Source organism: Mirounga angustirostris, unplaced genomic scaffold, assembly GCF_029215605.1.
Source record: "Mirounga angustirostris isolate CCGP_5_RB_7025 unplaced genomic scaffold, mMirAng1.0.hap1 SCAF_1, whole genome shotgun sequence".
NCBI classification, from domain to species: Eukaryota; Metazoa; Chordata; class Mammalia; order Carnivora; family Phocidae; genus Mirounga; species Mirounga angustirostris.
Genome location: NW_026991709.1, coordinates 1,826,331 through 1,897,160, shown reverse-complemented (window position 1 = coordinate 1,897,160; position 70,830 = coordinate 1,826,331). Strand labels below are relative to the sequence as shown.

At 53.3% G+C, this 70,830-nt stretch overlaps 2 protein-coding genes and 1 long non-coding RNA gene across 4 annotated transcripts in view; 1 reads left to right on the top strand and 2 right to left on the bottom strand.

The window, feature by feature from the left end:
• Positions 1-20,354: 20,354 nt before the first annotated feature.
• On the bottom strand, positions 20,355-63,019 carry UBE2G2 (ubiquitin conjugating enzyme E2 G2). Of its 2 annotated transcripts, none has more exons than XM_045902355.3 (6): positions 62,867-63,019; positions 40,345-40,380; positions 40,209-40,254; positions 28,632-28,750; positions 24,597-24,721; positions 20,355-22,074 (listed from the first exon to the last, which is right to left on the bottom strand). In XM_045902355.3, the coding sequence occupies exons 1-6, from the start codon at positions 62,907-62,909 to the stop codon at positions 21,904-21,906; spliced, it is 540 nt and encodes a 179-aa protein (XP_045758311.1). In that variant the 5' UTR covers positions 62,910-63,019; the 3' UTR covers positions 20,355-21,903. The 2 variants fall into 2 exon arrangements, with proteins under 2 accessions (XP_045758311.1, XP_045758313.1); XM_045902357.3 differs by having other exon boundaries at positions 24,581-24,721; positions 62,867-63,017.
• Positions 63,020-65,001: 1,982 nt separating this feature from the next.
• Positions 65,002-67,827, top strand: LOC135362532 (uncharacterized). The gene is made up of 3 exons (XR_010407353.1): positions 65,002-65,517; positions 66,306-66,420; positions 67,692-67,827. It is a non-coding gene; the product is annotated as an uncharacterized LOC135362532 (long non-coding RNA).
• SUMO3 (small ubiquitin like modifier 3) overlaps positions 66,545-70,830 on the bottom strand; it is a 13,596-nt gene continuing 9,310 nt past the window's right edge. Inside the window, exons 3-4 of the mRNA XM_045902360.3 lie at positions 69,660-69,731; positions 66,545-67,794 (exon numbers count right to left, since the gene is read on the bottom strand). Coding sequence (XP_045758316.1) covers positions 67,681-67,794; positions 69,660-69,731 — 186 coding nt within the window. The 3' untranslated portion in view covers positions 66,545-67,680. The remainder of the gene's footprint in view (positions 67,795-69,659; positions 69,732-70,830) is intronic.

Below are 70,830 nucleotides of genomic sequence, written 5' to 3'. Positions count from 1 at the left end.
CAGGCTGTCCATGGCACAAGAGCCCAGACAGGTGATCAAGAGGAACAGGGACCGTGGGCGTCTTGGTCCGCCAGCTGCTGAATGTGCACAAAGCGGGCATCTGGCAGACACACGCGGGAGGAGCTCAGTGTCACTCCATGCAGCTTTAAGCCGTGCACACACATCGCCTACTCAAAACAATCTATTTTAAGCATCAAGGTCCAGCCCGAGCCTGACGGCACCGAGTGAGCAGAGTGGCTGGGCTCAGGCAGAGACTGCTGAGTGTAGCTGCCCAGTCCCCTCCACAAGGGCCGGCCAATGTCATCTTCCCACCCAGCCCACACAAAGTAAGGAAGACCCATCCTGCAGCCAAGCCCTCTCTTGCCCTGGAGCCAGGAGGCTGGACCTGACTCCCCCGATTGGCATGGGTGTCACGGCCAGCACACAGCAGCTAGCAGGGCAAAGATGAGGGGTGCTGGATGGGCTGAGGCCATACACAGTCCTGCAGAGAAGGCAGCAGTGACCTCAGCAAGACAGCAGCAGAGGGAATGGGGACACTCACACCCAGACAAGAGATTCCCAAGTCCCCTGGAGCTTCAGGGACAGACGCATCCCTGGAGCTGTAAGGGGAGGGTGTGCTGTGACAAGGGGCTGCTGGGGCCACAGCGGGAGGCTGTGCAGGCAGCCCATGGGCAGTTCCCACCTTTTCTGCCCCGGCACCTGCCTGAGGATGTACAGCTCCAGGGACAGTCCTGTGTGAGTGTGGACAATGCCAGGAAGAACTCCAAGACGGCCATAGGGGTCTCTCTGTGCCCCGGCCCTTGCCCATCCAGGTATGTCAGCACTAGGAGATTCACGCATCCAAATGGCACTTGGCAGAACACCTCTCGTGTCCTCCCTGCCCCTCATCCCCACACCCACACCGCTCTGCCCCATGTCTCTCCACAGCCTCCTGTCTGCTGCACGTTTGCACAGCTTCCAGGAGGAGGAGGTTGGAGGGCTCACATTGTACTTCTGATGGACCAGTGATGCACAGGACAAGGACACACACCAGAACTCCCTCTCTTCTCCTCTCCCATTTCTCCCTCCCCAGTAAAGCAGCCCAGGCTCTCCTACTGGGTGCACACCCAGCCGACAGCCAGCACTGCGACAGCCAGCCTGCAGGGGGACCTTCGTGACAGACCCTGCAGCCCCGGTCGAGCCTTCAGATGAGGCTGCCCAGCCGACACCTTGACGGCAACCTTGAGACACCCCGAGCCACAACCACCCAGCTGAGCCACCCCAGGGTCCTTGGTCTTCGGGGAGGAGAGGACACACAGTGGCTGTCTTAGACTGCCGAGTTTGGGGTAACACGTTAGAGGGCAGCAGACAACCAGCACGGACGCTGTAACCCACGGCCCCTTCCGACTGCGCATGAGCCCTTCTCCTTGTCAGCTGTCTGCCACCGTGAGCTGCCCGTTCGGTCCTACCAGACACTGACCTGACTCAGATCACGCTAACAGCAGTGCAGTGTCAGTTCTGGTTCAAACGAGGTGCATCACCCGTTGTCACAGTGCTCCCGTGGCCGAGGCCACTATTACCAATGTGACTGTGATATCACCGTCAGTCAAGGACACGCCAACTACAGGAAAATCCAAACCCCTGTCTCAGCAAGAGAGCACTTCTCAGAGAAGAATGCCTACTGTGTCCCAGCACCCGTGGCCCCCTCCCCGTGCAGGTGGTCCTCCCTGGGCCAGAGGCATCAGCTGGGATCTCACTAGCAAGGTAAAGTCTCAGGCTGCACCCCGACTCTGGGAGTTCCTCTGATGCTGGGGAAGGACAGCTGTGGGTTCGGGGAACCTCTCAGCGGTGCTGGGGGCCGGCAAGGGGAGACTGCGGATGAGGAGGGTCTCAGGAGCCAGGGGGACAACTTCAACAGAAAGTCCGAGTCCCCCAGACCCACAGGCACACAGAGCCGTGGACGGGAAAACACCGCGCTCCAGAGAGGTCAGGGAGCTGGACACCACAAAAGAAGGTCAAGAACCGCTTCCCTGAGGCCCAGCCCCTGCCCGGAGGCCACGCTCCACTTGCATTTCCCCCGAGGCAGTTAGTTGTTTGTAAACCGTGCTTGGGGGGAGGAGGACGAGCCTGGAAGCCATGCTGGTGAGAGAGGTCAGACCCCAAGAGCAGAGAGCGTGGGATTTCGTTTCCACGAACCGACCCGAACATGGTGGGAGAGAGCGGATGACTGGGGGCCAGGGGAGAGCACGCGGTGATGGAAATGTTCCGGAACTAACAGACCATGCTGCACAGCAGTGTGAATGTGCTACATGCCACTGAGCTGTTCACGTTACAGTGGTTGGTTTTATACACATTTTATCTCAAAAACAAACTAGCTGGTGCCACAGTGGGTTCCATCCCACCGCCCGCCCACAACCTTGTTAGCGACATCTTGGCGCCCCCCCACCAGTCTGCACAGCCGTTCAAAGGCCACCGACCAGAGAATGGCCATCCGTGGTCAGCACGCCGCCCTTCCTGGGCCTCCCGCTGTGGGGTGCTGGGGCGCCGTGGCCACCGGGTGGGCGCAGGGTGGGGCCTGGCCTGGCTGTGATGCGGGCGCCCCAGCCGCTGAGGTTACTCTGAGGCTGAGGGGGCACGCTTGTGCTCCTGGCTCTGGGCCCAGGAGGATTCTTTCCACAACAGCAGTATCTCAGGGGCCCTCACCCCCTGGGACCCGTCACCCCATGGCTCCATCCCAGAGCCCTGCCTGCGGCCACTGAACAAGGAAGGCCAGGAGCAGGATAGGCAGTGCTCAGGCTCCCACGTCCACAAGGCCAGGGGTCTCCAGACACGGGACACTCACTGCTGACCCAGAGGACCCCAACGCCTCCCAGGCCTGTCCCAGGAACTCCCACCTGGCCAGGACAGCCTACACCACTGCCCCCCAGGTGCCCCCCGGTGAAACATCGCCACCCGATCCGGCCACCTGCCGTGCTGCGGGCTGCACTCTGCAATGTCTGTGTTTCAGCAGCCTTCCCAGCACCTAGAGGCGCCTGACCCTCAAGTAAAACAGTCCTTAGGCCTGGTGGCTGAGGCTCGGGAGCAGGTGTCTAGCAGCAGCACAGGCCACCCCGTCCGAGAGGTCTGAAGCGTTTTGTCAGATCTTTCCAAAATCTCATGCCACGGTCTGACAGCGGGCTCCCCCTGCACCACCGGGCTGAGCAGGACACGTTCGTGTGGAGCACATGCATCATGCATGTCCCTGCCCCACTGACGAGTGGCTGATGCCTGGGCTGGACAGCCCACCTGCTCTGGATCTGGGGCTCCCCCGAAGCTCCCACGCCGTGCCTCCCCCAGGACCCGGACCCCAGTCTGGGGCAGGAGCCCCGGCTCTCACTGGTCCCGAGCACCCGAGGGGCCGGGAGCGAGGCTGCCCGAAGCCTCACCAAGAGCCCGTGTGGCTCTGAGGGGCAAACCACGTGACACAACCGTGGCCCATGGTGTCCCACGGATGTCTCTGCCCGTGAATGCAGCTGTGACCGAGCAGGTTCTCTCCGCGCTCTGCACGGTCTGTCCGAGGGATGTGTGGGCGCCCAGACACCCTGACCATAGGCAACACAGCCCTGCTGGCTTCTCGTCCTGATACCAGAGCGCCTTGTCCCTGAAGGCGTGTGAGCTCCTTACCCCACCGTGGCTGGGAGGAGTCACGTAAGGGAGGCTTAAATACCAGCCAGGCCGCGTTCACAGAGCACGGCTGGGGCATGGGCACCGAGGGTGACGGCCGCGAGGAACAGCGGTGACCCAGCCGCGGCTCCCTGGAGTGCACCTGCCCGTTTTGGTGCCGTGCCAGCCCCGGGGACGGGGACGGACACACGGGGCAGAGAACATCCCCAGGGAAGCAGAGCCCGGCAGGCAGCGTTCCTGTGGAATCCACAGGACATCTCAGGCTGACGACGGTGGGCGCTGAAGGAAGAACGTCCAGTGAAACCCAGGCCCCTCCAGCAGCGACTCGTAACACACTCCAGGCAGTTTTGCTTGACAGGACCTGCGCCTCTTAGCGGCCATCGTCCTTTGAACCCAGGACGCCTGTGCTTCCCAACTCCTGGGGTGAGCGCTGCAGAGGGGTCAGCGGCGGGCTCCCCGCCTGGAAGGGACAAAGCTCGCCGGCCGGGCTGAGGTGGGCGGAAGGCTCCAGGTCACAGAGCTGCCGGGACTCCATCCTGAGAGGGGAATGTGCTCTGGGGCGGTCTATCCCCGGGACCCGGGCTCAGGGCTCGCACACCAGGCGGTACAGCCCTCGTGGACGAGGCGTGGTTACCCGCTCCCATGTCCTGCCCAACCGCACGCAGTGGACACAGGGAGACCGCCAAAGCAGGGGAGGAGGGGCCTGGGGCCCAAGCAGACAGGCCTGTCCTGTGGCACCTCACAGGCCACACTGCCCCCAGCCTGTCCCCATCCCGCTGTCCCCCCGCCTGCCCCGCAGCTCCAGCCAGCAAGCCCGCCCCCTCTCCTCTGTCCTCTGACCCGCTGGCAAATCCTGTTGCTTCTGCCCTGAAGCTCTCTCCGATGCGTCCACCACCGCATCCTCACATCCTCACGGTGCTCCCATAGCCCGGCCACCCCTCGCCCGCAGCTCCCTGCTGGCCCCGGCCTCTGCCTGCTGCCCCACCCGCCCGCCACTGCAAACACGCCGCTCTGGCTCCTTAAATCTCCCGTGGCCCACTGCCTGCAGAGCAGCAGCTCAACATGCTGGCCTGCCCCTGCCCAGCCGCACCTGGGGAAGCCGCAGCTCACAACTGTGTGTGCACGCACGCATGTGCGTACCTGGTGTGCGTGAGTGCGCGCCCGTGTGTGCGTGCGCGTCTACGCATGGGGGCCGTGAGCCCACGCCCATGTGGGACGGGTCTGAGTGTGCGCCCGTGTGCGTGGGTGTGCATGCGTGTGGCATGGGTATGTGTGTGCATGTGTGCACACGTGTGCACTTGGGCGTGTGTGTGTGCGCCCGTGTGTGTGGCCGTCTAGCCCCACTCGACTCTGCGGCTGTGTGAGTCACCCCCGCCCCCCGCCGCAGGCAGAGAAAGCTGGGGGCAGGCCAGTGGCTTCGAGCGGGCAGATAGGATCTCGCCAGACAAGTGAGTGATTGAATCTCCAGGTGGCTGAAGGGGAGGGAGCTGGACACGTTCCGAGTGTGACTCTGGTTTCCAGGGTAAAGCACCGGGAGCGACGTCGCCATGTGCCATCGCTAATGAGGCAGCTCACGACTCGTCCGGACTCGCGTCTCCCCAGCAGGATGAAAGCGGAGCCCTGGGGTCTCACACGTCACCTCAGTGCCGCTCAGAGGCCCGGACCCGTTCCCGCGTCCCCGGCCGGCGGCTGCACCCAGTGCTGGTCATCGGGGTGTGGGGCGGGTGGGTAGCCCTCGGAAGACACCGTAGAAAGCGTCTCCTACTGTCACAGCACCGGGCCCTCGAGGACTCGGGACGGTCCCGCTCTGGGCGCCACGCGGCAGTAATAAGAACGGGTTCTGTTTACCGCACACACACTCTTGCACGGGGCGTCCGGGACCAAACCCGGGTCCGCCTGGCCCCCCAGCCAAATTCCTAAACTGCCCCTCGGCCGCCCTGCGAAGCCCTCAATGGAATGCCGTGGTCCGAGCTCAGAAGGGGGGCGTGGGGTCAGCTTCAGTCAGTGCCCCACTCTGGTCACTCGGCTCCTCCCACAGGCCGCCCACCACCAGTGGGCCGGCTTCTGGGGGCTTCCTCAGGGCAGGAGCCCGGGAGCCCGTGGCCACTGCGGGCATGAACTCTGCACTGGGAGCGCTCACCGCGGACCAGCCGCCTCCCCACGGCAGCCAGGTGGCCTCCTCACATGGAAGACGGCTCAGAACGAGGAAAACCGCGTTTTCTGATGTTTCACTGATGTCACCAAGGAGGTAACAAGCGCAGGGCATTACGGGGCGGAGACCGGGGCCAGCACCGGGAGCTGGTCTGCTCTGGGGGCCGGCTCGGAGGCCCCGGGCTCAGAGCACCGGAGGCAGGCCTGCCCCACACGGGGGCCCCCGGGAGCACCCCTGCAGTCTGCCCTGCACCCCCGGGACTGCGCCTGCAGGTGCCCAGCAGAGCGACTCCCACTACGGTCTGGAAGGCAACGTCGCAGGCCTCAGACTATGTTGCAAACACCCTTTCCAATAAAATGCCCAACACACAACGGCAGCAGACACACAGGGCAGAGCTGCATGAACAAACCCGGCCAAAGCAACAGACGTGGAGACAGACCCTGAGACCCCACGGTGGGAACAGCCAACACGTGGGACAGTCTGGACCAGAAACTAGACACCAGGAAAGTGAAATGTGCGTGTTTGAAACACCCGCGTAGGAACCACACGAGCTGAAATTCAGGGACGCTCTCAGTTCCCTACAGAAGCACTAACGAGCTGCCCCGGGGCTTACCGCTGCGCAGCGCATCCTCTGGGCTCCGCGGGAGACGCCGCGGGGCTCTCACGGGGCCAAAGCCAAGGCCGCTCCGGCGGGGATCGGCTCGCTGCCCGCTCCGGCTCCTGGAGGCGCCGCGTCCCGTGGCTGCAGCCCCACGGCCCATCGTCACGGCTCCTTCTCTGACCCCGTGGTGCCATCAGACCCGCGTGGGTAACCCAGGGTCACCTCCCAGCTCGAGACCCGTACCCGGGTTGCACCTGCCAGTGCCTTCCGTAGACGGCGTGTTCACTGGCGATCGGCTGGGGCTCGCACATCTTCAGGGCCGCTACTCTGCCCCTCAGTTGCTGTTACCGAATCAGGGACCTGACAACTGAAAAGGGAAACAGCAAAGTAGCCAACAGATCAGAACAGAATACAGGTCCCGAAAGACGTGAGGACGGAGACCGGATGGAAGGTGGCGGGCAGAGGGAGACGCAGTGGGCACGGTGGAGAGCCCAGCGCTTTCTGCAGCGTCCAGGAGGAAAGAGGAGAGCGGGAGAAAGCCGCGCCTGGAGACGCGGCCGTGGAGAGCTTCCTGGGACTCGCTGAACGCATCGACCCGCAAGCCCCAGAAATGCACGGCTGGACACGTCAGCGCGGAACTAGGGAAAACCGAGCGTAGGAGAGCTCGTGAGGGCTGTCCAAGAAAGAAGGCAGATTTCCCTCGTGGAGGCCACAGGCAGTAGGCCGGCCCTTCTAGGACCGCGCTCCAGCCCCGCTGCAGGTGCCCTGGACTCGCCTCCCCGCTGGGCAGCAGCAGGGTGGGAGAACGGGGACCCCGGCACGCTGCCCCGAGGCACCACTCGCACCATCAGCACGCGCAGAGCAGTGCACCTGAGCCGGGCACCGGTCTCAAGGCTCGCGTCCCCCAGCTTCACGCGCCGACGCCCTAACCCCAGCACGGTGGTGTTTGGAGGAGAGGAGCTCACGAGGGTGGGCCTGGGGTCCTTCTAGGAGAGGAGGAGGCCCCAGAGCTGGTTCTCTCTCTGCCCCAGGAGGCCGTCTGCACACCAGGGAGAGGCCCCCCCAGAGCCCAGCCGTGCTGCACTGTCTGTGCGTCCTGCACGGCAGCCCCAACTATGACCCAGGTCCTCCATTCGTGCGGTTGAGTCAGACAAGAAACAAGACACACGGGGGGTGGGGGTGCCGGGGACGGTCTGATTTAGAAGCGCCGAGGGCAGGCAGACAGCACCGACACTCGAGGAGAGGCCCCAGGAGGTGAGGGGGCGCGGGGCAGACAGGCTAGCAGGGAAACAGCAAAGGCCCTGGGGTGCACTGGGTCTTGAAGAACAGGCAGGCTCCTGAGGAGGGTAAGGAATGTGGGAGGACATTTTTCAGTATTTTGCAATGAATCAAACATACCATTTTGACCTTCTTTGTCTTTTCCTTGAGATTTCTTTTTTTTTTTTTAAGATTTTATTTATTTATTTGAGAGAGAGAGAATGAGAGCGAGTACATGAGAGGGGGGAGGGTCAGAGGGAGAAGCAGACTCCCTGCCGAGCAGGGAGCCCGATGCGGGACTCGATCCCGGGACTCCAGGATCATGACCTGAGCCGAAGGCAGTCGCCCAACCAACTGAGCCACCCAGGTGCCCCTTTTCCTTGAGATTTCTTAATCAAAATTCAAATTATTTTTTTAAAGATTTGTGTATTAATTTGAGAGAGAGCCAGCACGAGCAGGGGGAGGGTCAGAGGGAGAGAATCTCAGACTCCCCACGGAGCATGGAGCCCAACATGGGGCTCGATCCCACGACCCTGAGATCATGACCTGAGCCGAAACCAAGAGTCAGATGCTCCAGCCACTGAGGCATCCAGGTGCCCCAAAATTCAAATTACTTTTTTAATTTTTAAAATGTACGTTGGACTGAGCAGGACTGGAGTGATGGAGAAGAGGGGTGGGCATTCTTCCTAGAGTTCGGGAACGTAGGAAAGTTCTGGAAGACCAACGGCACACCTGGAGAACCCAAGCACACTGGACAAGCAGGGAGGTCCCGGGTGCCAGGCAAGGCCCACGTACCCCACATGCATCTTTGCACGGCCTCCAGAGCCCACCGCACATTCGGCAGACCAGGACTTCCCACGAGGGTGTGTGGACGTGGCCTGCACAGGGCCTCGGCCTCCCCGCCGCCTCCAGCAGCCACCCACTCGCCACAGGAGTAATCCAGAATGCGTACAAAGCATCGTTCGCCACGGTTTTGTGGGCGCGCAGGCCCCAGTCGGACGCAGAGGGCTGAAGGAGCAGACACTGGTGGCTCCGGGGAGGAGGACACTCCAGGACGCGCACAGCGAGCGCCCCGAGGGCGGGGGGGCCGGTCCAGGCAGCCCCCGCCAGCTGGGGAAAGCCCCCCGCATGCTGCAGACAGGCCCCCCGGGAGGCACGGGGCGCGTGTCTGGACATGAGGTGCGCGCGCAGAGCAGGGTGGACGCGCCAGGAGGGCACATTCCGAGCTGAGCCCGGACAGCGCGTCAACCAGCAAATCCTAGTTGCTAACCTTCCGCTTTCCTTGGTTTTCAAACTGATTTTCCAGAACAATCAGAAAGTGACTTTGCATAAGAATTTTAAAACTCTTCTCACTTTTTTAAATCAGAGGCTGCGGCCATGGTCCAGATGACAGCAGAGTAGGGAGCAGGGGTGGTCGGAGTGCGTGGGGCACTTGGGTGAGGCATGGGGCACGTGGGCGAGGCGGCAGGCTCCAAGGGGCCGCGGGGGGGGGGGGCGGAGCGAGAACCCCAAGGAAGCCCACGCAAGAGGGGCAGCTGGAGGGGCTCCCAGCGGGGGGACAGAGGAGCAGCCCGACACCTGGAAGCAGAGGGGTCCCCGAGGGCGGTGCCACGGGAGCCACGCTGGTGGGGGTTGGGAGAGGCTGACCCAGCCTGATGCCCAGCAGAGCAGTGATGGCCGCAGGACCGGTCACCCTCTGCTCGGCGTCCGGGGCCAGCACCTCTGCGGGGGCCCCAGGGCCAGTGGGGGTCGGGAGCAGGAACCCAGAAGGGAGAAACCCTGCCTGCCCCCGAGGGCCCCCACAATGGCGTCTCCTGGATCCTATGCCCTTGAAGCTGGGGACAAGTCCCCAAAGGGCCACCCTCTCTGGGTGATGCCAGCCCCACCCGCAGGGGAGCCTGGGACTGAGCGGGGCGGCTGAACCCACGCTGTCCAGCCACGTCCTCTGGGTGATTGGAACCAGACCGATCCAAACCCAAACAAGCCACCACGGGCACCGCAGGCTGGCTGAGCAGGAACGAGGTGGCCAGAGCAAAGGCAAACACTCACTGGAGGCCCAACCTGCGCTCACGGGGAGGGATCCCAAACAGAACCAGCAGGGACGACAGGGCAGAGGCCGCGGCGGCCAGCCCAGCCCTCACACAGAACCGTCCCACGTGCCGGAGCCACCAGGCTCGCTGTTTGGAAACAAGTGGGCGATCACTGTGCCTCTCCTGCCGGCCCCCAGCTGCGGCCACGCCCCGCCCACGCCCCGCCCCCACGGAGGGCCCCGGCGATGCAGGGTGCTGGGGTCCCGGCCACCGGGACCCTGCCCTGCACCTCTCAGGACAGCCAGTCTGCCTGACACGCACAGGCGACCTCACGGGCAGAAGGGGACCTGGGGGTGGTCCAAAGAGCCGTATTTGTTACATGCATTTGCAAAATTTGAAAGGAAACTAACAGTTTAAAAAAAAATACAGCTGAGCAGAATCTTGGCTGGTGGATTCGTACCTGGAACACACTCTATTTCCCAGGTGTGCCCACAGCTCTTGAGAAGGGGGAGGTGCCAGGTGAGGGAGGGCTCGGGAGGGAAGCCGTGGTCTAAGACTCCTGTTTGGAGGAGGTGTGGGCACCGCTGTTCCCCAATCCTTTCAGCCCAGAGAGGCCACCTCCCTAGTGCCAGGCCCAGGGCGACTGCTTCTGGCCACAGGCTGTGAGCGAAGGGACCCCCATCCCAGAGGGCAGGCATGAGGTCTCGTGCCCTGGGCCCACATGTCAGACAGCAGGTCACAAACACAAACAACACGCTTACTGGAGAGCAGGGAGCGCATCCATCGCTGGGATCCGTCGCCGGCAGGATCCGTCGCCGGGATCTGCTCCCGCCCGGCGCGGCCCTCCGCGGCCTTCTCCCAACCACCATCCAGGTCCTGGGGCCAGAGGCCCACGTCCGAGCCGCCTGGTGGAGGGACGTGCGCAGGTGATGAGGCAGTGCAGGGCCGCTGAGTTTGGGCTCTGCCCCGCGTTCTAGCTGGTGGTCTCGAGGGTCCTCAGGAGCTGGTGCAGGACCTGCCGTGGACCTCCAGTCGTCCGGGGGGGCATTTCACGCCCTGAAATGCCCTGCGGATGTGGGTCCAGACCGGCTCGCACGGCCGCCGGTGAGAGCCTCACGCAGGACTATTCAGATCGCAAACTCTCTCTTTAGAGCACCCCCAATAAGATTTAACTGCATTTTCAAAAGCTTAATTTTAATAATTTTTATTTACATTTTGGATTCATTATAATTTGTATTTTACAAATTAATTATAATTTGCATTTTTAATGTCAATAAATACATTTAAATACCTTAGCGGAAAATAATTTTTTTTGTAAACACCAAAAAGTACTTTCTAATTTTTACATTTATTTAACTTTAATTTACATATTTTATGGAAATGAGTTCATTTTGTACATTTTGAACATAATTGTAGTTTTTAAAGATATTTTAGACCAACACTGTTAATAGATACTAATTTAATGAAACTCTTGAATAACAGAATTAGGGATTTTGTTGAAATAAGGGTGAGGAATAGAAACTGTATGGGATAAATATGTGACGACGCGTAAACAAGGTCCATCTGTACTTTATTACACATCCAGCATCACCAGCTCTACGCAGAACACCCAGGCCCGCACGGCGAGCGTTAAGAGTCTGGTTGTTGTTCTACGCTGCCGCCAGGCGCGGGAACGCGGAGCCTTACCCATCTCACTCAAGAGGTGGGCGCAAAGTTTCACTAGTTAGCATGGCTTCTGTGGTTTCCGTGTGTGGCCCCGCAGTGGCCTCCCCGGTGTGTGGCCAGCCCACTGCCGTCTCCCGGGAGGGCCACACGGAGGGGAGGGGGCTCCACCAGCGGAGCCCCCAGCACCACCCACACTGGCAGGAAGAGCCCCGAGGTTCAGGGGTGCGTCCGCATGGCACCAGGCCCACCCTGGCTAACCACCAAGTCCCATGTGGTTTGGAGACGTGGACGGCAGCACGCGTGGCTTCCACGGCCAGATCCTGAGAACCCCGGGGTCTTGCCCCAGAGGATGCCCCTCCCCGGAGTGCAGGTGCCCCCGGTCCCCCGCAAGCCCGCTGGGCTCTGCCCCCACCTGCATGTCGGCCCGCCCGGGGACCCCCGGCCGCCTGCGGTTTGACAGGACAGCCGCAGGGTGCAGCTTCCTCCTGACGGAGGCAGGCCCCTCTGCTGGCGGGGGCAGCCGTCTGCCCTGTGGTGGCGCTCGCCTGGAGCTCCAGCATGTGTGGGCTGGCGCACTGCACTGATTCGTGGGGCTTATTTATTAGGACAATCAGGCTAAATTTCGGTTAATGGCTTTTTAATCATTCTCTCGAGGGCACATAAAACACTTGAAGGCGGTCCACAAGCACCAAGCACAGCGTGGTAAGCGGGCCCTATCGGGCGGACTGGACACCAGCCTGGGCACGGGGGGCGGCCGGCCGGCCAGCAGGAGGGAGCCTGGTGCGTCTCTGGTCCGGCGTGCGGAGTGGCGGTCCCCACACGGGGTTTTCAGACACTTAGACATGAATGTGCAACCAGGGCAGCAGGCCGGCCGGTCCAGCCCGTGGCCCTGCTTGGAAAGCCTGGACACGGAGACCTGGGGCAGCCTCTCCTCCCGCGTCAGCAGCCGGCCCCTGGGCACCCTCCCAGCTCCCTCTCCCTGGTCTCCTCCTCCCAGCCACCCTTCCACTCGGCAGCACGACTGAACGTTCCAGATGGTGAATCTGGGCACACGGAGACAGGGCCCACCCACAGGGCACACCAGCAGGGTCTCCCAGCCCCCGCCCCACCCCAGACCCTCACCAGCCCCCTGCACGCAGACTTCGGCCTCCCCCCAGCCCCCACTGGCTCCCTGGCCGAGCACAGAAGTGAGGCCTGCCTCCCCTGCAGAGCAGCTCCGAGGGGCACACACGGCCACGGCTAGGTGCCCGCCATGTGCCAGAAGCCAAGGGTGCCCTGCTGCCCGGGGCTACTCCCATCTCCCCTCACCCTGCTCGCCAGGGGCCGCCCCTGGGCGGGCTTGCCCCAGACAGCGGATGCCCCCCTTGTGCAGAGTCCACTAACCACGGCCCCCCCAGTCCGGCGGGCCAGGCGCACCTGCACAGTGGCCTTGCCCTGTGGTGCGTCTGGTTCTCTGCCTCTTTGAATAGGCCTGACATCAAGGTCTGCGTGAGGCCCCAAAACAGTGTGTGTTCATACAGATGATGGTCTAAAACCAAAAATTAATGTGAAATAACCATCAAAGGTGATCTCTAAAGGGTGAAGACCTGGCATCAAACGGAACCGCATCTATTTCCGTATCCCTCCCCTGGGCCCAAGCCGTCACAGGAGGAAAGGCAGAATACCCCCATTTCCCCCATTCCCTCCCTGCGAGCGCCCGCCAGTGAGCCCGCCCAACAGCCCGAAACATGGTCAGGGAGGCCCCTGAACCGGGGAGGCCACGGCTTCCCCAGAGTTTCAGTCTCTTCACCTTTTATTTGTCGAGTTCCGCCAATAACACGCGTCAGCTGTAGCATTCGATACAAAGCAAGGATGGTGAGAGCGTGGGTCGCACCACGGCTCAGGTGGCAACCAGTCCTGGGCCGGCACGGTGGACAGACAGCAAGCACGTGACTCCGGGCAGGGGGCAAGGGCTGGTGTCAGACCATGAGCCCGAGACGGGAACGTGAGGCCACGGGTGCCACGGATCCCCTCCCAGGATGCTGTCCACAGCAGCACAGAGCTGGCCTCCAGGCAGAGCGTGGCAGGTAGAGGTCAGAGTGGAGTGTGCAGGGAGGGCGCTGCGAGTGAGCGGTGACCCCTGTGGACAGGGTGCGCTCTGGGGCGGCAGAGCTTCGGACGTCCCGGGACACGCCTCAGATGCAACCCTCAAAAGCAACGGCAGGGGAAGAGAAGGCCCCAGGGCCCATACCATCTCAGTGGCAAAGTTCCGTGGACACGTGGCGAGGGAGCGCGCCCCGGGCGCCGCCGAGACTGTGAAGCTGGCGTCCTCCAGAGCCGCAGAGAACGAAAGTAGGAGCATCCACAGGAACATAAGGAATCTCAGCAGCGAGAAACTAGAAAGTCAGATTCTACTTCTCAGGCCTGGAATATCCGAAATGAATAATCACTGGTGGGCCTGACCACCAAAGAGACGAACAGAAACCACCCACTCCGAGGAAGAGACACAGACGGACGGGGAGCACAGAGAATCCTCAGTGCTGCCACCCTCCTGTGGCTAGTGCTTGGAAGGATGCGCGTGGAACAGAGAAATACGGAGATCGTGAACGAGGTTTCCCCAATTTGATGGAGGAGCGGCCCGCACGTTTGAGACCGAAGGCGCCGGGACGGAGGTGGGCGAAGTGGCAGCAGTGGGGCGCACGGAGGACCCCGGGGGGCTCCTAACTTGAGGACGCGTACCGCTGGCCTTGCGGCTACGGCTCGGCTCCGTTGCAGGGAGGACGGGCACTGGAAATGTCCAAGACGGGGCTGCCACGGCCCCACCCCTGATGACAACTCAAACTTGGCACAGAACACACGAGAGTACCTGTGGACGCGGTGGGCAGACCAGGGCAGAGTGCGGCCCATGAAGACCCACTCGGGGGGGGCCGTCTGCCTCCCACTCCGCCTGCACTGCGAGGTGGCTGAGCGGCGGGACTGTGGGCAAGCGTGGGCAGCAAATTCCCCGGGAGAAACCCTGTTTCCAACCAGAGGACCAGGCAAAGGTCGGCTGCGAGCCAAGGAATGCGGGAAACCCTGTCCTTCCTGCTCCGGCCCAGCCCTGCCCCCAGGCCGCCTGTCTCAGGGCTGCCCCTGTGCAGCCAGAGCGGGGCGGGCGCCCAGAACCCGGCAGAGCACCTGCTCCTCTGGCTAACGGAACGGCTGCCCAGGCCCCAGAGAGGGACCTGCTCCCGTCTCTCGTTTCCCTCACCGGGCGGCAGTGAGGGCACGACAGAGGCCACGGTCTGAGAATGCCACATTCTGGCCGGGAGGTGTGGGAGGGCCAGCAGAGTGGGGCGCTGGAGAAGGGGGTCCCCGGGTTCCATGCACCAACACAGCTCCCGGGCCCCCCGACACACACAGAGCGGCACGGGCCCGACAGGCTCAGAAGACTCCAGGGCCTGTGACGCCCAGTCCGACCCTACGTGGCGTCTGCCCCGTCAGAGGCCCTGGACACCTGCCGGCCTCGGAGCCCACGTCCACAGAGGCAGGCCGGGGCTTCCATCCGAGCCGGGAGGGCTGATGTCCCGCTCTGAAGGAGAAAGTCTCCAGGGAGCTTGCGCAGAACCAGTCGGCAAACACGACGTAACCTGACAGCTGCCCCACAGTCCGCGTAAACATCCACACCTGGCCGCCCTCCACAAGGTGAGGGGCCCGCGCCGAGCAGACCGGAAACCCGGAGGTTCTCAGCAGAGAAACAGCATCAAGAAGACCTAACTCGAGAACAAGAGAAAGTACAAAACATGAAGTTAAGATTTTACTCTGAGGGCTCGACGGCTGAATGGAGACAGCACAGAGGGGCGTCCACGCACTGAGGACCGTCAGGACAAAGCGTCCGTCCTGAAGGACAGAAGGACAGCTTCCGGGGGAGAGCGTGCACCGCGAGGCCGGGCGTCCAAGCACGGGGGTCCCAGACGGACAGAAAAGATCTGTGCAGAAAAACACGGTTGAAGAAATAATGGCTGAAAACTCCCCAAACTTGGCGAACACGTAAGTCTACGTCCTGACAAAGCCCGGTGGAACCTCAACAGGATACAGTCAAAGGAAGCCACAAGCAGAAACATCACCATCCACCTCCTGAAAACCAAAGACAAGGACAAGGGCCTGCGAGCGCCAGAGAGCGGGGCGGAGGACAGCAAGGGGGCAGCCCTTTGAATGGCGGGCGCTTCTCGTCCGAAACAGCCAGGCGCAAGCAGCGGGCGGCACCGCCCAAGTCTGCAAGAGGACAGTCCGAATCCAGAAGGAAAATACCTGCGGGGACGAAGACCAAATGAGGACCGGCGCAGATGACAACGGGCTCCGAGGGCGACCCCGCCAAGCCCGCGCAGCAGCGGCCTCCACACGCAGAGGAGACAGAAATCGGGAATATCTCAGCAAGTGTAATACACTCTTTGCTCCCTCAGATTCTTTAACCACTGAAAGCAAAAGCCAGCACAGGTCTGGGGTGGCCCGGCGTGTGCAGACGTACCACGGGGACAGAGCCAAAGGGCGGACCGGGTCCTGCGCGGCTCCAGGGTCTCTAGGTTTTACTTGAAAGGGTAAAACAGTGACTCTAAGCACACTGAAAGGTCAGGGAGGGTTACTGTAATCCCTAAAGCAACCACTGAAAGATGAGTACAACACACAGTAACATACAATTTGTTTACTTCTAATGCAAATCAATCATGTTTAAAAAGCAGATAGGGGCGCCTGGGTGGCTCAGTCGTTAAGCGTCCGCCTTTGGCTCAGGTCATGATCCCAGGGCCCTGGGATCGAGCCCCGCATCGGGCTCCCTGCTCCACAGGAAGCCTGCTTCTCCCTCTCCCACTCCCCCTGCTTGTATCTCCTCTCTCGCTGTGTCTCTCTCTGTCAAATAAATAAATAAAATCTTTAAAAAAATAAAAAGCAGATAAACTAAATGGGATACTAAAAATTATTCCAATAATTCAAAGGAAGGCAGGGAAGCCAGAACATCAAGTCATAAACACCAGAGGGGACAAACAGAAAGCAAAGAATAAAACTGTAGACCGAAATCCAAGCATCTCAGTAATTACATTAAACATAATTACACTTATAATTAAAAGATGGAGATTGTCAGATTGGATAAAAAATAATAAAAACTGGGACACCTGGCTGGCTCATTCGGAAGAGCATGCAACTCTTGATCTTGGGGTCATGAGTCCGAGCCCCACATTGAGCGCAGAGATTACTTAAAAGATAAAAAATTTTTTAAGTAATAATTTTTTTTTTTTTAAAGATTTTATTTGACAGAGAGAGACACAGCGAGAGAGGGAACACAAGCAGAGGGAGTGAGGGAGGGAGAAGCAGGCTTCCCGCTGAGCAGGGAGCCCGATGCGGGGCTCGATCCCAGGACCCTGGGACCATGACCTGAGCCGAAGGCAGGCGCTTAACGACTGAGCCACCCAGGTGCCCCTTTATTATTATTTTTTTAAAGATTTTATTTATTTGAGAGAGAGAGACAGCGAGAGCAGGAACACAAGCAGGGGGAGTGGGGGAGGGAGAAGCGGGCTTCCCGCGGAGCAGGGAGCCCGTTTTAAGTAATAATTAAGGTAAGAGATTTTTAAAAGTCCCAAATACATGCTGTCTATAAGAAACCCACTTTAAATATAAGCCTATAGGTGCTTCAAATGTTAAATTAAAAAGAAGAAGTTTTTCTCCAAAGAGAGCAGCAGGCCTGGGAGGTTCAAACAACCTAGGTCTACAAAACCTTCAAGGAACAGGTTATCCTAGGAGAAAAAAGACTGAAGAATCTCCGCATTCCCTGAGGCACGTAGCTCTGACGTCAGAACCCAAGGCATCAGCAGAAAGCTGACGTCAGGCCCCCACCACCTGCCGGACGAGGCGCCAGCTGATCCAACCGAACGGCTTGCCCCCAGGAGGAACGCACCGCCCCCGAACTGGACTAGCCCCAGAAATACGAGGACGATGTGAATACAGAACCCCCGGTGTGACGCACGCTAACCCAGAAACCACCGGGAGTCAGGGTGGCAGGTGCTTGCCCAGGGAAGACCCTCCGGGCTCAGGCTGGGGGGTGGGTAGGGCAAAGCAGGGAGGCTTGTGCTTCTGTTTCCCGCAGCCCCAATCCTGCTCCGCCATGCGGTCGCCCTGTGCCCTGAGCAGGCTGAGCCGGGAGCGGCGCCCCAGCCTCTGCCCACTGGGGCCGACGGCACACACACCCGCCCCCTCGCGACCATCAGTCAGGTCTGCAGGGCCTGCCCGGGCGCCCGAGCTGAGAGCCCCAGTGACACACACACCCGTGGCTGGACCGGCCACCACACCAAACGGGTGCGGTTTTTGCCAGTGTGTGGCCAGAAGCCTCCCGGAAGGTGAGCTGACTCCAGGGTCTCCGGGACTCCGACCCTGCTCCCAGCGGGCGCCCTGACCGAGCCAGCTCTGGAGGGCGGCCGTGTGCCAAGCCCCCCACCAGAGTGCTGCTGACGCCCGACAGGCACGGAGGGTTCGGATCCACGGCCCGGAAGCACCCCTCAGCCCTGTCCCCACCGCGTAGCCAGGAGCACAGCTGCCCAGGCCCTCGGCGGCCACGGCACCTCCACCGGGCCCTGCAGTCTGCTCCTGAAGGACACGCCAAGGACACTGGTCTCGGGTTGCGTCCCTGCCACCACGGGAGGAGCCACGTGTTCCGACGCAGGCCGCCGGGCTCTGCTGCTCTGGGGTCCCCGCTGAGCGGGCACCGGCTCGGGCTCGGCCCAGGCCCCGTGTCTACCGTCCCTGCAGACACTGCGCTTCCTGCCAAGTGGAGGGGCCGGGGGTCAGGCGCCCACTGCTCAGTCCATCCCCAGAGGAGTGGCACACGCCCACGTGAGTACATATGTACGTGTGTGTTAAGTACGCGGGTCTTAGGACGGGGGACATGCTCGGCAGGGTAGTGCCCTGGGTCTGGCGGGAGGGACGACGCTGCCGCCAAGTGCCCACTTAGCGGCTCCATTGGACAGGCAGCGGTCCAGGTGGGAGAACCCCGTGAGAAGCCCCGAGCCGGCTCTGCCCTGAAGCTGCGACTGTTTTAATGTGGTTCCAGCTCATTTAGCGCATTACCCAGGATTTCAAAGAGCCATTAGCCCAAGACAATCCCTCAGTCTCTTGTTTCCATCTGAACGGGTTCCAACGTCAGGTCCTCTGCCAGAGAGGTGAGCCCACATGCACACGCACGTGCACACACACATGAAAGGAACCTGTCACCACCGCTTCCCTGCAGCAAACAGGAGGCCGGGGACCAAGGCCGGCCCACGAGGTCGCTGCCGTGCACACGCTCACACGCACAGCTCGCCGTGGGGGCCCAAGGGCCCTCCCCACTGCCCACATGGACAAGCCCATCCCACCAACCTGGCAGCAGCTTCCAGGTCTGTGACCCCCACCCAACGGGGCCCAGCCCCTGTGAGGCCTACGGGCCCTGCTCCCTGCACTGGATGAACAGCAGTCCCCACAGCCGGGGCCGGTCGGAGCTGCCCCTAGGCTGGCTTGATGCAGGGGTTCAGCACCTCCGACAGGCCAGTGGCGAGGACCACAGCAGCCTGGAGAGGGACAGCGCAGTCCCACAGCGTCCCCCCAACTATGACCCCCACCCTCACCAGGCACCTGGTGTCCCTCAGGACCCCCCCCCCCCCCAGCCCCAAGTGCTGAGCTCCCTTCTGAGCGGGGTCCTGATGCCCTGGCCTGGTGGAGCTCCCATGGAGATGCTCAGCCCCCTGCCACCCCGGAGAGGCCCGGCACCAGGACAGCCCGGGAGGAGGAGCTGAGAACTACAGGAAAGCTGGGCTCGACAGACACCCTCATCTGCAGCTAGAGCAGGGTTTCCCTGACCTGTGCGCAGGGCCGTGAGGGCCAGCCCCACCTCCCCGTGCCACGAGACCCGGCTCCCCGGTGAACCTATGCATTCTACGCTCCTCATAGCTCCTTTCACCTACAGCTGCCCGCTGTGAACGGATAAACGGAGTCAAAAAGGAAAGGAAGGGCAAAAGACCACCACGCGGATCCCGTGTCCTCAGGCTGGCAGGCCAGCCTCCACCAGCAGGGCCACCACCCACCCCGCACACAGGCTTCCACGGACCTTTCTGGAGTCGCGGTGCTGACCCTGTGCCCGCCACACCCCCAGCCCGGGACATCTGCCTCTCCTGGTTCAGACAGGAAGTCCCGTAGGAGGTGGTGGTGACCTCCAGGGCCCCACCCTAGGAAGCGGGCGAAGCAGGAGCAGAGGCAGAGGGAGAGGGGCAGGCCCATGGCGGGCGGGCGGGGGAGGAGGCGCAGAGAAACTCTGAGGGGAGGGGCGGGGCAGGGCGGGGCGGGCTCGCGGGTCAGCTCAGCTAGAGCCAGAGTGGGGCTCCCGTCACCGCAGGACCCCAGGAGGTGGAGGCACACACCTGGCAGGCACCAGGGTCCATGAAATGAGCCTGGTTGGGCTGGGCTGTGCCGGGGGGTGCTGATGGCAGGACCCCGACTCCTCGACCCGCGCAGGGTGCGGCCCGTCCTTGGATCTCCAGTGAGGTGGCTCAGAGGAAAGCACCTGGACCAAAGCAAGCCAGTCACAAGTCACCGAACAGGCAGGTGCACCTCCTCACGCTCACGGTGAAGAACCAGCATCCGAGGCCAGTCCATAGCCTGTCGCTTCAGAGTCGGGCCAGAGTCACCCACCTTCTGGTGTCTGCAGAACCGTGTGGCGTCGTCATCCCGCTGGCTTCTCCCCATGGCCCGTGTTCCAGCGGCAGGAAGCGCCGCGCTCCAAGGAGAGGCCGGCCACAGCGCGCTGCTGACCACGGGGGCCCCTTGGGCAGAGGCGCAGTGGGCCGAGCACGGGAGCGAGGAGACCGCAGCTTTCTGAAGCACACGCGGGCCCCGGGGTGAAGTGGCGCTCGCTCCAAACGGCTCCTGCCGCGGGACACCTCGTTCAGGGCCTGCGCCACGGGCCCCGGACGCAACCAGCCTTGGGTTTTTGTAGGATTACATAAAATTCAACAAGGAAAAATACAATCCAGACTAGGGGGAAAATATAGAACTTTATTTTTAACATAGTTATTAAACTCCACCACAGAGTAAGGACATGAGATTCTTCGTTTCCATTTAATAAATACAAGTGAATAAAAATACTTTGTCTGCAAAGAGACTGCCTCTCTTCCTTCTCCAGATTTCATGGAAGCCCCCCTCTGCTGCGGCCACCCCCAGGCCACATCCCCCCACAAACCATTCCTTCCCTCTGGGTGCAGAGGCCTGCAAATACTTTTTGGCTACGATACCTCTCTCTTCCCTGATGCCCTTCCAAACACAAGTTCTCGTACTGAACGTCAAGTTTAAAACGGTTCCCCTAGGAGATCCGAGGAAGAGTCTGGTTTCCTTACAGAAGCCCAGCATGGACGGAGCCCTTTCCACCAGCACTTGTCAACACAAAGAAAGTACGCGTCAGCTTTCAGCAAGACAGACTCCTGCGTCCGAAAGGGGGGAAAGGATAATGGAAAGTATAACCTACTGTATGTCGTACAGACAGTCCCTTATTTCAAAAATAGAGATTCCTATTTAAATTTAACCTGTCTGAAACAGGCCAAATATCTGATTCTACATGGAACAGCTCTGTTATTGCCTATAACGGAGGCCCTGGTGCTTTGCTGCTGAGCCGCCCAGGCTGGCGAGCTCTGGGGCTGCAGCAAAATCACAGACCACAACTAAGTGCCGCTGCCCCCCAGCCCCCCACAGCGCCATGCTGCCTTGGGCGCCACCCAAGGTCGGGGATAAGGCACGCCTCTGCGCTCTGTGCTCACAAGGGTGAACGTTCCCTTCCGACACCAAGCTGCAAAGAACAATTCTGTCTCGGTAGCTAACGTTCCTGCTGTGGCCACGCGTACAGAAGCTCAGCGCTCCCAGTGTTCACACGGCTCCGCGTGTCCCTCTGCCCCAGTGATTGCGCAAGTCAACAAGGACACAAATGTAAATCTTGGCTAAATATGACCGGGAAGAAAGTGTCAGTCTTTACAACCAGCAGTAAAACCTCTTCACACACCCCGTTTCTCATTAATCCGTATTTTTAAAAAGTATTTATTTCCTGAAAGTATCTCTAAGTGTGATAGTTTGCAATACACAACAGACAAAAAAGATGTATCGAGATGCTAAGGAAACACATATGAAGTACTAGAAAGCACGGAAACAAAGGTATGTCCCTGTCCTGGGGCCCACAGAGCCGTCCCGCCCAGCCTCTGCTCTGGCTGCGAGGCCCTGCTTCTTCGAAGGAGCAGCACTGGTTCGAGGCCCCTGGAGTGTGGCACACACGCCCCCCACCGACCGCGACAGAAGGGAAGCCGCTGCGCGGTGTGCAGGCGCTCCGGCCGGGAGAGGGGGTGGGGACGGCTCTCACCATCTCCCCGAACTGCCGTGCCAGGCATACGGTAAAACTGCATCCGACTGCCATCATCCTACACACATCATAATTTCAGAAGAGAAGCCTGCTGGAGCGGGAAAGGCAGGGAAAAACACAGACGCTGTGGTTCTGCAAGCTCGCCTTTTTGGTACCAGCACAGAGTGTCACCGTCAGCGCGCGTTCAGCAGAGAAGCGCCGGCCGCAGCTGGGCGCCTGTGTGCGTGTGCGGAGGGCGGGCCTCAGAGCCCCAGGGACTTCTGCGCCAGCTGCCTGGCCACCCTGCAGAACTGCTCCCGGTCATCCCGCCACATCTTGGAAGCATCCACGTTAGCGCCACTCTCATCGTTGGGCTCTGAAAGAGAAGAGAAGGAGTCGCGCTCCCTGTGAAAGGGGCTCTGGCGAGGTCTTCCATATATCACTTAAAACTCCCGTGCACCTTTCTGGAGCTGTGTCCCAGAGACAAACGGAAGACTCGGGAGTCTGTGAAAAGCTAGGGAAGGAAGTCAGCTCTCCGTGGACAGACTGAGAGAGGGAGAGGCGGCGTGAAGTCAGGGACACGCGCGTGCGGCACGAAGACCCACCCTCGTGATCCCTACCTCCCGAGTGTCAAAGACGTTCTCTCTATCTGGAAACCCTGGGCCCCACTCTTCCCTCCAGCTGCCCACCCAGCTCCTGCCAGAGGCCAAGGCGAGGTGGATGTCTGGCCCAGGGGCACACCTGACCCCAGCAGGTGCCCCAGACAGATCAGGGCACACACACACACAGAGGGAGCGGGGCCCGCGGGGCAGGGAGCTAGAACACCGGGAAGCGCTGGATCAGAACAGAAAAGACAGCCAAGAGGCCAGCACAGCCGCAAGCAGGACCTTGGCCATTCCCTTATGCCCCAGCCTCGCTTCCCTCTGCGGCCACCACGTCTCTGTTTCTCCAACCAAGATGACTTCTTTCCTCCCATTTATTCAACAAACCCTTCCTTGGCAGATCCTGTGCGTGAGGCCTTATGCAGGGCACTGGGTGTGCAGAGGGCACACCATCTAGTGCGCCTACAGACCGTGAACATCCACACGTGCATCGTTTCAAACTCAGCGCTACTAAGTGGGAAACAGGAGAGCAGGAGGCAGAGGACTGGGGTCCTGCAGGCCTCGAGGAGGGTGTGTGCTCAGGGGACTCCTGAGCAGGTCCGACTGCAGAGAGCACCCATGACAGCAGAAACCCCAGGGCCTGGACAGCTCACAGAGGACTAAGGGCTGCAGCCTCTTAAAGCAGGCCAGGCCGGAGGGCACCGAGTGGGGCAGCCGGCCGTGGCCGAGCTAGAAAAGTAGCTCAGAACAGAGGGCATGTACTCTGTGAGAACAGCATGTAAGGAATACATTAAACCTTTTTTTTTTTTTTTTTAAAGCAAGCTCCACACTCAGAGTGGAGCCCAACCCCAGCTCGGAACCCACAACTCTGAGATCAAGACCTGAGATGAGATCAGGAGTTGGATGGTCAACCGGCTGAGCCACCCAGGCGCCCCTACATTAAAACCTTTAAAGAGTCGGCTTGGGACTCTCTCTCCCTCTGCGTCTCCTCACTCTCTAAAATAAAATAAATAAAACTTTTTAAGAAAAAAATTTATAGTAAAACCGTGTCTCACGATACAATCTACAGTTTTCATCTGAAGAGAGCCGACCACCGCCGCTCACTTGATGCACTCCCTCAGCGTGTGAATGGAGAGGCGAGTGCTTCCGCCGTCAAACGCGCACGGACATCCTTGCCTTCCCGGTACCCGAAGGGCCCACGGAGGCCTCCCACAGCACTTTCAGCCCTCCTCCAACTCTCCTCCGTCTCTCTCCTTCCTGGTTGTCTAGGTCATTCCTCCCTACGTTCCCTTGAGGACCCCTCTCCTTCCCCCGTGCCCTTTCTCATCCCCTTTGTCCGGCCCCTCACCCACCATCTTATCCAGACACGAGCTCGCAGCCTCACTTCCACAGCTGGCCCTGGCTGAGCAACCACCAAGAACAGACACTCCCACGCCAGACTCTTCTCTCAATCCGGCCCCTCCGGAGTCCTGTCCCCAGAGACGGCAGCCCTCTACCCCGGCGCTGAGGTCAGAAACACAGGGGTCACCGTGCACATCAGCAGGCCTCAGTCTCCCAACGACCCGTCCCCGTGGCCCCGCAGCCGTCCCTGGCCTCCTGGAAGCCCTCTTTCCCCAGGCCGCTGCGACAGCTGCCCGACAGACACCCTGCCGCAAGGACAGTCTTGCTAAGGCACTGCTAGCATTCCGGGAGGCTCGGGCTCCCTGCCCCCAGCTGAGCTCGAGCCATAACTGGCGCGGGCAGTGCCCCCACGAGAGCCAGCGGCCTCACCCCGAATGCCTCTCCCTCCCCCGTGGCTCGTCACCTCCTACACGTTCTAAACTCATCCAAGACAGTGCCGTCCCGGGACCGGGCCCAACAGCCCCTGTGTGTGTCCGTCGGGATGGATCAGTGACTGGCAGCCACTGTGGATTTGGAAAGTCCCCTCAGAGAGCGGGCCTTAAAGATGGGGTCTAGGACACACCAAGCCTGACACCCCAGGACCCAGCGTCTGCGACAGAGCAGACACCCACTCCACGAACTCGATGCCTGAGGACTGGAGCGCGGCTCATTCTGCTCAACATACAATAGACAGAACACGAAGTCAACTTTAAAATTCCTAAGTATGAAAAGTGTGCTTACACTTGGAAAAGCATATGCAAATAATTCAACGGAAAGGCAGAAAACAGCATATGTAGATCGCAAACCGAAATGACTTATAAAGGCAAAACTACATGAGGACAGAGAAGCAGCCCCCATGCTGTCTGGCTCCTTCCTCTGGGGCCGGGACGGCCGCATTACCTGCCAGCATGCTCACCACCGACAGCAGGATCTTCTCCACGCTCTGCACGGGGCTCCACCTCTCGGCACTGCTCTCGTAGCCCATGGGGTCGTCGCCCGGAGCGTGAAGGATGGAAATGCAGACTCTGCCATCAGGGTAGACTGCAGGGGTCAGAACACAGCAGGTGAGCCGAGAGAACGGGGCCGGGCCCACCGCGGGAAGAGGGTGAGCAGTGCAGACATGGAAAGCCAGCTGTTCACGGGGCTGGAGCAGAGCCCAAGCCCCAAGCGCCACGCTCAGGTCCACACGGCCAGGTGGACCCCTCGCTCCCCGACCGGGCTCTAGGCCCATCTGGTTGGTCCCAGGCACCCCCAATGGTTCCACCTTCACAGGGATTTTTTCTTTTTTAGTACTACATCTAAAAGCACTAAATACCTGAAAGGTTACCTGGCAGTGAAATATTTCAGCCAAGTAACTCTTGTAACTAGGATTACTCACAATAACTTTCAGAGCTGATTTCTGAGATGTTCCTAATTCCACCATGAAATCCTGGAACTGGGCTGTGAAAAATCTATATCCACAGCGCCAGGTTGAAGGCAACCAGGATTACTGAAACACCACGAAGGAAGAAGGTGCCCTGGCTTCTCCTGGGGACTCACTCTAACGAAGACAGACGACGGTCATCTGTGCCTCTGGGGGTCAGCTGTGTCCAATCTACACCACCCCCACCACACAGCACCAGGAACCAGACGCCTGTGGTCTGGGTAAAGAAAAAGGCGTTTCTATTCATAGTGTGTGACCAACGCTATCGAGGACACTGTGGGCGTCTGTCACGTCTCTCTTTTACACACGGTAGATTCTCGGGTGGTTCAGCGTATACCCAGGATAGACTCAACTATAAAACTGTAAGGCCGGTAACTTATAATAATAGAAAACAGACCATTCAGAATAAATTTATGTAAGTCCCTTTCGCTCGTGAGCTCAGAACCCCCTGACCACTGAGAAACCTGAGCGGCTCTAAGGACCTCCCTTTGATAGATCGTTCCTTGTTCTTCTGACCACCCCTATCCCGGCGGTCTCTGCTCTGACCACCCAGAACCTGTGCAACCTCCCGCAGAGGGAAAGCGTGTGCAAATCTGCCGTCAACATCAGGATGCCTGTCCGCAGGGCCCCACACAGGGCCTGGGCGCCCACAGCGCTGGGCAGTCTCTCTGCCATGAGGTCTCCGACTCCAGCGGCACCCCACATGGTGACCGGGCACACCCAGAAACACAGAGAAGCAGCTGTGTCCCCGCCCCCTCCTCTCTCATGGGGTGCCTCAGTTTCCCACCCCAAGCCTCCCTCTAATCCCTCCCCGCCCCCATCCCTCCCTTGTCAATGCCCAGGCTTGGTTCCACACTGCTGGTCTCTCGTTCCCCAGGCCACCACGCTGGTGTCCCAGCCCTGCAATCTGTCTCACAGCCAGGAACACTTCAAAGACCATGCTGGCCACGCTACTCCCTCCCTCACTCTGATTCGCTCAGTGGATCTCCACTGCTCCTGGCGCAAATATTCCTTCTTACTGACCAACCTGAACTGGTCTGGCCCCTTTGCTTCCTACACGGGGACTTCGCATGTGCAAGACCCTCCTGACCTCCCACAGATCACTGGGTAACTCCTACTGCTCTCCCTGCAGACGGTGAGCTCAACCACCACCTCCACAGTGCGCCCTCCCTGGCCTCCCAGTGTGACTTGATATTTACCCGTATTTTTCCATCCGTGTCTACCCCTGCCCTCAGACAGGGAGCTCGTGATGGTCGAGGCCCCTACCTTTTATTATCTTTTCACTCCTGTATCCCAGCAAGTCTCAGCACATGTGCTGAATTACTCTTTTAAAGTATTTATGGACTGACCGATTTGGTAAACCTCAAAAATAATTTTTAGAAAATAAAAATAACACACATCCACTTACACTAAGGCCAAATTTAAAAGCTACTTGTATTAACTATCTGGACACCAGACTATTGTGGGTATATGATCGAATCATCTGTTGGCGGCCACATCGGTCTCTGACACCACGTCCCAGGTGCTCTTCTCAAGAACGTGCTCATCTTCAATACAACCTCACTGTTTCATAACTGCCCACAATCCTCTTTACTGTTGCATTTTACAGTCAATGAATTTGAAACTGTTGACTTTTTTTTTTTTAAAGATTTTTATTTATTTATTCATGAGCGACAGAAAGAGAGAGAGGCAGAGGGAGAAGCAGGCTCCCTGCAGAGCAGGGAGCCCAATGCGGGACTCGATCCCAGGACCCTGGGATCATGACCTGAGCCGAAGGCAGACACTTAACCATCTGAGCCACCCAGGCGCCCGAAACTGTTGACTTCTTGAATCAACTCTATGCACCATATTTTTAAACTCTGCATGACAGAAAATCCTAAACACATGCCAAAGTCAACAGCAATATGATGGACTCCCATACACATGCACTGCCCAACCTTGACCACGGCACCTCATGGCCAGCCTTCTCAAAAGGAGGAGGGTTTCTGAGCACCTACTGTGCACACAGAACTGCATCAGTGTGAGATGAGAAAAATTCAAAATGGTCTCTCTGAGGAGGGAGCTAACTACCCACATGTTAACATCAGTGGGACATGAGAAATTCCAAATGAGGGTTTGGACAGAATGTAACAGGCGGGTAATCCTGAGACCCTTCTTGGCGGGGGCAGGGGTCTGGGTAGGCATCCCCCTTGTGGAGGTGCTCAGACAGGTGCAGGCTAGGGGAGAACTGCGAGGTGGGTTCATTTGTAAGCCAAGGGGTGTCAAAGGCTCAGAAAGTTCTGTAAATGCTCTCGTGGATTAAATTAGCCTTGAGCTATTTTATATGCAGAAAAGCATACGTACGAGACACGAAGGCAGCAGAGAGGAAGAGCCCCAGCTCAAGAGAGAAAGACCCCTCCCTTACAGGAATCCAACTCAAATAAGAGAATATTTCATTTCTACAAAACAGTGTATCTTACTTGCTTTTCTTCTCTATAACTATTAAGATCATGATTTTAGTGGCAATCATCATTTATAAAAAGGAACTTTATCCTAGGGGCACCTGGGTGGATCAGCTGGTTCATGATTCCAGGGTCCTGGGATGGAGCCCGCATCAGGCTTCCTGCTTGGCAGGAAGCCTGCTTCTCCCTCTCCCTCTGCTCCCCCTGCTCGTTCTCTCTCTCTTTCTCTTTCTGTCAAATGAATAAATAAGTAAAATCTTTAAAAAAATTTTTTTAAAAAAGGAACATTATCCTAAATATGATCATTAAAGATACAACATATTTTCTTACTAATTGTCTTATCTATAATCCCCTCTTATAAAAGGTAGAAATAAAAACCACAGCCATTCAGGAATTCCCAATGCCTACTACCAGACACTTTTCCAACTTAAGTCCAATAAATTTATTTAATGATGTCATTTCCCCCTCTTTAAAATACATGTTTATTTTAGAAAAAAGATTTATAGAAACAAAAAAAGATCCCATTATTGAAAGAGAATCACTTTCAACATTTTTGTGCTACATTTCCAGTTATATATATTTACATGTGAATTTTTTCCAAAAAAATGTAACAACCATGATTAAACATAACCTGCTTTTCTCATCGAATCCAGAACTATCATTCTATATTATCAAATATTACCGTAGATCATGTAAAATATCTATATCGAACTCTAACATATGGTCTACTGCAGTTCAGCTGACCGATTCTCTGTCGCCAAAAACCTAGATTGCTCTGACCGGTCCCCACTGTTAGCAACCACCCGGGGCCGGGGGCTGGCATCCCCCCCTGCACACAGCCACACTTGCGTCTTCTGACCGACCCGCCGGAGGCGGAAGCGGACAGGTCAGATGGCGTCCAGCGTCAGGTCCGCATTTTCCTTCATCTACGTCGCACTGTCGTTCAACTGATGTCAACACCATCACGGCCAAGTGGCTGCAGATCAACACCCAGGTAACACCCTCCGGGCTCTACATCGCTGACAGTACCTGTCCGACCCACACAGTCCCACGCCTTGCTGTCGGAACCACACCCCACAGCACTTACTGTTGGGATGAAACATCTCGCAGGTAAATCTCATCTTTGGGGGACTTAATGGGTAATCCAATGGGAAGCTCAGGATGGCAGGAAAGACCCCAAACTCAAAGCAGGTATCTTCTGGGCCCCTAGGAGACAGAAAGTACAGAGACGTTCAAGTGGGTTTTTCAACGTCCACCACACTGTTGTAAGCAGCTAGGAAATTTCTACTGCTCCACAAACGCACACAGAAAGATTATGTAAGTAATAATGATAAACTGGTACTTGTTCTGAATGGGAAAGTAATGTCTCAGCGTCCCACTGCAATCTGGTTTAAAGCACAAACACAGCTTTATTTCAATGTTAATATATAACATTTCAGGCACAGCGTCTGCATTAATGAAGGTACTCAGGGGCAGCACAGCCAACCTAGAATATGGGATCCGAGGAAAGAACTAACAGCAACATCGTAAGACCCAAGGGATTTGGTTCCTGTATGCATGCTCTCATTTTACTTGAAGGTAAAGACACACATTAGGCAGACGTTACAGCACCGCTGTATTGAATGAGGGTTAAGAGTTGTTATTTCAAAGGCTATTTTAAATTTTTAAGTGTGCCTAAGAAATGATTCGGTAACCTCAGAGAAACAGATAAAGAGCATACACATGACCACTGACTTGGGCTCCCGCGCAAGGCCAGGCGTGCACACGCGCATCAGAGCCCACCTGCTCGCCTGGCGCACCATCACGAGGCACCTGCGTGCCTGTCTGCCTGGGCTGCTGGCCTCGTCACACGGGGAGGGGCAGAAACGGACTAAACCCCTTCTAAGTCCCGTCACACGTGAGCACTACACGTATAAATTAACCCTATCCTGACCCACGTACGAGACAGGAAGGCAGCAGAGAGGAAGAGCCCCAGCTCAAGAGAGAAAGACCCCTCCCTTACAGATGAGCCGTCCCTACGTAAGTCTTTGGCAAACGACAGACACCAGACAGCGGCAGCCACGACCCGCGTCCACGTGAGCAGAGGCGTCCCACTGGGCCTGGCCTCGCTAGCAGGACGAGTTCTCGCAGCTCTACAAACACACCTGCCCAGGCCACTGCAGGAGCCGCTCAACACGGCAGACGCGCCACCTTTCGAGATGAAAACCAGATAAGGCACAGGAAAAAGAGAGCTGGAACAGATTTATTCCAAGACAGCCCTCATTTTTTAAAAATCATTTTTTCAAAGTACAAATTTGTTTCAAATCAATAAATTACTTTGATTCAGCAAAATAATATAAACTTGCAAAAAGTATCAACAGTGTTTACCTCCGTAATTAAAGAAAAAAGACAAAAAACTCAAAAGGAAACTGAGCAGAGGGCTTTCCTATCACCTGGTGAAGCCGCTCAGGGCTTTCGATGGCGCCCCGCAGCGGATTCCACCAAGACTGCATCCTGGGAGAAAGGGGGCTGGGCTGCAGTGAAAGAGTCAAAATGAGAACAAAGGGAAAAGTGTTTTGGAGAGCCCTTTTTTTTTTTCTATTTAAAAGACCGACCTTGATTTCAAAACTGTGCCCTTGCTACTCTGGGGGGAAACCACAGTGAATAGCTACTTTGTGTTGGAGGGGTGAGCGTCCCAACAGCACCCAGAGCCTTGGCAGGAAACCAGGACGGGGAAAGCCACATGAAGAGGGACAAGGGCCGGGCAGGGCGTCCGTCCCACACAAGGGGCTGCAGACGGGGCAGAGAACCAGTACCACGACCACCCCCAGCGGGCTGCAGGGCGAGGCGGTCCAAGGCCTGCTCTGCGCTTCCCCAACGGCCGTCCTGGACGCCTCTTCCTCTACGCGCAGACCCAGCACAGACCAGAATGAGAGATTTATGATCATCCCACGCCTCTTCCAGCAGAAGAGCTCCTGGCAGATGATAAATGCCGCCCCGTTAGTCGTCCACTGGCCCCTGATGAAGGGTGTCTGCGAGTACCGCTTCCCCACCACTGTTAGCAAAGCTGTGAAGGCCAGCGATCACAGGGCGCAGCGAGGTGCTAAGGCGGTCTGGTTACAGGAGTGAGGGGTACAGCACGGTTCAAACTGCCCACTCGGAAGGCTGGGCAAACTCGGGCCTCTGAAAGCAACACTGTCGTATGTCAGGAATGCTTGCCAATGCCTCCGAATTTCTGGCACGTCAGAGTTAGAAGAGAAAAAAAAAGTCTGGGTAGTGTTTTGGAATGAGCCAAATGGTATTTGCTCAACACTCTGATAACAGTTCTTTGTTTCTCATAATAAGGCTTTCTTTAACATTAAAAAAAAAAAAAAAACCCACTGGTCTTCCGTAGCCTCAGAAGCATGATCAAACATTTCCTAAAGTGCTCCCACATCTTAAATATCAAAGCTGTTTTCAAATGCCCTAGTTCGCTACTGGTTTGAAACGAGGGTTTCCTTCTCCTCCAGGACGCCCTGCTGCTCAGGACAAGCACACAGGGGGCCCATGCGTGCAGCCTGCTGACTCTGTAAAATGCTTTCGTGTCAACTCCTGAACCGAGACCGAGAAACAGAATTAGTGTTATTTTTGGACGAACTTCGGTGCCACACTCCAGACTGCCTCACTTCTCTCTCACTAAAAGGCCTCATCTCAAAACTCCTCAGGTAAAATAAAGTACAAGAAGAAGACAGGAAACAAATTTATCTAAAACAAACAGAAAATCTTCAAAGCCAGCAAATTACTGTCCATCTATTCCTTAAAATAACGGTCTACAATATTCCAGAGCTCTGAGGTAGTACTCTCACTCCCTGAGACAAGTATCTGAGGGAAACGTCACAGCCATGCTCTACTCTGGAAAGGAAACCACCTTTCAAGCCGCTCACTCCCGCTGGCTGGCTGCAGGTGAGTGACAGGCTGAGCAGACACTGAGAGGACAGCACCCACGGTCTGAGGCTGGCCACCGACAGGCCATGCTCTCCCTTCGAGAAGGTCCACTGCCTAGCTCACCCTGTGCCCAGAGCTGCGGGGCGCCTGCAATCATGCACCACCAAAAACACTCGCTCACGTGCAGAGTCCCTGAAACCTGGAGAAATGCTCGTTTAGTCTTTCAACACTAAATTCAAGTGAGAAACTGTTCTTCCTTGCTTCTCCCTTCTAAAACTGCGTCTACACAACAGAAGAAGCCTCCAGGCCTGCATACCGGAGGCCGCAGGGAGACCACAGTGCTTACTGTGCACCCTGGGTGTGTCTGCGTGGGGGTGAGCCATCTGCCCGCCAGGCCTGTTCCCGCCCGACGCCTGCACGTCACTCCGGCTGCAAGTCTGTCACAGCACATGGACAAAACGTCTCAAACATACATACGACAAGGTTTTAAGTCCTGCAGACTGTAAACCATTCGTTAGTACTTCCAACTTGAACTGGATTGCTAAGGGAGAATGAACTCTCCAAAGTCACGACCACCTGCAGCAGAAAAGAGCCTCCACCTGCAGGCCCTGGCACGGGCGTCCCCTCCCTCCCGCAATCGCTGCTCCACAGCTGAGCGCCCCAGCTCACCCATGCAGGTGGCTGCCCACACAGCCCCCTGTGCTGGGCTGCCCTGGAAGGCTGAGCGCGTCAGCTCTGCCATGAGCTCCTGGCCTTCAATCCCTCCAGCCGCTGGGCTTCACCCCATGCCAGGACGGAAGGAGCACCAGCAGCTGCCTGAGGGCCCAGGCTGCTCTCCGGGCCGCAGGAACCCGCAGCCTGGCAGGAAAGACAGCAGGGGCTCCAGGGTGCGGGGACTGAGGGGAGCACCCAGGGCAAGGAGCACGTGTGCTCAGCAGGACAGAGCCAGCCCCAGGGCAGGGTCTCTGGGGATGGACCCGGACAGCTGTTCTGTTGCACGTTTCTTCCTTTGTTGTGCTCTGTGCACCCTGATCGTCCTACTGTCCAGAACCAAGGCCGAGAACCATGGGAGGAGGCGGGCAGGCGCTCCGCTTCGGGAGAGCATGGCAGTAGCGAACACAGGTGTTCTTCCGTATAATTTTCTCAGATTGAATCTGTCCAAAAGGAGGCTGCAGGCATACTCTAATGTGGGGATTTTTGTGATATAGATATCTCTGAAAACTTTAAACCAAATGTATTTGATCTATATTTAACATGTACTAAATAAGTCTCTCATTCCAATTTCTTCATAGTCAGTTCTGACAAACAACTTTTTTACAACATAAACTGACTTTAACTAGAAAATTATGTGTTGGAAAATATTCAAATACAGGAGGTATATAAACTAAAAACAAAATGCTCCCCTGCCCGCCCCCTCCGGAATCGCCTTCCCAAGGCTGACAAAGGGAAGCCTCGTTACTCTCCAAGCTCATCTCTATGCTCATAAACTCACATACCTTCATCCACAAAACTGGATTTTTTCAAATTAAAAATGGATCATGGCACTGCTGACAGGAATTTGAACAGACCTAACGAGTGGAGAGACAGGCCACGTGCCCGCGTGAGAGCCCTCCAGACTGGGGGGACGGCAACAGTCCTCAAACTGACCGGAGACTCCACGCCATCCCCGTGGAAACGCCTGCTGGCTTTTCTGCAGACACTTGGCACGCTGATCCTAAAACTCAGATGGAAATGCAGAGACCCAGGAAGGGGCAAAACAATCTTGAGAAAGGAGAACAAAACGAGAGGACTCATGCTTTCCAATTCCAAAACTTCCTCTAAAGCTGTGGAACCAAGACTGTGTGCGGCGGAAGGGGGACAGGCCCAGGTCAATGGAACCTAATTCAGAGCCAAACAGAAACCCCTACGTGTGTGGTCCGTTGATTTCTGACAAAGCTGCCAAGGCAACTGGACAACCCCATGCCAATGAATGCAGCTGGACCCCTACCGAATGCCATAGCCAAAATTAACCCAAAATGGATCAAAAATGCAGGAGTAAGAACTACAGATATAAAACATAAAAGAAAGCCTTTGTAACCTTGGGTTGGTATGACACCAAAAGCATGATCCATAAAAGAAAAAAACTGCTAAACTGCGCCTCATCAAAATTAAAAACCTCTGAGCTTTAAAAGACGCCATTAAGAAAATTAAAAAGGAAAGCCACAGATTGCAAGAAAGCATCTGAAAATCACATATCTGATAAAGGACTTGTATCCAAAATATATGAAGAACTCTTATGACTCAATAAGATAATCCAATTAAAAAATGGGCAAAAGTTCTCAAGTTCACCAAAGCTACATGGATGGCTAACAAGTCCATAAAAAGACAGTCACCACCATTAGTCATCAGGAAAACTCAAATCAAGTCCACAGTGAGATGCCTCCACACACCCACGGGGCAGCTGTGACCACACATCAAGCGTGGGCGAGGGAGTGCAGAAATGAGAACTCTCATCCGTGCTGGCGGGAAGGTAGAACGGTAAGCTACTTGGGAAAGCAGTGTGGCAGTTTCTAAAGACATTAAACATGAATTTACTCCGTGTAAGAGCAACTCCAGTCCTACGGATCCAGCAATGCGCAGAAATGCAATGATGACAAAGACCCACACAGACTGTGTGCGCCGTGTGTCGTAACAGCCCAGCGCCCCCCACGCGGTGAGCCCCTCACGCGGAGGTGAGCGCAGACGGCAGGTGCAGCCCGTCGCCCCAGGGGACCCAGTTCGGTGGGAAAGAGGAAGGCGTGACACACACAGCAAGTGAAGGAATCACAAATGCATTCTGAGGAGTGAAAGAAGCCAGACACACAAGACTGGCAATTTTATAATTCCATCTGCAGGAAAAGTCCAGAAAAGGCAAATCTAGAGAGTCAAAAAGTAGAAGAGAGGCTGCCTCGGGCTGAGGGTGGGAATGTGGACTGACAAGAGTCACGAAGGCCTTTTCGGAAATGTTGTGAAAGTGCTGTGGGGATGGATTCAAAGCTCTACGAATTTACTAAAACCTCTGACTTACACACTGAACACAGATGAAACTTGTTTGCCTGCCTCAGCACTGACTCCCAAGCCCAACAGGCCTGGCTGGGCTGCTGTAAGGGGCTGTCCAGGCCGTGAGGCCGTCAGCAGCCTCCCCCCAGATGCTGGCTCCCCAGCTGTAACAACAAGAAATGTCTCCAGACACCACCCGGGGGGGGGGGGGCAACAAAATCATCCCAGTGACAACACTGGTCTAGGCCCACCGTTCCCCAGTTGGCTTCTTCCACCCAGTGACACACTGGATACCTTTCTACACCAGCACGCAGCTCCCACCTGAACTGTTTCCGTGCTGCATGCCACCCAACGGTGGACAGCACGTGTGTTCCATGCATTACCTTGGACAATGATGTTTCCATTCTTTAATTATTGCAATGAGCGTTGCAGGAAACCTCCTCACACAGGGCCGCTGACCAAGCCCCAGGCCGCAGCTGCAGGGCCAGGGAGCCCACGCACAGATGGGGACGGCCACCTCAGTGCCACAGGCTTCTGTGAGGATGCACGCCACGGACAAGAGACACGCCAGATGGTCTTCTGCAAATGAGCAGGCCTGGCGTAGAGGGTGGCTGCCGCGACCCTGACCTCTGCGCCCAGCCCCCTAGGCAGAGCACAGACAGAGGAGCACCGCCTGGGGGTCCTCACGCCCATGGCCGTGACATGTGGGGGGCGCCAGCGAAGGGTCCCCAACCACTTGGAGGGAGTGGGAGGTCCTTCTCATTTTACCAGAGCCTCTGGTCTGGAGGGGACAGTGGCCAGGCTGTGGCTCAGGCACGCAGATCATTCACACCAGCTGCTCCAGGTACACTGGGGAAGGACAGAACAGGGCAGCAAGATCCCAGAGGCCTTCGCACCTTTCCTAGCCACAGAGGACAAACAGCCGGCCTGCACCACGGGCTCCTCCTGTCCTCACTGAAGGCTCCACCTGAGGAGCACACCCACCCTGGGCAGTCAAGGACCTCGGACAGCCCAGGGCAACAAGGTCGCACAGGCCAGAGACTCCGGACCTGGAAGAGGCAGAACGTGATGCCGCCTGTCTGAAAGGATGACGGGCCTCTTTGTTTTGATCCAGACAAGTGAAGAGTGGCCGGTCCGAGAGCACGAAGCCATGCCAGCCACCCAGCCCTCGAGCCCTACATCTCGTCTGATAGGAAGCCCCAGCCCTCTTCCTGGCCACAGGCTCAAACTCCACCACATGCTCAGCCGACGGCCAGCAGAGTTACCTTCTACCTTTTTTTTTTTTAAACTATTTTTTTAAGGTTTTATTTGAGTCTCTACACCCACGTAGGGCTTGAACTCACAACCCCAAGATCAGGAGTGGCACGCTCTTCTGACGGAGCCAGCCAGGTATCCCAGAGCTGCCTTCTACTTTTCATCAGAGAAGAGGTTGTGGCAATTTTATTCTTTCGTTCCCCTCCTGTTAATTTGCTGCGTTCCCATCGTACATCCTCCACCTCGTTCTCTCAGGGGGACATCAGGGGTCACCTATGATACACCTGTATCCTCGTACCTGTAGCTTGAGCACCTGGAAAGCTGTTTTCCTCACTGCACAGCCGAGGGGAACGGAGGCCCCGCGGGTGAGCAGAGCTACCAACCCAGAGGCACCCTGCCTCCCAGAAAATGGGGCAAGCATGGTTTCAGAAACACTGGGGCACGGGAAAAACTCTGGAGACAATCAAAGAATAAGAGAGAAAAGAAAACCTATCACTAAGGAGTGAAACTCGGCCAGCTGTCTGCCAAAATAGCAGCGTGAGACCAATCAATGGGAGGACAGCTAATTCCTTAATAGATGTTTTAAGTACATTTGTAAACGGCCTCTTGTTTGTAAAAGGGTCTGGAACAGGACCAAGACCCACAGGCTCACCAAAGCCTGAAGCAGGGGAATTCCATACTAACGCAAAAGCCTTATTCAAATCTAAAAGCGCTGAAGAAACCTGGAAAGGCTCTCGTTTTTACTTTAAGCTGAGGCGTAACCGACACACCGACATGGGACATTCTGTGTCTCAGGAGCACAGCGTGAGGAGTCACTACCCGGAGACACTACAGACTGATCGCCACAGTCAACCTGGTGAACATCCGTCACCGGACAAAGTTACAAACTCTTTCTTCTTGTGATGAGAACTTGCAAGACTTACTTCTTGAGGACTTTCAAATACCTACGACAATGTCACCGACCCTGGTCGCCATGCTGTCCCTTACACCCCTGGGACAGATTTGGTAACTGCAAGGTTATACCTTTTCACCCTCCTTCGCCCATTTCACCAACCCCCCCAGCACCTCTGGCACCAATCTGTTCTCTGTATAAGTTTGGGGGGTTTTTGGTTTTTTAGATTCTACCTATAAGTGAGATCGTACAGTATTTATCTTTCTCTGACTTATTTCATTTAGCATAATATCCTCAAGGTCCATCCACGTTTTCACAAACGGCAAGATTTCACTCTTTTTTATGGGTATCACCTGTGTGTGTGTGTGTGTGTGTGTGTACCTGTGTATACACATCCGATCTGTTTTATCCATTCATCCATTGCTGGAGAGCAACTCAGGCTGCTTCCAGGTCTTGGCTGTTGTAAATGATGCTGCAAGTGAACACGGGGGTGCAGACAACTCTTTGAATCAGTGTTTTCATTTTCTTTGGGTAAATACCCAGAAGAGCTATTGCTGGGTCGTAGGGTAGCTCTATTTTTAACTTTCTGAGGATCCATACTGTTCTCCAGAGCGGCTGCACCAGCTCGCATTCCCACCAACGGTGTAGGAGGGTTCCCCTTTCTCTGCATCCCCGCTAACATCTGTCGTTTCTTGTCTTTTTGTGTAACATCCACGCTGACTGGTGTGAGGTGATGTTTCACTGTGGTTCTGATGTGCATTCCCCCGATGATGAGTGATGGTGAGCGCCTTTCTATGTACCTGTTGGCCACCTGGATGTCTTCTTTAGAAAAGTGTCTATTCAGATCCTCTGCCCGTTGTTTAATCAGATTATTTCTTTGCTGTTGAGTTCTGCGAGTGCCGTATACATACTGGAGATATCAGAGATCTGGAATTGCAAATATTTTCTCCCATCCTGTAGGTGACCTTTTTATTCTGTCAATGGTTTCCTGTGCTAAGCGGAAGCTTTTCAGTTTGACGTCCTACTTGTTGTTTTCTGCTATTGTTGCCTTTGCATCTGATTGCTACTATGTGTTTTCAAAATATTGCTTTAATTTTATAGTGTTTATCTAAAATTAGTAATAGTTACCCTAACAGGTTTAGCTACCCCAATGCTTTTTTAGAAACCATACTGGAGGGCTCACATGTCTGCTGATGGGCACAAGCCAATATCCCGCAAGCTAGAAGACCTGCCAGGGGCCCACTAACCTCTGCACTCAAGCCTCCCAATACCCCACGTACCCTACCACCAGGCTTGCTGCCCACATGCCTGCATTAACACAGAGACAACGCACAGGATCCAGTAAACGGAAAAAGAGGGTTACGAATTAAGTTCACACGATATAATCTCCTGTTTCCTTAAAAATAAAAGGATCTACGGCTGACACAGTGGACAATGCCATGTTCCATTAGACGTAGGACACTTCTGAGCAGGAGACTCACCACCCCACTGTAACTGCCTTAGGGGACAAAAGACACAATAGCTGATGAGACAGAAATACAAAGTTGAGGGGCGCCTGGGTGGCTCAGTCGTTAAGCGTCTGCCTTCGGCTCAGGTCATGATCCCAGAGTCCTGGGGTCAAGCCCCAAGTCGGGCTCCCTGCTCAGCGGGAAGCCTGCTTCTCCCTCTCCCACTCCCCCTGCTTGTGTTCCCTCTCTCACTGTGTCTCTCTCTCTGTCAAATAAATAAATAAAATCTTAGAAAAAAAAAAAGAAAGAAATACAAATTGAAAAGACATCCTCATGCCAGGAACATTTAAACACAGGAAAAACAATGGACATCACAGGCCCAAGGAATTAGAATATTACAAATTATCAGATGTCACGCATGCTGTATTTTCTTTGGATAGTGTTTATTGATGATTTTTAAAATATTTTGCTTATCAAAAAACCCTCACTTTCTCATCAGTTTCCACGTATTAATCTAACCTCCACGGACAACATTCATCAGCAATCTGTTTGTAAAGCATGAAGAACTAATGTGACGTTGGCCCTGGGCAGACTCACAAGGTGTGATGATGTCTGAAGTGCACACTTGCCCCCGCCCTTCCCACAGAGCACTTCTCAACCCAATGAAATCCAACCCCAACACTTGCCAACTGACTGAACCATCTCATTTTACTAATAAGAAAACGGAGAGAGGGCGCCTGGGTGGCTCAGTTGGTTAAGCGACTGCCTTCGGCTCAGGTCATGATCCTGGAGTCCCTGGATCGAGTCCCGCATCGGGCTCCCTGCTCGGCAGGGAGTCTGCTTAGTCCTCTGACCCTATCCCCTCTCATGTGTTCTCTCTCTCTCATTCTCTCTCTCTCAAATAAATAAATAAAATCTTTAAAAAAAAAAAAAAAAAAAGAAAAAAAAAGAAAACGGAGAGACTGAGGATCAGTCTCAACTTCATAAATTTTACTTCACCACATTTTGTTGAAAACACAGCAAGTCTAAGAATGGCCAAAAACTGTACATGCAAAGAGGGAGGAAGGCAAACAAAGGGCCTGGGTCATAGGGCTATAGAACACTCTAGAATCGGGGGTCCTGGACACCTGGGTGGCTCAGTCGATTAAGCAGCTGCCTTCGGCTCAGGTCATGATCCCAGAGTCCTGGGATCGAGTCCCACGTCGGGCTCCCTGCTCAGCGGAGAGCCTGCTTCTCCCTCTCCCTCTGCCTGCTGCTCACCCTGCTTGTGCTCTCTCTATCTCTCTCTCTGTGTCAAATAAATAAATAAAATCTTAAAAAAAAGAATCGGAGGTCCATTTGTGACCCTTTCTAAGTAACATCACTAAGTGAAATAGGAAGTCCACTCATGATCTTTCTACAACAGGGCCAGGAACCACACTGCTGGCCTCAGAACTAAGCCACGTCCTGGGGTCAGGGACGATGGAAGCCCAGATGAGGCGCACAGGGAAAGAGCAGCAGAGGACGAGCTCCTTGGGGATGAGAGGAAAAGGGAAGTGCGGGTACACAGGGGGGTAGGGCCAGAGGCTCACTCGCACCCCGAGGGGCCATTCCTCCCTCAAAGCTGCGGGCTCTTAGGGACTTCCTGAAGTCAAAACCACCGACACTGTCTGAGGCTAACCCAGCACAGCCACACAACATTCAAAACTTATTACTGGGGGGCGCCTGGGGGGCTCAGTCAGTGAAGTGTCTGCCTCTGGTTCAGGTCATGATCCTGGGGTCCTGGGATGGAGCCCCACATCGGGCTCCCTGCTCAGCGGGGAGTCTGCTTCTCCCTCTCCCTGCCACTCCCCTTGCTTCTGCTCTCTCTGTGTCAAATAAATAAAATCTATAAAAAAAAAAGAAAAAACCCTTATTATTGTAAAACTCTAGAAACATAAAATCGACTAAACCTTTTACTGGTTCTAAGGAAACATTTTCATTTCTCAGGATACACATCTGTGCTCTTATCTGGTATCAGACTAGCAGACTAGAAAAGAGCTAAATTCAAGAGATGCACAAACCCTTTTTCCTAATGGACATTTCTAAGCACAGCCCCACTGCTACATGGATTCAAAGGTCTAATGTCCAAAAAAGTCTTGAAAACTAGAAACACATATAACTAACTTACATGATCAGCGCCTCCCACTCAAAAAAGTTCTCTTCATTCATGGGGCCTGCAGGAAAAAAAAAATTCCACAATTAACTCTGAAGGCAACGTTGGCAGTCAGAAGTAGATTATAAAGAGGTTAACTTTAGTACCTTACCTGCCACAATTCCTTCCGGAGGATTCAGTGTTAATTCTATAAAATGAAAAAGTAAAGCCATTATGAAATAGAATGCACATTAGGTTGGCATTTCAACAAAACAACTTTTAAAAGTATATAAGATTAAAAATTCTTAAATTCAAAATTCTGTTTGTCCAAAGTGGATGCCTAGTCCAGTTATATTTCCAACAAAGACTACATAAACAGCTCTTTATATCAGCAAAAAGTAGAATTTTAGAGCTATAAACCCTCTCATTTTACAAATGAAAAGACAAAAGGGGTTAACTATCTTTCGAAAATACTCCTGGTAGTTATTTTGATTAAATTTCACAAATCAAGCATAGTATATTATTTTCCAATGGAATGGTATTTCCTGTGACTTTGAGAGGCAGCACAAGCTTTTCTGAACATGACAAACTAGAGACTGAGCCGGCGCTCGTGAAGCAGGACAGGGAGCACGGACAGGCTAGCGGTCGGCCCCCCGTGCCTCTCTACCAAATCTGTGAGCCCCCGCATGAGGATCCATGGTGTCAGACCTGAGCACTCAGTGAAAACAGGTAGACAGCAGCGGTTTGCAGCAATTTGCAAAGGTCAGTAGCTGTTGATGAGGCCCGGCCCTGCCACTAAGAAATGCCATTTCAAGTCCTGGCCTCCTCATCTTTTATATGCAAAGCACCAAAATGAAACCAAACCTGCACACAAATGGGCAAAGGTAAAGAGCACAAGGTTAAAACAATCACGGGCAGGAAGGAGGGCCACCGGGAGTAAGGACTCAGGCCACAGATACACCTCCTACTGGGCCCAAGTGCCGAACACATCACTGGTCTAGTAAGAACCATACAAACAGAAGATAAACTGACCCAAAAACTGGTTCCTTGAAGGGACATAAAATTAACAAATCCTTGCCAAATAAAAGGCTTGGAAAAGGGGAAGTCAAACAGTCATTACTTACAGGTGCTATGCGTACATACGAACAAAGTCCAAAAGAAACAAGATGCGTTATTAGAAAGATTGCAAGCATTGCTGATTACGAGGTCCATACATATAACCAAACTGCGTTTCTATGTACAAGTAAGCTAGAAAAATCTTACAAAGACAGCAATTACAATGGGAAACACGCAGAAGTACGTTTTTAAAAGATGTGCAGATCTGTAACGTGCCAGAACCATCACAGCTTTAAAGACCTTGATAAATGGAGATCAGAGCAAGTTCACCGGTCGAGCCCTCAGCGTTAGGAAGTTCTCAGTCCTCCTCAAACTCAGTCTATGGATTCCACGCAACTGCAGCCAACATGTCAACAAGGCTTCTTCTCTGAATGCGACAAGACAATTCTAAAAGATACATGAAAATGGAAACAACCGCGCACAGCCAAGACACTCTTTAAGAAGAGTAAGTTGAGAAGTCCATCGAAGGGCACCAAGACTTATTACGAAGCCTGGGTGAGGCAGGGGGACGCCAGCACAAAGGGAACTGGACCAAGGGAACAAAACAGAGAGTGCCCAGAAACAGACCCGTGCAAACACAGCTGCAGCCCTGAACAACATGGTCCACTCCTCCTTATGCCCTTAGTAACCTTCCCTCTCCAGCTGTCTGTCTTGGAAGAACACAGTGCTCATGCCTGCAACATACAAGCTACGTGTTGACTGTGTACATGGTCCTTAAGGCTGCTGGGCAACAGGAGGCGATTTGTAGTTAAGTTTTGGGGGAATCAAAAGTTACACATGTATTTTCAACTGTATAGGGGTCGGTATCCCTAACCTCAACATAGGTTAAAAGGGCAGTCTTTTCCACAAATGATGCTAATATTTAAGCAAAAAAAATAAAGTTTCTCCCCCCACGCTACCAAAAAAAAAAGATCAAAATCAAAATATATAAGACAAAGGAGAAAAGGGGCATGTGAAATAATAGAAAATCTCCATACTGGTCTCTGACCCGGGGCCGGCACGGCGCTCCTGGGGCCCTCCTCACTGCCTACGTCCAAGAGCACTCGGAGCATCTTCTGTCCTAATGAGGTGACTCGGGGGGGCTCCTGGGTGGGCCTGGTCCCCAGAAAGAGCAGCAGTGACTGGAAGCTTGGAACTTTCAGGCCATCCCATCCCTCCCCCCCCCTTGGAACTTTCAGGCCATCCCGCCCCTCCAGGGAGGGGGAGGGGCTGGGAATGGGTCAATGAGTCATCGCAGGCCTCCGTGAGGACCCCCCGTAAATCCCAACAGGACGGGGTCCGGAGAGCTTCCACCGGGTGCACATGTGGGGGTGCTGGGAGAGGGGTGCACCCACAGAGGGCACAGAAGTTCCATCCCTTCCCACACACCTTACCCTACACATTTCTTCCATCTGGTGGCTCATCTGTACCCTTCATCACATCCTTCTATGATAAACCGATAAACATGAGCAAACTGCTTCCCTGAGTTCTACGAGCCACTCTAGCAAGTTAATCGACCCTGAGGAGGGGGCTGTGGGAACCTCCAATTTAGAGCCCATGAGTCAGAAGCACAGGTGACCAGCTGGACCTTCAAATGCACCTGAAAGGCGGGCAGAGAGAGAGCAGTCTTGTGGGACTGAGTCCCTGACCTGTGGGGTCTGATGCTGCCTCGAGGCAGATGCTGTCGGAACTGAGTTCAACTGCGGGACACCCGGCTGGCATCTGCAGAAACCCCCCGGCCCCGCACGCCTGCTGTCAGAGTGCTGAGAGAGGGGCAGCCGTGCCAGAGCGAAGGAGATACCCGGGGCGTACGTTTTCTAAACACGGCAGAAGATGCAAACAGACCATCACCAAAGGAGACACGGATGGCAAAGAAGCACATCACAGCTGCTCCACACTGTGAGCCTTGGGGAGGTGAACATTAAAACCACAAGAAGATACGGCCACACATCTTCGTTAGTAGAAATATTTTTACTTAGAACAGAACAGCTCAAATTAAAAAGACTGGCAATACCAAGTGTTGGCAAGTTTACCAACTGAATCTCTCGTGCATTACCGGTCAAGATACAAAATGATCTGGTTACCCGCTGGGAACAGTTTGGCTGTTCCTAATAAAAACAGTTTAACCCTGTGCTTACCTGAGACCCAGCAATTCCTACCTGAGACCCGGCAATTCCACCGGTGGACGTCTACCCAAGAGAAATGAACTCACGTCCCCAGACTCTGATGTGCGTGTTCACAGCAACTGCTTTCACAGCAGCCCCCGTGGAAAGGGCCAGATGTGCAGCCGCGGGTGCGTGAGCACGGCGCAGTCTCTCGTACAGTGGAGAAGCAAGGGCAACAGAAAGGAGCACACCACCATGGGCGACTCTCACGGCCCTGTGCTAAGTGAGCGAAGTCTGGCGCACTGTGTGATTCAATGTCCATGGAATTCTAGACAAAGCAAAACTACGGTAATCTGAAAGCAAATCAAATGGAGCTATGGGCCAGGGGCCACGGGAAGCAGGAAGGGACTGCAAAGGGCATGAGGGAACCCTCCGGGGCCACAGACGTTCTGCATCCTGATCGTAGAGACGGCCATGCCACAGGGTACACCTGTCAAAGCTCGAGGAATGGTCCATCTTAAAGTAGCACATTTTATTGCTACAAATTTTATCTCAATAAAGCAGACTCCCCCCAAAATTAATTTCAGTTGTTTTATGAAATAGAAAACAATAAATTTCTGAGAGGATAATATAGGAGAGTATCTTAATGCTTCTTAAATTGGACTCACTATAAAGTTAATAACCAAAGAGAACCATAAAGGAAAAGACTGGTAAAATTAATAGCACTGAAATTAAGAACCTCTGATATCAAAGGACACCTTTAAGACAATGATAAGGTGAGCCCCGGAGAGGAAGAAGATACTTAGCACAGACATAACCAACAAAGGGCTCACATCTGGACTTCTCAAGAACACCTTACAAATCAATAAAAATATATAAACAACCCAAAAGAAAATCAAGCTCATGACTTGAAAAGACACGTCACCAAAAAAAAAAAAAAAAGATACCTAAGTGGCCAGCAGAACAAAAGACAAGATGTTCACCTCATGAATCATGGGGGGGGGGGGGGGGGGGACTTCAACCACCACGGGACAGCACTACCCTCCCACCAGAACCACCCAGAAGCCCAAGGTAAGAAAACCGGCGAGAAGCTTCTGCCTGGCCAAGGGGCCGCAGCCGCGCCCTACAGGTAGGAAGGTCAACTGGTACAAGCACTTTGGAAACGAGGCTGCCGTCAGCTAGTACCCTCAGCCAGTACTTCCTCTCCGGAGTACAACCACACCGAAAAGTGTGCCCATCGTGCACCAAGAGACACGTCCAAGAAGGCTTCTAGCCAGCGGAAGCGCTTCTGATTCTGGGTAGCAACCGACATGCTGCCATGCAGAGAGCCTTGGAACAAATGATTAACATCCCCCTCCCCCCACCCCCGCAGAATCCGCCTCTGGAAGAATAAGGGGGAATGAAATGTCCCGGGACGTAATCACACAGCTTGATACTGTAACACCTCACACTCTCCCTGAAGAGACAGAGAAAGCAGACTCACACCAAGGATAACAGCGTGAAGAGTGAGAGTGAGAACTCATTAAGGTCACTGATGAAGGGCCACAACGAATCGAAACCATAAACCCCAGACAATTTAAATATTTCACTATTGTCATGAAAATACTGTTCCAGCTGTTAGTTGGAAAGCCTGTCATGTGTCTCTATTTTGCTACATAATTTTATGTATTGAAAAGTACACAGTTACAGTTCTAGCCACAAAACCATTCAAGTGCAGACGCTATTTTTTTATCCTTACATTTGCTTCTTGGTCCCCTCTGAAGCTCTGAGGAACAACCCAAAGCCATGGGGCAGTGGTCTGAGTGGCCCTGCGTGGCCCACATGACCAGAAGTGGCCAACCACTACCCATCAATCACACTTCTCTCTGCCAAGCACTCTTCTGGCCAGTGGACACGCAGGGGTGAAGGACCAACAAGGTCCCTGCCTTCAGTGAGCTTATGTACTAGTGAAGGACGACAGGTAGCAGACAAGGAAACACAGGTGAAAAGAGAGTTTCAGGTACGGAAGAGTACAGAGAAGAACACGATAAAGTGAGAGAAAGATGCAGCCCACGGTAGGCAAGAAAGGCCTTGCTGTGAAGGAGATACTGGAGGGGGTTCCTTTTTCTTTTCTTTAATTGAGATATAATTGACTTCTCATATTATATTAGTTTCAGGTGTGCAACACAGGGAGTCGATATTTGTATATATTCTGAAATGAGCACAAGTCTAGTTAGTTAACATCCACCAACACACACTCACAAATTGTTTTTTCTTATGATGAGAACTTTTAAGATCTCTTGGCAACTTTCAAATGTACAATACGGCATTGCTCACTGTAGTTGCCATGATGTATGTTACACCCCCAGGACTTACTCATTTTATAACTGCAAGTCTATACCTTCTGACCACTTTCACCCATTCTGTTCACCCGCTAACCCCCATGGCTACCACCAACCTGTACTCCATCCGTGAGTTGTTTTGTTTAAGATTCCCTACGTGAGAGAGATCATTTGACATGCTCGTTCTCTTATTCCACTTAGCGTAATGCCCTCTAGCTCCATCCATGTTGTCGTAAACGGCAAGATCTCCTTCTTTGTTACTGCTGAGTAATACTCTGTTGTGTATGTGCTATGTATTTACAGCAGTATTGTTCATAATAGCCAAAAAAATGAAAACACCCGAATATCTATCAATAGAAGAAGAGGTCAAGAGATTGTGGTATAGTCATACAATGGAACAAAAATGAAAATAAATGATGCACAGCTACACACAACATAAAGTCGTGTGAAGAAGCCAGGTCTGTACATATCTTTACAAAAAAACCCTCACACTACATATATACACACAACACAGAATACACAATACATAACTACATTTACTGATAGATTACATTCATTAAATCCAGGCAAGCTAAACTACAATGTTAAAGAATGCATGCTTTGGTGGAAAAACAAAGCAAGGTGGTGATTATCCTGTGAAGACAGAGCTGCTTTGGGGGGTGGGGGGTCCCACACTGTGGGGTTCTGGAGAGCTGGCAGACTTCTTGCTTACCCTGGGTCGTGATGCTCTGAGAGCTCACTGAGGGGAACATGTCTTTCCCTGCACCTGTCCTTTACCAGCTGTATTTACCTCACTTCAAACTTTTTTTTTAAGATTTTATTTATCTGAGAGACTAAAGAGAGAAAGAGAGCATGAGTGGGGGGAGGGCAGAGGGAGAGGGTCAAGCAGACTCCTCACTGAGTAGGGAACCCAACACGCACCCACTGGGCTCAATACCAGGACCCTGATACCATGACTTGAGCCGAAGGCAGACACTTAACTGACCAAGCCACTGGGGCGCCCCTCAAATTAATATATTTTAAAAGTTGTTACTGCAACAGTCCAGGCAGGGAAGATGATGGCTTGAGTCAGAGTGGCAGGTCAGAAATGGTGCCACTGGGGATCTGTTCTGCAGGTAGAGAGAAGTGGATGTGGCATGTGAGGATGAACAAGGCTGGTCCCAGGTTCCTGGCCCAAACAACTAAGTGAACGGCGGCACTATTCCTGGGATGGAACGGGAAGGGACAGGTCTGAGGGGAAAGCAGGAATTCTAATTTAAACACATGAAAGTGGGACTAGTAAACAGACAAGTAAAAGGGCGCCTGGGTGGCTCAGTCGGTTAGACGTCTGACTTGATTTTGGCTCAGGTGATGATCTCGGGGTCGCAGGATCGAGCCTCGCTTCAGGCTCTGAGCTCAAGCAGGGAGTCTGCTTGGGATTCTCTCTCCTTCTCCCTCTGCCCCTTTCCGCCACTCTTTCTCACTCTCTCTCTAAAATAAGGAAAATAAACCTTAAAAAAAAAAGAAGTAGAACAGGCAGGTGGTTGGAGGAACAAGTGTGAAGCTCCAGGGAGAAACGACACTAGCCGTATAAATTTGGGAGCTGCGTGCACAGGGAAGAGACGGAGCCGCTGGAACAGTCCTCCCAGGGGACACTTGGAAACTCAGAGACCACCGTCAGGTCTCCACAATGACTAGGGAGTGCTACCGCCATGTCGGGAGAAGGGACCGGGAATGGGAATGCTCAACCTTCTGCCACAAATGAGTCCTCCACAAGGAAGAGGAACAGCTGTTAAGACAGACCACCTGGCCAGGAACAGGTGCAGGCACAGCTGAGAGCCACGTGCGTCACCAGGGCATGCCAGCCTGGAAGCATGCGGGAAGAGAAGGGGCGGCAGAGCCGCCCAGAGGAGGCCCGGGAAGCAGGACAGCAAAGGCTTCACGGAGGGAGAATCAGGTGCGAATGAGGAGGGGCACCAGGAAGGCTGAGCCCCCCGGGTGTGGCAATACAGACTCTGTCTCAGCCCCTCTTCCCGTCTCTGCATGACAGCAGACCAGGAGAAGAGGCCCAGGGGACCCCAGAACCCAGCTCACCAGGCTCTACACACCCAAGCATCTGAAATCCAGTCTCATTTTCATGTCTAAAGTCAAATCAACTTAGTATAAGAAGAAACCCACCAAGTGAAAGCAGATGAGTTACAAACTCCTTGGGGGGGGAGGCAGCGGGAGGGTGCCTGAGAGCAGGACAGAGGAAAAGATACCACTTGTTCTTCCGGAACCTTGAAAGGGAGCTTCCCCCAGAAAGCTGGCTTTCTTCTTCATCTGTGGCCTGCTGGAACCTCCCTCTGAGACCCCCTCCTCCTGGGGAGGCGGAGGGTGGTCTACACAGCCACTGCAGAGACCTGGAACCCAGCGGCCGGCCCACCCGCATCCTGATTCAACAGTGGCACCTACTGGTCAGGGAAGAACTACAATGAGGGAATGTTTCCTGACTGCACTCTCCTTTCTCAGGTTTTCTCTCCAAAAAAACAAACACACACACACACGGCTTCCTGTTTACTACTAAAAGCAACTTCAAAAAGAAAAACTCTTAATAATATCAGAGAAATCTGCACAAACTATAGCACTGAATGCTTGAGACTGTTAATCTGTTAAAAACATGTTTTTAATAGGGGCTTAAAAAACAGCCACCATAAACAAACAGGGTTCTAGAGGGGAGGGGGGTGGGAGGATGGGTTAGCCTGGTGGTGGGTATTGAGGAGGGCACATTCTGCATGGAGCACTGGGTGTTGTGCACAAACAATGAATCATGGAACACTTCATCTAAAACTAATGATGTAATGTATGGGGATTAACATAAGAATAAAAAAAATGTAAAAAAAAAAAAAAAAAGAGCCACCACACAAAATGCAATATAAACTCAACCTTTGACCCAGCAATCCCACATCTCAGAATCACCACGAGAGACAGATGCACTGGTAAAAACAGGAAAAGATGCATGCATCAGGCTATTCATTTCAGGATTATTTGTAACAGCAAAACACTGGAAATTTGACCCAAACATCTATCACTAGAGAACCAGTCAAATCATGATATAGTTACCAATGGAGTATTTTGCTGCTAGGAAAAGGAAAGATGCACACTTCTATGTACTAGTTTACAGTGAACTCCAATATATACTAAATGAAAGAAAGCAAAGTGGAGAAAAGCTTGTAACTAGGGTCTGTAACCGGTGATTAAATTAAAATGAGGTCGCTAAGGGCCCCAATCCAACATGACTGGTGCTCTTGGAAGCTCAGGACACAGGCACACACAGAGGGTCGACCACGTGAGGACCCAGGGATGATGGCGTCCACCCGACCAGGAGGGGGGCCTCCAGAGGAGCCAGGCCTGCCCACAGTCTGATGTCAGACCATCAGAAAACAGTTTGTTGTTGAAGCCCCTAGTCTCCGGTATTGTGTTATGGCAGCCCTAGGAAACGAACACGGTCCTTGAACAGGTGGATGGCCATTTGTAAGTAATCTGCAAATGAACCCTGACTTTCACCTCATGGCGCGAACAAACCTTTACTCTAGATGGGTCACAAATCTAAACATAAGCTAAAACTAAACATCATCGAGAACATACGATTTCTATCATATGAGGAAATCGTAGTAATCTCGTCGGAGGCCAGGATTTCTTAACATAGAAAGCATGAAATATTTTAGAAATAAATAGATTGGACTTCAGTGAAATAAAAAAATCCTCTGCTCTTTTAAGATTTTATTTATTTGACAGAGAGAGACAGGGAGAGAGCAAGCAGGGGGAGCAGCAGGGACAGGGAGTGGGAGAGGGAGAAGCAGGCTCCCTGCCAAGCAGGGAGCCCAACGTTAGGCTCGATCCCAGCACCCTGGGATCACGACCTGAGCCGAAGGCAGAAGCTTAACCAACTGAGCCACCCAGGCGCCCCCAAAACCCTCTGCTCTTTAAAAGGCACTGTTACGGAAATTAGAAATCAAGCCACAGGAGGTGTTGTTCAAGGGGTGCAGAAGTTTAGTCACACAAAACCAAGGGGTTCTAAAGCTCTGCTATATAACAATATGCATATTGTTAACAATACCATAATGTACACTTAAAAACTGGTAAGAAGATAAAATTATACGGCATCTGGGTGGCTCAATCATTAAGCGTCTGCCTTCAGCTCAGGTCATGATCCCAGGGTCCTGGGATCGAGCTCCACATCGGGCTCCCTGCTCTGCGGGAAGTCTGCTTCTCCCTCTCCCCCTGCTTGTGTTCCCTCTCTCCCTGTGTCTCTGTCAAATAAATAAATAAAATCTTAAAAAAAAGAAGATATAATTATGTGGGTTTTTTACCACAATTTAAAAAAAGGCAAGCCCCAGTTTAAGGGAAAATATTTACAAAATATCCAATGAAAAACTAGTAGTTACATTATATAAAGAACTGTTACAACTTACTAAAAAAACAATACACAGGATTAAAAATCAGCAGAAGACTCAAGACACTTATGATGGCATGGAAACACACAAAACAATGCTCATTGTCATCAGTCATTAGGAAAGCGATATCGGGGTGCCTGGGTGGCTCAGTGGGTTAAGTATCTGCCTTCAGCTCAGGTCATGATTCCACGGTCCCGGGATCAAGTCCCATATTGGGCTCCTTGCTCAGCGGGGAGCCTGCTTCTACCTCTCCCACTCCCTCTCCCTCTGCCACTCGCCCTGCTTGTGCGTGCTCTCCTCCCTCTCTAAGAAAATAAATGAAATCTTAAAAAAAAAAAAAGGAAAGCACAAATCAAAGCCAGGAAGGAGGAGATGGCACCCTAGGAACACCCTGAGCGCCCCTCCTCCCGCGGACACAGAGTCTACAGCTACATACAGAACAATTTCCTCTTAAAAACACACTAAAAGGCTGGGGGTGCCTGGGTGGCTCAGTTGGCTAAGCCTCCGACTCTTGGTTTCAGCTCAGGTCATGTTCTCAGGGTCATGGAATCAAGCTCCGCACTGGGTTCTGTGCTCAGTGGGGAGTCTGCTTGAGATTCTCTCTCCCTCTGCCCCCCCAATTCGCGTGCACGCACACTCTCTCTCTAAAATAAATAAAATAAAAATCTTGAAAAAAAGCAAAAACACTAAAGACTGGCTGGGTCATAAGTGCACATCAAGCAAATGAGGAGAAAACCACACGGAAGCAGCTAAGAGAGGCTGGGATACAATCATAACACTTCCTCGCAGTATCTCATAACCAGGAGAAAACTCAAAACCCAGAGCTTCTCCCTGAGGAGCAAAAGGTTCAAACCCCACAGCAGCACCCCAATTTTTAAGACATACACTTAGATAGACAAGCCCCCAAAACACCTAACTTTGAAATCCCATGGGACTCACATCCTGAGACCCACAACACAGGAGCAATCTGTGAAACCTCCCTTAAAGGGCTTGCATGCTGGGACTCACCTGTCCCAGGGCCCAGCTCAGAGGGAGCCCGTGGATTGTGCCGACTTAAGTGAAGGAGGCTCACCTGCTTGTATCAGAGCACCAGCCTGAGGACAGGCATCTGATTTAACACACATACGTCAAGAGCCTGCTAGAACACTCTTCTCTGTGGACAGAGACTAGGGCGCCACCTTCGCCCTCTCCCTTTGCCACGCTCCAGGGCACCAGCATCTCCCTGAAGGGAGCTTTTACACACAGCTAGTGTCCTGATTTCTGGGGCTGTCACCTATGGGACACCTCTTGATCATGGCTCTGGAGGCCAGGGATGCTTGAGTTCCTGGTCCCATGAAACTGTAATAATCAGTATCACACAGGAAGGAGCTCACTCATCTGGTGCCCCAAATTTTATGACTGCTGCTGGGGACTTCCCTACATCACCTGACTCTAGCGACCAGCTGGACTTATGCCATGGGTCCCAGAGGACTCTAACCAATGAAGAAAGAGTTCTTAAACAGCTACCGGCTCCAGGGAAAGCAAGAAGCCACAGATTCAGGAGCCTGGTCTTTCTGTGCAGGAGGGCCCCACGCTAGGTAGAGTCTGCTTGAGATTCTCTCTTGCCTTCTGCCCCCCTCCCCCTGCACTCACTCTCCCTCTCTTAAAAAAAAAAAAAAAATTAAAAAAGTCACAGAGTGAAGACTACAACAGCTGACCTGAAATGCAGCCTCGATGAAGCAGAATAAAGGACCAGACAGCTCAACGTCAAGGCAGTGGAACTCAGTCAACCAGAGCAGCAAAAGAAAAAAGAATGAAAAAAAAGTGAAGATAGCTTAGGGGCTTATAGGACAACAACAGACTAATATTTGGATCATGGGGCTTCCAGAAGGAGAAGAGAGAGAGAAAAGGTCAGAAATCTCCTTGAAGAAATGATGGCTGAAAACTTGCCTAATCTGGGGAAGGAAACAGACATCCAGATCCAGGAAGCCCAGAGAGACCCACACCAAGACATATTATGATTACATGTCAGAAATTAAAGACCAGGAGAGAATCTTAAAAGCAGCAGGAGATGGGGTTGGGGTAGGGGGGGAAGGAGGTTAAAAAAAAACAAAACAGCAGCAAGAGAAAAACGGCTTATTAAGTACAAGGAAACCCCCCCCCCAAGTCTATCAGAATTGTCAGCAGACACGCTGCAGGCCAGAGGGAGTGGCACAATATATTCAAAGTGCTGAAAGGAAAATCTCTAAGCAAGATACTGTACCCGGCAAAGCGATCATTCAGAAGTGAAGGAGAGATAAAGTGTTTTCCAGAGAAACAAAAGCTAAAGGAGTTCATCACCACTAACCCGGCCTTACAAGAAATGTTATAGGGGGGCGCCTGGGTGGCTCAGTTGGTTAAGCGACTGCCTTCGGCTCAGGTCGTGATCCTGGAGTCCCTGGATCGAGTCCCGCATCGGGCTCCCTGCTCAGTGAGGAGCCTGCTTCTCCCTCTCCCTCTGTCTGCCGCTCCCCCCTGCTTGTGCTCTCTAATAAATAAAATCTTATATAAAAAAAGTCAGAAAACAATTAACAAAAATGGCAACAAGCACATGCCTATCAATAATTACTTTAAATGTAAGTAGACTAAATTCTCCAATCAAAAGGGAATGGCTGAATGGGTAAAAAAAATCAAGACCCATCTATATACTGCTTACAAGAGACTCACTTCAGATGTAAAGACACACACATGAAAGTGAAGGAATAAAAAAAGATGCTCCATGCAAATGGAAACCAAAAGAAATCTGGAGCAACTATACTTACATCAGACAAAACAGACTTTAAAACAAAGACTGTATTAAGAGACAAAAGAATTACGTAACGATAAAGGAGTCAATCCAACAGGATGTAACACTTGTAAATATTTAAGCACCCAACACAGAAGCACCTAAATATATAAAGCAAATTTTAACAGACCTAAAGGGAGAAATAGCAATACAATAATAGTAGGGGATTTTAATACCCCACTTACATACAGAAAATCAGTAAGAAAACACTAGCCTTAAATGACACATTAGACCAGATAGGCTTAACAGATATTTACAGATCATTTCATTCAAAAGCAGCAGAATACACATTCTTCTCAAGTGCAAGTGGGACATTCTTCAGGACAAATCACATGTTAGGCCACAAAATAAGTCTTAACAAATTTAAGAGGACTGAAATCATATAAAGCATTTTCTGATCACAATAATGTGAAGCTAGAAATTAATTACATGAAGAAAACTAGAATATTCACAAATATATGGAGATTAAACAACATGCTACTGAATAACCAATTAGTCAAAAAAGAAATCAAAAGAAAAAAATACCTTGAGACATAAAATTAAAACATAAGGAAATGTAATATGCTAAAATTTATGAGATGCAGCAAAAACAGTTCTAAAAGATAAGTTCATAGTGATAAATGCCTATGTCAAGAAACATGAAAAATCTCAAATAAACCACCTTACTTTACAACTCAAGAAACTAGAAAAAGAACAAATGAAGTCCAAAATAGCAGAAGGAAGTAACAAACATTAGAACAGAAATAAATGAAATAGACTAAAAAGACAATGGAAATGATGAAACTAAGAGCTGATTCTTTGAAAACATAAAATTGACAAACCTTTAGCTAGACTCACCGAGTTAAACGGAGAGAAGACTCAAAGGAGGAGATGTGACAGCTGACACCAAAGAAATACAAAGGATCGTAAGAGACTACTCTGGACGACTGTATGCCAACAAATTGCCTAGAAGAAATGGAATCCAATTCCTAGGAACACATAACCTACCAAGAGTGAATCATGATGAAATAGAAAATCTAAACAGACTGATTACTGGTTAGGAGACTGAATCAGTAATCAGAAACCTCCCAACAAACAAAAGTCCAGGACCAGATGGCTTCACTGGTGAATTCTACCTAACATGCAAAGAAGAATTAATTAATACCCATTCTCAAACTCTTCCAAAAACAAAAAAGAAGCAGAGGGAACATTTTACAAAGCTAGTTTCATCATAATACCAAACCAGACAAGAATGCCACAAGAAAATTACAGGTCAATATCCCTGGTGAACACAGATGCAAAAATCCCCAACAAAATATTAGCAAACCGAATTCAACAATATATTAAAAGGATCATACACCATGATCAAGTGGAATTTATTCCAGGAATGCAAGAATGGTTCAACATCTGCACATCAGTCAATATGCACACATTAACAAAAGAATAAAATTCATATGATCATCTCAACAGATGCAAAAAAGCATTTGATAAAATTCAACATCCATGTATAACTCTCAACAAAGTGGGCAGAGATGGAACATACCTCAACATAATAAAAGCCATATATGAAAATCCCACAGCCAACACCAGACTCGATGGTGAAAAGCTGGAATGTTTTCCTCTAAGATCAGGAACAAAACAAGGATACCTATTCTTACCACTCTTATTCAACGGAGTATTCAAAATCTTTGCCTGAGCATTTAGGCAAGAAAAAGAAATAAAAGGCACCCAAATTGGAAAGGAAGAATTAAAACTGTCACTATCTGCAGCTGACATATTATACATAAAATACCCTAAAGACTCCATCAGAAAACTGTTAGAGTAAACAAATTCAGTAAAGTTGCAGGATACAAACAAAAACAATACACAAAAATCTGTTTCTTTTCTATACATTAATAGTGAGCTATCAGAAAAAGAAATTAAGAAAAGAATCCCATTTAGAATTGCATAAAAATGAATAAAAAACTAGGAATAAACTTAACCAAGGAGGTGAAAGACCTGTATACTGAAAATTACAACACACTGGGGCGCCTGAGTGGCTCAGTTGGTTCAGCATCTGCCTTCAACTCAGGTCATGATCCTGGGGTCCTGGGATCGAGTTCCACATCAGGCTCCCAGCTCAGCAGGGAGCCTGCTTCTCCCCCTCCCTCTGCCTGCCATTCCCCCTGCTTGTGCTCTCCCTCTGTCAAATTAATAGAAATAAAACCTTTAAAAAAAGAAAATTATAAGACATTAATGAAAGACTGAAGATACAAATGGAAAGATACCCTATGCTCATGGATTGGAAGAATTAATATTATTAAAATGTCCATACTACACAAAGCAATATACAGATTCAATGCAATCCCTATCAAAATTACAATGGCATTTTTAAAAAATTGAGCACTCCTAAAAACTGTATAGAACCATAAAAGACCCAGAGTAGCCAAAGCAAACTTGAGAAAGAACAAAGCTGGAAGCATCATGCTCTTTGATTTGAAACTATATCACAAAGCTGTAGTAGTTAAAACATTGTAGAACTGGCATAAAAACAGACACATAGATTAGTGGAACAAAATAACCCAGAAATAAATCCACATATATATGGTCCATTAACTTACAACAAAGGAGCCAAGTTTATACAATGAAGAAAACACAGGTAAGCACATTGTTTGTTTGTTTTTTTTAGACATAATGCTGTTGTACACTTAACAGATTACAGTACAGTGTAAACATAACTTTTATATGTACCGGGAAACCAAAAAAAATCCACTTGGCCAGCTTTATAGTGATATTCACTTTATTGTGGTGGTCTGAAACACAACCCACAATATCTCCAAGGTAAGCCTGTACGCAATGGAGTATTACTCAGCCGTAAAAAAGAATTGTTGCCATTTTCAACAACACGGATAGACATCATGCTAAGTGAAGTCAGTCAGACAGAGAAAGACAAATACTGTATGATGTCTCATACACGTAGAATCTAAAATATATTTAAAAAATAGGGGCACCTGGGTGGCTTAGTCATTAAGCATCTGCCTTTGCTTCAGGTCATGATCCCGGGGTCCTGGGATCGAGCCCCGCATCGGGCTCCCTGCTCAGTGGGAAGCCTGCTTCTCCCTCCCCACTCGCCCTGCTTGTGTTCCCTCTCTCGCTGTCTCTCTGTCAAAAAAATAAATAAAATCTTAAAAAAAAAACAAAAAACAAGGTCATACAAAGAAAGAACAGATCGGTGGTTGCCAGAGGCAAGGGAGTGGGAGGGTGGGGGAAATGAGTGACCTGTTTTGGTTTGGGGTTCTTTTTTTTTTTAATAAATTGAATTTAAAAATTTAATTTAAAAAACAAGCACAGAGGAGCTCCTGGGTGGCTCAGTTGGTTAAGTGTCTGCCTTTGGCTCAGGTCATGATCCCAGGGTCCTGGGATCGAGTCCCACATCAGGCTCTTTCCTTGGTGGGGAGCCTGCTTCTTCATCTCCCTCTGCAGCTCCCCCTGCTTGTGCTTGCTGAAGCTCTCGCTCTCTCTCAAATAAATAAATAAATAAAATCTTAAAAAAAAAAAAAAAGGCACAGAAAATGGTAGAATAAATTAAGATGTCTTAAAAATTAAAAAATTTAAAAACCACAATGAGATACCACTATACACCCAACAGAATGGCTGAACATTTAAGAACCGCCCATACCAAGTGTGGACAAGGTAGTGGAGCCGCAGGAACTCTTTAATACACTGACGGTAGAAATGTAAAATGGTACGACCACTTGAGAAAACAGTGTGACTGTTTCTTTAAAAATTAAACATGAACTTCACAGGTGACCCATGTATTTCCCCAAGGGAAATGAACATGTATGTCCACAGAAAGACATGCACACCAATGTTGCTGAAGGTTTATTTGTATTAACCAAGAACTAGAAACCACCCAAAGGTCCACCAAAAGGTGAATGCATGAACATGCTCTGGTCTGTGCACACAGTGGAATGTTACTCTGCAGTAGAAAAGCAACAACTCGGAGGATGGATGGCTACAGAATTATGCTGGATGAAAGAATCATGACAAAAGAAAAGACAAAACATTCTATAGTGACTCCAAGCAGATCGGTCAGTCACTGGCCGGGATCTGGGGGCACAGGAAGGCACAGGAGAGCTGGATTCCAGAAGCAGGAGGAGACTTCAGGGGGCAGTGGTTATGCCCATCATCCTGACTGTGGAAACGGCTTCACAGGTGTGTGCATCCACCAAAACTCATCAAATTGTAAACTTTAAGTATATTAACTTATTGTATATAAGTTAAACCTTAAAACTGCTTAAAAAAAAAAAAAGAAGACACCACAAAGGCTGAAAAGACAAAGAACAAAAAGGGATAAAATACTTACAACATATATAACCAACAGTGGATTAGGGATATATAAAGGAATAGAGAATATGCAAAGAACATCTACAAATCAATAAAAAAAGACAAACTACTCTATGGAAATTTGGTAAAAGACACAAACAGACACTTCACAAAGGAAAACCCATAAACCACCTACAAACACGACAGGATGCTCCACTTTAATCACAACACACAAATTAAAACCACAAGTCACCAGGCCTCACAATCATGTTGGTGAACATAGACCGTGCTCAACACCAAGGCATCAGTGAACATTCAAGGCAGCGTGCACGGGGACACGCGCACAAGGAAGCAGTCGGGAATGAGCCAGGAACGTGGATTATGGGAGTGCTCCCGGACTGTTAGTACACCCCGGATGCAGACCTTGCGCAGATGCACCAGCAATGTCCACAGCAGCATTCTATGTACAATAACTAAAAACTGGAAACAACCCAAACGCCCATCCATAACGTACTGGACAAATTTTGGCTTTGTGAAAACGAACCACAGCTATATGCTATGACAGGCATAAATCTCAGAATCAGTGCTCAGCAAAAGTTCTCAGAACACACACTGTGCGGTTCCATCTCAACTATTAAGTTCAACAGGCAAAAATAAACAGTATGTTGCTTATAAGTATATTAAGCAGTAAAACTACAAAGAAAAGGAAGGGAACCAGTTACTAGACTTTAGTGGCAATAACTTGCAGGGGTGGAGGGAAGAAGCACAAAGATTTCCAGGTTACCGCAAATGTTCTATTTCTTAGGTTGGGAGCCATGTGTACAGATGTTCATTTTACTTTTCATCTGAACAGACCCATCTACCTTTACATATACAATACACTTCACAATACAGAAATGTTTTGAAAAGCTCTAAAGGGATATTGCCAGGGAAAGAGGATGGTGACCAGAGGGACAGATGGGAGTCCGGGGGTTCGGGGAAGGCTTCTGCAGGGGAGCAGGGTATCCAGGGGAAGGAAGTGCTGACGCCCGAGGGAGAAGTGTGCCTAGGACGCAGCCAATGGGGCTGAGGGCACAAGGGTCAGAAGTCAGAGAGGCAGGGTCATTGCAAGGACTTTGGTTCTTACGGCAACAGAGGGTCCTGGGCAGAGTGACCTGAGCTGACAAGCTTACGGGGATCTCTTTTGGCTGTGCTGAGACAGAACAAAGCGGGGCAATGGCAGAGCAGACCTGTCTGGACTATCCTGGCAGTAATCCAGGCCACAGGTGAGTGGCTTTGACCAGCGTGGGACTCCTGATAAAATCTGAAGGTAGGACAACAGGTTCCATGTGAATAGAAAACAAAGGGAGTCATCAAGGGCGAATCTAAGGTTTTGAGCCCCCAAAACAAGGAAGAAGGTGGCTGCCAGCAGTGGAGACATGGGGACTGTGGGGGCAGCACCAGTGCAGGAAGATCAGGCACTCAGTTCTCCACGTCCAAGTCTGCGGTTCTTATTCAATACGGTACTAGGCTGAGTATGTCCCCCAGAATCTGTGAATGCGACCTTGTTTGCTGATGTAATCCTGTTAAAGTGGGGTCACACTGGATTAAGGTGGTCCTAAACCATGACTGGCATCTCCCTAAGAGGAAAGACAGCCAAGCAAAGACAGGCAGAGACGTGAACTATGCTGCCACAAGCCAAGGAACAGCAAGAATTCCTGGCAACCACCAGAAGCTGCAAGAGGCAAGGAGGGACTCTTCCCTAAAGCCTACAGAGTGTGGCCTTGGCGACACCTTGATTTGGGCCTTCGGGCCTCCAGAACAGTGATAGAACAAATTCCTGTTTTGTTAAGCCACTCAGCCTGTGCTACTTTGTTAAGGAGACCCGCAAAACCCAAAATACCTAAGTCTATTTTTAACACTTCTCGGAAAGGCTGGATGATGTGTGACAATAAAACATCAAAAAGATACCCATTTAAAATATATGGGTTCTGGGGTGCTTGGGTGACTCAGTCAGTTAAGTAACCAACTACTGATCTCAGCTCAAGTCTCGATCACACTGGGTGTGGAACCTACTTTAAAAATAAAAATGAAGGGCGCCTGGGTGGCTCAGTTGGTTAAGCGACTGCCTTCGGCTCAGGTCATGTTCCTGGAGTCCCGGGATCGAGTCCCGCATCGGGCTCCCTGCTCGGCAGGGAGTCTGCTTCTCCCTCTGACCCTCCCCCCTCTCATGTGCTTGCTCTCTCTCATTCTCTCTCTCTCAAATAAATAAATAAAATCTTTAAAAATAAAAAAATAAAAATAAATAAAAATAAAAATGAAATAAATTTTAAAAATATAAAAAAAAAATCTGGGTTCTTTTTCTGACTCTCCTTTTTCCTGGTTGTAAGAACCTAGGCAAATCATTTTGCTTCTGTTATTCAATTTCCTGCAAAATGTGAAAAACCAGGGGCTGAACAGAATCCTATTCAAGGTTCCACCACCTCTAAATTTCTGCAGTTCCAGGACTATTCCCAAATATGAAAAAGTATGCCTGAACCCTATCCCAATAACCTATTGAAACCCCATTTCACAGAGCGGTTTCAAGTCCACCTTCCAATGGATGTGCCACCTTAAAATGTGGTAAGACAAACTAGATGCTAATTCACGAAAGATGAGGATCACTAATTGGAATTTTATGATGTTTCTAAGATACAGCAAAAACAGAACTCCCCTCGGTGACATACTATATTCATTTTCTACCGCTGTCACCACGAACTCACCGGCTTAAAACACCCACTTGGGGCGCCTGGGTGGCTGAGTCGGTGAAGCATCTGCCTTCGGCTCAGGTCATGATCTCAGGGTCCTGGGATCGAGCCCCATGTCGGGCTCCCTGCTCAGCGGGGAGTCTGCTTCTCCCTCTCCCTCTGCCCCCCACCCCCTGCCGCCACTCTTGCTCTCTCTCTCAAATAAATAAATAAAAACCTTGAAGAAAAGAAAAACACCCACTGAAGACCTCACAGTTTCCATGTCAGAAGGGGCAGGTGGTTCTCTGCTTAGAGTCTCACAAGACAGCAACATGGTAGGGCTACCTGGCAGGGTGCCATCCCAAATTCATTCAGGTTCTTGGCAGAACTCAGGTCCCCGCAGCTGTGGGATGGTGGTTCCCCAGGGATCAGTCCTAGGTTCTAGAGGCAGCCCACGTTCCTCTGTTCCCAGCCACCCATGCATCTTCCAAGCCAATCACGGCAGGTGGAGTCCTCCTCATGCTTTGAATCTCCCGAACCTCCCCTCCTGCCTACCTCTACGGTTCTGGGGCCTCGAGTGATTATTGGGTTGTACCCCAATAATCCAGGTTAATCTCCGTACCTGTAAGTCAGCCACTCAGTAACCTCTAAGTTACACCTCCAGAGTGCTCTCACAGCAGTGCTAGATTCGTGTCTGATGGGGCGAGCAGGGGCCAGCAAGCTTAGGGAGACGTTTTTAGGGTTCTGCCTTCTACATATACCCCAAGATGTCACATTAACACGTAAAAACATACATAATACACTTCTGTGATACAACTTTGGGAAGTCAAGTGTTACCTGCATTTTACTACAGCAAACTGACAGCAGGATTGAAATAATGGATGAGGTTTTTGTAAACACAGTAAAAGCAAAAGTAATCTTTGTTACTGCAAATATCCTCAGGAAATACAAGTTCGACAACGCAGAGGCTGGATCGAAGCAGCCGCCTGAACCTAATTCCCCTTGCAGGCTTAATCGATTCCTTCCCTACAGACGGGAGAGTCTAGAAGTGACCAGCATGGCAGGAATGACAGGCGTCCCCGCACAGACCGCCCCCAGCCAGGTTTCCCTTGAAGAGGAAGTGGCAGCAGTGCCCCACTCCCACCCAACCCCCTGTTCGTTCACACTCTGCCTCCCAAACACGCTCCTACAAGCAGAGGACAGGCCGAGAGCAGCATGTCAACACTTACTCTGAGGAGCCCACATCGGCACCGCCCTGGTCTGCTCATGTCGAACACAGACTCCCTGCGCAGGGCCAGGTGGTTAGGAGACTGAGCTCCGTGCATGTTTACCAATGACCACGGTTACTTCCAGCCTTCTTCTGAGCGTGTCCTCCACGGCATCATAACAGTAACAGCCCAGAGAAGCGAGAGCTGCCTAACAGGTGTCCTGCAGAGCATGGATCTTCCCAGAGAGGCAGAGTGCGGAGGTCAAGGCCACGGTGAGCGCAAAGCTAGTAAGCAGAGGCGGCGAACCCTGACCGTGGCCGTGGAAGCCCCGCTCTCCCCACAAGAGGCTACCACCCGGTGTCCAGCAGCGGCTCGGAACACGTTCAGCACACCCCCTCCGGCCAGCACCTGGGGCGACTCTTCCGCGGGAGCGTCCCGCTGGAAAAGGGCAGGACACGGAATGCTCCTGGGTTTTCGCTTCTCGCTTTGCTCTCCGCAAAGATTACAGCATCTTCCGGGCTCAGAAAGCACTGAGGAGGTTTTCTGAACACCACCCGAGGAAGAGCGACAGGGGCACGACTCAAAACCTGTTCCCGAGGTAGGGACAAAGCCAAAATCTGACCTTTCACCTCGGATGCACCACAGGCGCTTTCTGTGCCTGCAGTTTTGGCTTGAGCTTCTGAGCGGGTCGCGTCGGTCGTCCCCGCACCTCCCCGCGCGGCGTGGGCGCAAGGCGCCGACTTCCAGGAGCCAGAGACAAACCAAGCGCAGGCGGCGCTCCCGAGCACCCACTGCTCCAAGAGCGCTCGTCCGGGCTCGCTCACACGCGCAGGAGCGGGGGGCGGGCCCCGCAGAGGACGCGCCCCGCAGAGGACGGACCCCGCAGAGGACGGGCCCCGCGGGGACGGGCCCCGCAGAGGACGGGCCCCGCAGAGGACGCGCCCCGCAGAGGACGCGCCCCGCAGAGGACGGACCCCGCAGAGGACGGGCCCCGCGGGGACGGGCCCCGCAGAGGACGCGCCCCGCAGAGGACGGACCCCGCAGAGGACGGGCCCCGCGGGGACGGGCCCCGCAGAGGACGGGCCCCGAGACTCCGCGGCGGCTCACGACTGACCGGAACGAAGCTCCCGCTCCCAGGCGCCAACAGGCGGGCAGGACTCAGTGGTTCAGGAGTCCCCACCTTCCACATCGCCCCCCACTCAGGCCGCGCCCAGCCCGCGGGGCCACAGTCGAGACTAGGACTGGAGGAGGGGGCGCGGGGGCAGGGGTGAGGGCGGGAGGAGGGGGCGCGGGGCCGCGGGGTCAGGACTTAGGGAGGGAGGAGGGGGCGCGGGGGCAGGGGTGAGGGCGGGAGGAGGGGGCGCGGGGCCGCGGGGTCAGGACTTAGGGAGGGAGGAGGGGGCGCGGGGACAGGGGTGAGGGCGGGAGGAGGGGGCGCGGGGCCGCGGGGTCAGGACTTAGGGAGGGAGGAGGGGGCGCGGGGGCAGGGGTGAGGGCGGGAGGAGGGGGCGCGGGGCCGCGGGGTCAGGACTTAGGGAGGGAGGAGGGGGCGCGGGGGCAGGGGTGAGGGCGGGAGGAGGGGGCGCGGGGCCGCGGGGTCAGGACTTAGGGAGGGAGGAGGGGGCGCGGGGGCCGAGAGGTGCAGGGTCAGGGGTTAGGGCGGAAGGAAGGGGCGCGGCGTCAGAGCCGGAGGAGGGGGCGCGGGGCCGCGGGGCGCGGGGACCACAGCGGGAGGAGGCGCGCGGGACCCGCGCTCACGTTTGTACTCGGCCATCAGCCTCTTCAGCGCCGTCCCCGCCATCGTCCGGGCAACAGCTGCGCGGTCCGGTCTCGCCTCCCAAGCGCAGGTCCCTCCCGCCCGCCGCAGGGCTGCTTCCGGGTCGCCGCCGGGGCACGGAAACTCTTCCGGGGCGCGGAGCGCGCCTGCGCAGTGGGGCGGTGGTCCAGGGCAGCGGCGCAGGTGCGGCGGCCGGGCTTTCCCGGCCGCAGGGTCCCGGGGTCCCTACCCCCCGCCAAGGCCTCGGCCACTTTGTGCGTTAACGCCGCTTACGGCGATCCAAATTCCTGTAGGGCCCGGGTCGTCCAGAAAATCCCAGAGCGCGGGCGCCCAGGGAGGAGTATGTATTAACCGCCTGTTACATCATACTGGCAGTGCCGCAGGAAGGTCCGATTAAAGGACCGGGCGGGGGGACAAGACCTGGACCAAGGATGGAGACGGAGGATGGCGGCCTGGGGGACAGGACCCGGACCAAGGATGGAGATGGAGGATGGCGGCCTGAGGGACAGGACCCGGACCAAGGATGGAGACGGAGGATGGCGGCCTGGGGGACAGGACCCGGACCAAGGATGGAGACGGAGGATGGGGGACAGGACGGGGACAGGACCTGGACCAAGGATGGAGACGGAGGATGGCGGCCTGGGGGACAAGACCTGGACCAAGGATGGAGACGGAGGATGGCGGCCTGGGGGACAGGACCCGGACCAAGGATGGAGATGGAGAATGGGGGACAGGACGGGGACAGGACCTGGATCAAGGATGGAGACGGAGGATGGCGGCCTGGGGGACCAGATGGGGACAGGATCCGAAGGATGGAGACGGAGGATGGCGGCCTGGGGGACAGGACTCAGACCAAGGATGGAGATGGAGGATGGTGGCCTGGGGGACAGGACAGGAACAGGACCCGGACCAAGGATGGAGACAGAGGATGGCAGCCTGGGGGACAGGACCCGGACCAAGGATGGAGATGGAGGATGGGGGACAGGACCTGGACCAAGGATGGAGATGGAGGATGGCGGCCTGGGGGACAGGACCCGGACCAAGGATGGAGATGGAGGATGGCGGCCTGGGGGACAAGACCTGGACCAAGGATGGAGACGGAGGATGGCGGCCTGGGGGACAGGACCCGGACCAAGGATGGAGACGGAGGATGGCAGCCTGGGGGACAGGACCCGGACCAAGGATGAGGACGGATGATGGCGGCCTGGGGGACAGGACCCGGACCAAGGATGGAGATGGAGAATGGGGGACAGGACAGGGACAGGACCTGGATCAAGGATGGAGATGGAGGATGGCGGCCTGGGGGACAGGACCTAGACCAAGGATGGAGATGGAGGATGGGGGTCAGGACGGGGACAGGACCTGGACCAAGGATGGAGATAGAGGATGGCAGCCTGGGGGACCAGACGGGGACAGGACCCGAAGGATGGAGACGGAGGATGGCGGCCTGGGGGACAGGACCCGGACCAAGGATGGAGATGGAGGATGGGGGACAGGACGGGAACAGGACCCGGACCAAGGATGGAGACAGAGGATGGCGGCCTGGAGGACAGGACCCGAACCAAGGATGGAGATGGAGAATGGGGGACAGGACAGGGACAGGACCTGGATCAAGGATGGAGACGGAGGATGGCGGCCTGGGGGACAGGACCTAGACCAAGGATGGAGATGGAGGATGGGGGTCAGGACGGGGACAGGACCTGGACCAAGGATGGAGATAGAGGATGGCAGCCTGGGGGACCAGACGGGGACAGGACCCGAAGGATGGAGACGGAGGATGGCGGCCTGGGGGACAGGACTCGGACCAAGGATGGAGATGGAGGATGGTGGCCTGGGGGACAGGACAGGAACAGGACCCGGACCAAGGATGGAGACGGAGGATGGCAGCCTGGGGGACAGGACCTGGACCAAGGATGGAGATGGAGGACGGCGGCCTGAGGGACAGGACCCAGACCAAAGATGGAGACGGAGAATGGCAGCCTGGGGGACAGGACTGGGACAGGACCTGGACCAAGGATGGGAGACAGGACGGGGGCAGGACCCAGACCAAGGATGAAGACGGAGGATGGTGGCCTGGGGGACAGGATGGGGACAGGACCCGGGATGAAAGATGGTGATAGAGGATGGTGGTCCGGGGGTAGGGGCTGTAGGCAGGGCAGGCCGACTGCTGGCTGAGCAGATTTCATTAAGGGTATGTATTTTTTAAATGTATCCCCCCATGAGAAGGGGGATAAAAATCGAAGATCCCACCTGTAGGTTCAAATATACATGTGGCACAGGGCCATTTCAGGGTGACTTTCAGGCCCAACTGCATGAATACTGTACTCTTTGCCACACACAGAGATCCATGAAGAAGGCATTTGTATGCCTTTGACCACCTTCAGACAGGCTTTAGGTTTGAAAAAGATTGGTGATTGTGGTGGTTTTCCTCTGCATCAGTGTGGCCCCACAGAGAATCGGGTTTCCCAAGACAGCCTCCATAAAGAGCAGAGCTCCAGTGAGGCCTGAGGGAGCAAAGCAGCAAGACCGCCCATCTGCCCGTTGCTTCAGGAGGGACCAACAACTTCCTCCAGCCACCCCCTCAGGCTCCTTGCTTCCCTGGCTTCTCAATTGTGTAATGTGTATCGGAAGAGTGAGTCCTTTTTTAATATTATTATGGTGGTTCTATTCCCAATTGACCTACTGTGATTTGGTGATCTATTTATGCTTCTCAGAACCCCATTCTTACTGACTTCAAAGAAAGTAAATACATTTAGTACTTTGTGGCTCTGCCATGAAGAGACTTACACACCTTAAAAAAGAAAAGTTTGGGGGCACCTGGCTGGCTCCGTCAGTTAAGCATCTGCCTTCAGCTCAGGTCATGATCCCAGGGCCCTGGGATGAGTCCCGTGTCGGGCTCCCTGCTCGGCGGGAAGCCTGATTCTCCCTCTCCCTCTGCTGCTCCCCCCGCCTGTGCTCTCCTTCTCTCTCAAGTAAAGAAAATATTTTTTAAAAAAAGTTTTTACCTCCACAATATTTACATCTACCTACATCCTACACTATTGTACAGAATTTATAATGTTCTGTATAATCTACTAGCATAACATATAATTGTTACTATCTACCTCCTACAACCAGAAAACACATTCCATGAGAGCAAGGGGTTTTTGTCTCATTTGTTCATGGATGCAGCTTGAGTACCTGAGCGTGGCAATCAGTATCTGCTGAACTGAATGAAATTTAACAATGCAAACAAGCCTCCAAGTATGCATATTTTAGGGTAGAAGCATACAAGAATGTAGTCTAACACTATGTTTTCAGATAAGTGAGGCCATCCACTGCACAAAGGAAAACAGTCCTACCTTCAAACACCAAAAACCTAGAGAAGCCCAGACTAATGTCCACATTCCTCTGCTTCCAAAATCTAACCTCTCTTTACAGATGACACCCAGGAGAGGAAAGGTGTCATGATGCCGGTTCAGCCCAGCCAAAGGCTGGGAGAGCTCGTGAGCAATGAGAGGAGAAGCCAGGACCCGCATGTGTGACCAGCCATCAGGTGAATACTTACTTTCCCCCAACTAGCCTTAAAATGTCAGTGGTCTCACCGAGTGGCCCGTACGGATACGGCACTGTGACGATATGGCCCCACAGCCAAATGCAGTATTTAGTACAAGCCCAGAGACAGAATACCAAACTATATTTACTGTTTACAGTAGCAAAGGACAACAGATCATGTACAAATTGGTGAATAAACAGAACAGAGCCAGCAGACATCCCACCCACGCCCGAACAGCAAAACACAAAGGAAATGCGAACACCTTCAGCAAGATTTCAGGCAAGCAAGAGATGACGGTCATGGTCATGCTCTGTGACTAGAACAAGGCAGCAGTGGGTCCATACACAAAGACAGGAGGAAAACTATCAGTTTAATTGGTACAGATCCCAAAACATCTCACAGAACTGAACTCATATACTAAAGCGTAAGTCCCATACCTATTTGGAAAGCAGCATAGCCCAAATCCGTGAGGGCGACACAGAGTCACCTTTCCATGGGCTCCATGGGTAACATACTTTAAGCAGGCCTTTCACACAAAAACAAGTGCAAATTCAGCAATACTGAATCTTGCTTTTTTATAGAGAGACCACAATTACTCAGAGGAGGAGAAATCTGAGGCCACAACACCATGACCAAGTGAGACATGGGGACTGCTTTCTTCTCTATTAAGGGGAAAGGCCCATTTCTGCGGCCCCAGGCTCCAGGCAGTGGGTGCTGATGCCCAGGGCCACGTTACTGAAGGACCTGCTTATTTTCCTTTTCACCTTTTAAAAAGCATTCCAGTATTTTCCCTTCAACTTTACCATATCCTGAAATGCAATATTTAGCATTTAAAAAACCTGTGCCTATACAAAATAGTAAAAGTTTGTCTCCCATCCCCAAACCGCCCCCAAAACCTGTCCAACAGAAGCACCCCCACTGTGGTGCCGTGAGCTCTCGACTGGAATAAGCGGTGCGGGGGCAGGGATCAACCCCTGGGGTCAGATCCCCATCTAGACTAAAAGTGGACATTCAGACCACAAGTTTGGGGGCAAAGTTAGAGGGGAGAAAAAACAAAAATGAAAGCAAAAACAAACCCCAAAACCCTCACAACTCATTTCACCCCAACAAAGACAAGTGTGACTGGCCCGCTTCCAGCTGCAGGCTCCCCCCTGCAGACAGAGTTCTGAGTTGCCCTCACAAAATGTCAGAGAGGGAAGTAATTTTGGTGACTGTCCCCGGGTTTCCGCAGACTCCTTTGTGATGGGTACGGTCCCTTGTTCACTCTTCAGCAGATGCAGGGACAACACGGAGGGGACAGAGACAGCCGCTCTGCCACGAGCCTCCCGTCTGCTGCTGGAACACGTCAATGGTGTCCTCGTCCTCCATCTCCAGCTGACCGGGTCGTCGGGACCGGCGCGGTGAGAGAGGGGAAAGCGGTTAGTTTCCTCGCCATTCCAGGAATGCAAAATGCCCACCTGAACGGATACGCAGGTTCCTACACAGTCTTCCTCCCCTTGGAGAACACCGTCCCGACCACACCTGTGTGCGGTGGCCTCTCCGCGTGTGTGCCATGCGGGGAATGATGCCCAGCTGTGGGTTTCCAATGAGCCCTATTCATCCACCAAGCACCACTCACAAAAGCATAGTCAAAGCTAAGGACTTTGATAGAGAAACTAAGCCTCTGGGGACGCCTGCCTGGCTCAGTCAGTAGAGAATGGGACTCGTGATCTCAGGGTTGTAAGTTCAAGCCCTACGCTGCGTGTACTGACTACTTTAAAATTAATAAAATCTTTAGAAAGAAAACTAAGTCTCATTAGAAAATAAGTGTCTGGGGCGCCTGGGTGGCTCAGTCAGTTAAGCGTCTGCCTTCGGCTCAGGTCATGATCCCAGGGTCCTGGGATCGAGCCCCGCATCGGGCTCCCTGCTCCGCGGGAAGCCTGCTTCTCCCTCTCCCACTCCCCCTGCTTGTGTTCCCTCTCTCACTGTGTCTCTGTCAAATAAATAAATAAAATCTTAAAAAAAATAAAAAGTGTCTAAAATTTTTACTGAACACGACACAAAATCCCATTCCACTTAGGAGTATCTAATGAGCGGTGTGGACTCCTGGGGACCAGTAGGACCACACGCTTCACGGTAAGTGCCACGGGCCGTGTCCATGGACTCCAAAGCAAGCTACGTCACACGAGGAGGATCTGCAGGAGCAAGGGAGCACTGCTGGCTTGCCACTCAGCTCCTTCCCTCTCCTTCAAGACCAGGGTGGGGATGGTGCAAACGTTTCCTGCTGCCGGATTTTTTTCCTGGCTCAGGGGGCGCACAAACATCTACCCCAATCTCTGCCCATTCAGACAGAGACTACCGAGGCTGGAAGCAGGAACATTTCCCAGGGATGCTCTCAGGCTGGGACAGCAGGGCCCCTCCCAGGCTCAGACACCACCCGAGCGGCAGCGAGAATGACGGGCAGGCAGGAGAGCCTGGGTGCTCCTCCAGCCTCCCAACCGCCAGGACCCCTGCAGCCTGGCGCCCCGGGTGAGCGGTGTGAGCTTTCCTAGAGGGGGCGCGCGCGCGCACACAGCCTCTGGCTGTGCAGTCCTGCCACGTGACCCACTCCGACTGACTCTCACAACGCTGTGCAGGACAGAAAACAGGCATCCCTGTTACAGAGAAGGATGGAGACTCCAAGAGGGTCAGCGGCTCTTGATCGCAAGGTCGCCCAGCTGACGAACGGCAGCAGAGCCACTGACCTCAGCCTCCTCTTTCCGGGCCCAGCCCTTCCCCTGCGGTGTGAAGGGAGGCAGCGGGATGGGCGTGCGGTGGGTGGCAGTGAGCAAACACCACGTGACAGTGACAGCATGTGTGCCTGTCCCTCCCGCCCACACCCCTTGTGCATAAATACCGAAAGGGCACAAGAATCAGGCCAGCAATTTAGCTGCAAACCCGGTGTCCAGATACAAGGGGCGGGCGCCGGGAGAGGTGGCCGGAGCGGGGGGCCCCGGCCCGTGACCCTGGACCCACTGTCAGCACCTGGTCCTCCGCCCCATCCCCCAGCATGCAGGATGAGGTCTGACCAAGTGCACTTGCCTCATTTGGAAAACTGAACTCCAAATTAAAAATTAAATAACCTACTCATTAAAACCATTAAGAAATGTCAAGTATTCTACATGAGCGCCCTCGGCAGCTTTCGGGTGAGCACGCCCCACGTGGCCGCGACCAGATGCGAGCCATAGCAGCCCCCCGGCGCACGCGGCTGGCTTTCGTACCTGTGCGGGGGTGTCTGTTTCGTTAATTGGCTGCCCGTCAAACCTGAATCTAATCTGTCTCATTGACAAGCCCTGAAAAGAGAAACCAATTATCATTAAATATTTCCAGACAACACATTAATTCCAAAAAATAAAACATCTAGCTTAAGATATCAGAATTCTGAACATACAGACTTATGATCCACTTGATTATAAAAACAGGCCAGCGGGCCTACAATCCACTTCATGTGATGCCCAGCACGGATGCTTCCAGAAGCTCTCACACATTCCAGCTCCTGGTCCTGCCCAGCCCCTCCCCCACTGCCCTTCAGAATCGAGCAGAAGTTCCACACCACTGGCACCACCACCCTCTAAGAACTTCCGTGGGAGAAGCCGTCAGGTGACAGTGAGGTCTGGGTCACAGGACCGCGTGCGAGCGGGAAGGAGCCCCGGCCACGGGGCCCGCGGGAGGCCTAGCAGAGCGTCTTCCGTCCAGGAAGGAGCATGTGCAGACTTCCTGCATCCTGGGCAGGATGAACATGGTCGGGGAAGACAAATATCCCCTCTTAAAAAGCAATTCTGATTCCACTTAAATGGAATAGGCAGGATTAAAACATGCATCTCTGCTCCCTCCTGAAGAGACACCAAAAAATTAAGGCATGACCCCCAGGGACGAAGAGAACAGGAAGGAGAAGGCGGAGAGACAGACATCGCCGCCGGCTGGGAGCTGCAGGGTCGTGGCTACTAGACCCCAAGGTCAGGGTGGGGGTGGGCGCAACAAGGCCCAGAGCCCTCAGAGGCCTGGGGGCTGATTTTGGATGACTGCTTGGAAGCTGACACAAGAAAGGTCCTTTCAGACGCCCAGCTCAAGGCGCCTCCCCCAACCCCAAGCGGCCAGGCACTGTCCCTCCCACGGGCAAAAGATCTACTTTCTGGAGACGTGGACTCTGAGCCCTGGGCTCAGGACACCAGGGACAAGTGACAGCGCTGCCGGCCAAGCCCCCTCTCCCCGTCCAGCCGCGCACCCAGGGCACAGACAGGAGCCTGGGAGGTCCACTTTGGGAAATTTAATGACTCACAGGTTGCGACACCTGCGAGCCCCACCCCCCCCAAAACTACCAAGCCTGGCAGGCCACCCCACCATGGCTTGTGGGCTCTACGCATACAGCTTTTCGCCAGCTTTTTGGGATTC

What these genes read in the sequence shown, in the direction of transcription:
- UBE2G2 (XM_045902355.3), bottom strand. Translation starts at nt 62,909, where the DNA reads ATGGCGGGGACGGCGCTGAAGAGGCTGATGGCCGAGTACAAAC. An exon ending in GCTGATGGCCGAGTACAAAC is followed by an intron (nt 40,381 to 62,866) that starts GTGAGCGCGGGT and finishes TTCATTTTATAG; the next exon opens with AATTAACACTGAATCCTCCG. An exon ending in CGAGATGTTTCATCCCAACA is followed by an intron (nt 24,722 to 28,631) that starts GTAAGTGCTGTG and finishes TGACCCCTGCAG; the next exon opens with TCTACCCTGATGGCAGAGTC.